Source organism: Mangifera indica, chromosome 9, assembly GCF_011075055.1.
Source record: "Mangifera indica cultivar Alphonso chromosome 9, CATAS_Mindica_2.1, whole genome shotgun sequence".
Classification (NCBI taxonomy): domain Eukaryota; kingdom Viridiplantae; phylum Streptophyta; class Magnoliopsida; order Sapindales; family Anacardiaceae; genus Mangifera; species Mangifera indica.
Genome location: NC_058145.1, coordinates 1,469,363 through 1,525,352, shown reverse-complemented (window position 1 = coordinate 1,525,352; position 55,990 = coordinate 1,469,363). Strand labels below are relative to the sequence as shown.

Genomic DNA, 55,990 nt, shown 5'->3' with positions numbered 1-55,990 from the left:
TTGGATATTTAATATATAATTACATATTATTTATTTTTTATTGCATTATTTATTTTATATAATAAAGTTTAATTATAATTCTTAATTTATATTATTTCTTAATTAAATTAGTAACAATTTAATAAGATGATTTTAATCTTCTACTTATATTTTAAAAACTTTGAGGACATTAAATTGAAGTAGGATATAAAAAATTAAATTTTTAATATGTGATATAATACATGATTTAACTATAATGACATTAATATTATTAGTTTCATTCTTTATAACTTCAATTCACAAGTGAACAAATTCTGATATGAATTAAAAAAAAAAGAGATAGGATTTACCCTATTAAGGGTTTAATGAACAATCACTAATATAATTTCAAATCGTTTTAAATAATCAAGCAGCTGATGCTAATTGATAGAAGTTTCATTATAATATATATTAAATTATACTCAACCTTAGTGTTATAGAATTCATTTTAGTCTTCCAATTAGATTGACTTGAGTCTATTATATCAAATTACGGTTCAATTATCATCTGTAATAGTTATAACATCTATCGAGGATAAAACGATTTGAACCAATTAGACATATCGTGTATAATTAGCGATTGTTGTGTACAAGCTATAAGAGTGACAAAAATTGAACCTAGGTTTCATGATTATGGCTAGGCACATACACCATTGTTTAATGTTGTCCGATAAATATATTATACTCGATAATACATATTAAAATTTTAATTATAGTATACAAATGTTAATATATAATAAAATTTTAATTATACCATATTAATATCATTGGTCATCTTGATTGGTTGGATCAAACAACCCGAAAATGAGCTCTTTAACTAAACTAAAAATATTGTTCGACGTAACTGAATTAATCAATTTGTTTGATTAAATGGTTTAACTATAATGATATATTGCTGTTTAAAAATATTTGAGATGGACTTAGATATTTAATTAAAGCAATATTGCGAACATCTAATTTTAATATATGAGATAATACATGATTCGGCTATAAAAATCTATGAAATTGTTGATGACTAGTCTTTTGGCTTAGCTTTTAAGGGATATTTGATTTGAATAATATTTTATTATTAAAATTTAAAAAATATTTTGAAGATAAATTATTTGAAAGATTACTGGACATAAATAATTACTATATTTAATAAAATTTTATAAATATAAATAACTATTATGTTTAGTTAAAAGTAATAAAATAATAATAAAATAAAATTTTATTTATATATTTTTAGTTATAATTATTTTAAAATATATTCATATTACATATTATATTGATTAAAAGTGAAGATACTTTAATGTAAAAAATTAATAAGTAAGAATAAAATTATAATAAAATAAAGATTACTATGGTAATTTTTTATTAAAGTAAAAAGAGTAACTAAATTTTTATTTATATTATTTATCATATCACTATTAATAATAAAAAATTATTATAATATATTATTAATAAAATAAATAAGATAATATAAATAATAAAAATTAAATTGCTATGTAGTCTTCCTTTTGTCACAGTCCAAACCGCCCTTATAACCATAAAAATAGAACACAAGTACATTATGGATGACTAAGCATATTTAATTTATTTTATTTAGTTTTGCAAGGCAGTAACATGAACAAAACAGACAAGACAACTAAGCAACCTTGTTAAAACACATGAAAATCGGAGCTTGCCGGTGACGCCCGTACCAGATAGCCAGCTCGATCATGACTCACATGCACAACACGGACAAAATCTTAAACCTAAACACAGGGTGCAGCTGCCGGAGCCAGAACTGGGTCAGCCAAGAACTTCACAGCTTGGGCAGGTCCTGCTGCAACGAAACCGGAGCTTCGAATCTCAGACATTTCCCTTCTTGCATTTTTTCCTCTTGCTTCACACAGCTTGGGAAGAAACACACCTGACATTTAACAAGTTCATCCTTGCGTTAGAACATAATGATAACACTTTATTTTGATAGAGTGTTGAATGAATATGAATATGTACCTTCACCGGCAGCTAGGTTGAAATAAAGATCGACGACATTGGGGCAGTTATCGTAGCACTGGGCGGAGCAGAGGTTTTGTGTGAACTTGGCTTCGAGGAGGGAGTCAGAGGAGATGCCGAGAACTTTTCTGTCAAGCCCACAGTCGGAGATGCACTGGTCAGTTTCCACATGGTTCTTTGATTTATCGGCCTTTATTTCAGATGCGGCGCATGTGTATGCTTCTTTTCCGCTCCTTTTCACACGCTTCTCCAGCACACAGCGGTTGCCCGACGATGACACTGCGTACGCACATGTGTCTTGGTCCAGGCTCTCACATATTATCTCCCCTGCAAAATTACCGTCAACACTTATTTATTATAAATTTAAAGTAATTAATTCATGCACTTCCACATGAATGACTAAGAGTTGAACCCAGATGGACTTGTTTTGGTCTTCAAAGCTGACCCGATTTGAATTTGTTTAGATCGAATTTGAGCTAAACTCCAATCGGTGAGGTTGATTGTTTTTGAAATCTAGCCAAATTATGAGTTAAAGTGGTATTGCTCGATTGGTTCAAGTTTGGTTCGTTGCTCGATTTAAGTAATGTTAAACAATTATCAAAATAACATCATTTTACTAATTATTGAGTAAAATGACATTATTTTGCAAACTCTAACCACAAGTCTAAGCCACAAATTTGAGTTATGAACTTTAATCAAGTTTTAAACTTCAAACTCAAGAATTAAACCAAACAAAAACTAACCTTAACTTTGGCTAAATAGACTCAAGTTGAACTTGAGTCACGAGATGTTTAATATGGTTCAAGCTTAATTTGTGACTCGATTCAAATCATATTAAACAATTATCAAAACAATATTGTTTTTCTCATTATTGGATAAAACAATATTATTTCATCAATGATTCATGAATTTGAGCCGAGTTTCAAACTTTGAACTTAGGGATTGAATTAAAATCAAACTACCCTTTATTTAGGCTCAACGAACTCAAACCGGATTTGAACAAACCAATTTTTCATTCAAGCCAAATTCTAGTTAGAGGGAATTCAGATTTGATTTTGTCCAAATGCACCTCTATTCAGACAACCAAATTGCTAAAAAAGGCTTACCGAGAGTTCCTTGCACAAAGAAGGTAACTGCAAGGACGACTACGAAGGTCTTAAGGCCCAAATCAGAAGCCATGAGAGGAGTTGTAATGTAGATTAAAGGACAGAGGCAAAGTTGGGAGCAGAAACTGTGGGCTTGGAATGTGAAGAATGGAGATTCCTGGTGTGGGTGAGAAGGGCAAGGGTATTTATAATATTTCAGTGGAGACTGTAGCATAGAAAAATCAAAGGAGAACGATGGAGGACTTGGAGACAACGTGTCAACATACATAGCCCAAGATGGCAAAATTAGGGCTCAGGCAAGTAGTTGGTAGGTTTGAATTCGATTTCACTTCAAAATAAGCCATGATTTGGGCGGTCAGTCAATATGTCTAGCGCCATCAATGCCGATTGCCTGGTTTTTTTGTGTTCCTCGTGTTTGAAAAAATGCACATGAATTTTCACTTATCCAGTTCGATCATCCTGAAAACAACGTACGGGGTTATAGAATTATCATCTGTTTAAGTGTGGATAAAAATCAAGATGAGTTCAAAAGCCCTCAAATTTAATTTTAATTTAAATAAAAATTAATTTAATTTCAATTTGTAAAACCAAAATCAAGTGGGACTCAAATTTAACTAAAATTTATTTGGCTCGATTCAATTAAAGTTTAACTCAAATTCGTGACTTGAATTTATAATTTAAATTTATAATTCATTGATAAAACGATATTATTTTATTTAATAATAAATAAAACGATGTCATTTCATTAATAAATCATAAATTCAAACTGATTTCTCTTTCACTTAAATTTAATTTACTTTAAATAACAAATTGCCATTACATTACTGATATTATTTTACGTAATAATTTTTAAGATAAATAATAAAATGATGAATTATTTAAATAATATTTTTATATCTCCAATTCATCCTTCGGATTCTATTCATTACTGTTGGAGCAACGAAAATTGAACTTCGTTGAATTACAAAATTATGAATTAATAATTCATTGCTACTGCACCATTAAAGTAGTCAAATTCAGTGATAAAAATCAAAAATTTTGGACAGATGGTGAAAAAATGGTTGTTTTTGAAGTTTGAAAGTGGAAAAAATTATTTAATAAAATTGTGTATATAAATTTTTTTTATGTAATTTAGATAGGCAAATATTATGTGATTATATAATTAGATGATTTTGATTTAAATATAAAATAACCTTTAGTCACATGATGATATGTCGTTTATGTATATAAATTATCTATTAAAACTGTGTACATAAAGTCTTTTTCAATATATACAATACTGTGTGTAACTATTTTAAATATGTAATTATATACACATTTATATGTGTTATTATATGATTGATTGATTTTGAATTAATGATAAAATAACTTTTAATCATAAAATAACACATATAAAAATGTATATATTTATGTACCTAAAATAAATACACATAAGATTGCTCTTATTAAAATAAATGTTTTGTCTTTTTATTAAAATTACAAAAAATGTCATTAACATTGACCAAAAATATCAAATATATCCTTACCACAAAAATTTATTATATAGACTTCTAAAAAAAAATCTAAACTCAAAATTAATTTTAAAATATTGTGTTTTAATCAATTTTTTTAGGGCGGTAATTTTATTTTTGAAACTATCAAATTGCAGATGATTAGTCTTTTGGGTTAAGAGGGGTTTATTTTAGATAATGTTTTATAAATAAAATTAAAAAATTACTTTAAAATAGATTATTTGGAAGTATAAATAATTACTATGTTTTATAAACTTTAATATATATGAATAATTATTGTATTTGATTAAAAGTAATAAAACAATATTAAAATATAATTTTATTTAAATATCCTTAAAAATAACTATTTAAATATATTTCATATTATTTATTATATTAATTAAAAGTGAAGATATTTTAGTCATTAAAAAATTAATAAATAAAAATAAAATTATAATAAAATCAAGATTTGTTTATAACCTTTTAATACCGATAATAAAAGTGATAATTAATATATAACTTATATTATTTGTCACATTATTATTGAAAATAAAATATTTTATTATAAATAAATTAAACAAAATAATATAAATAATAAAAAATAAATTATCAAAATAATTATTTTACACCGCAAACCAAACACCCATTATAACCAAAAAAAATAGAACACGTGTACATTAAGTATAACTAAGCATATTTAATTTTTATTGAGATAGTTTTGCGAGGTAATTACATGAACAAACCAAACAAAATAACTACGGCACCCTAAGCAACCTTGTTAAAACACATGAAAATAGGAGCTTGCCGGTGACTCCGGTACCAGATAGCCAGCTCGATCATGACTCACATGCACAACACTGACAAAATCTTAAACCTAAACACAGGGTACAGCTGCCGGAGCCAGAACTGGGTCAGCCAAGAACTTCACAGCTTGGGCAGGTCCCGCTGCAACGAAACCAGAGCTTCGAATCTCAGACATTTCTCTTCTTGCATTTTTTCCTCTTGCTTCACACAGCTTGGGAAGAAACACACCTGACATTTAACAAGTTCATCCTTGCGTTAGAACATAATGATAATACTTAATTTTGATAGAGTGTTGAAAGAATATGAACATAAATACATACATACATGCATACATACATACATATATGTATGTATATATATATATATATATATATATATATATATATATATATATATATATATATATATATATATATATATATACATACATATATATATATACATACATATATATATATACATACATACATACATACATACATACATATATATATATATATATATATATATATATATATATATATATTATGTACCTTCGCCGGCAGCTAGGTTGAAATAAAGATCGACGATATTGGGGCAGTTATCGTAGCACTGGGCGGAGCAGAGTTTTTGTGTGAACTTAGCTTCGAGGAGGGAGTCAGAGGAGATGCCGAGACCTTTTCTGTCGAGCCCACAGTCGGAGATGCACTGGTCAGTTTCCACATGGTTCTTTGATTTATCGGCCTTTATTTCAGATGCGGCGCATGTGTAAGCTTCTTCTCCGCTCCTTTTCACACGCTTCTCCAGCACACAGCGGTTGCCCAACGACGACACTGCGTACGCACATGTGTCTTGGTCCAGGTTCTCACATATTATCTCTCCTGCAAAATTATGATCAACACTTACTCATTACATGGGGCGTTTAGTTAGGGGATTTTAAGATTACCTTAATAATCTATCTTTTATTACTTTGTTTGGTTTGTTAATAATAAAATATTACAGTAATCTTCATTTATCAATGCTGACGTGATAGGTACTATGAGTGGTAATCTGATTATCACCTTCATCTTAGGTATTTAAAGATTACTGAGTTAATATTGACTTTATTATAATTATATTATTTTTTTTAGATAAAAATAAACTTATTTTTAATTAATATAACAAATAATATAAAAATATTTAAAAATAATTATATTCAAGGGCATTTAAGTAAAATAATTTACTAATAATCTTTTATTACCTTTAACCAAACACAATAATTATTTATATCTATCAAATTTTATCAAACATAGTAATTATTTATACCCAGTAATCTTTTAAGTAATCTATCTTTAAGATAATCTTTCTATTTTGGTAATAAAACATTACTCAAATCAAACGTCCCCTAAAGTTTTTAAGTAATTAATTCATGCACTTCCACATGAATGACTAAGAGTTAAACCCGGATGGAGATGGTTTGGTCTTCAAAGCTGGCGATTTGAATTTGTTTAGATAGAATTTGAGCTAAACTTCAATCGGTAAGGTTGATTGTTTTTGACATCTATCCAAATTCTAAGTTAGAGTGATATTGCTCGATTAGTTCAAGTTTGGTTTGTTGTTCGATTTAAGTAATGTTAAACGATTATCAAAATGACATCATTTTACTTGTTATTGAGTAAAATGATATTATTTTGCAGACTCTAACCACAAGTCTAAGCCACAAATTTAAGTTATGAACTTTAATCAAGTTTTAAACTTCAAACTCAGGAATTAAGTCAAACTTAAACTAACCTTAACTTTGGCTAGACGGGCTCAAGTTCAACTTGAGCCACAAGATATTCAATTTGGTTTGAGCTTAATTTGTGACTCGATTCAAATCATGTTAAATAATTATCAAAACAACGTTGTTTTCCTCATTATTAGGTAAAACAATATTATTTTGTCAATGACACATAAATTTGAGCCGAGTTTCAAACTTTGAACTTAGGGACTGAACTGAAATCAAACTACCCTTTATTTAGGCTCAACGAATTCAAACCGAATTCGAACAAACCAATTTTTCATTCAAGCCGAATTCTAGTTAGGGGGAATTCGGGTTTGATTTCATTCGTATGCACCTCTATTCAGAACAACCCAATTGCTAAAAAAACCTTACCGAGAGTTCCCTGCAAAAAGAAGGTAACTGCAAGGACGACTACGAAGGTCTTAAGGCCCAAATCAGAAGCCATGAGAGGAGTTTTAATGTAGATTAAAGGACAGAGGCAAAGTTGGGAGCAGAAACTGTGTGCTTAGAATGTGAAGAATGGAGATTCCTGGTGTGGGTGAGAAGGGCAGGGGGATTTATATTACTTCAGTGGAGACTGTAGCATAGAAAAATCAAAGAAGAACGATGAAGGACTTGGAGACAACTTGTCGACATACAGAGCCCAAGATGGCAAAGTAGGGCTCAGGCAAGCAGTTGGTAGGTTTGAATTCGATTTCACTTCAAAATAAGCCATGATTTGTGCAGTCAGTCAATATGTCTAGCGCCATCAATGCCGCCTGGTTTTTTTGTGTTCCTCGTGTTTGAAAAAATGCACATGAATTTTCACTTTTCAGTTCGATCATCCTGAAAACAAAATACGGGGTTATAGAATTATCGTCTGTTTAAGGGTGGATAAAAATTGAGATCAGTTCAAACACCCTCAAGTTTAAGTTTAGTCTGAACAAAAAATAGTTTAATTCGAATTTGTAAAACTAAACTCAAGTGTGGCTCGAATTTAACTAAAATTGGCTTCGCTTAATTCAATCAAAGTTTAACTCAAACTTCTAACTCGGATTTGTAGTTTAAGTTTGTAACTCATTGACAAAATAATGTTATTTTACCTAATAATGAACAAAGCATCCTCGTTTTATCAATGAATAACAAATTTGAGTTAAATTCTCTTTTGTTTGTTTAACTCACTTTAAATAACAAATTGTCATTTTTATTAGATTTGGCCACGGTTCATGAACCATCGGTTCACAGTTCAAAAAAATAATAACCTTGAATTGGAACTGTTACAGGATGGTTTATAATTGGCTTAGAATCGACATTGAACCAACGGTTTTGATTCATGGCCTCAGTTCAAAATCGACACTGAACAGTCAATTCTAATATATAATCTTGATTTATTTTCCGTTAATAATTATAATAATTAAAAAATTAAAAAAAAAGTTTGGACTTAATTTTTCAATTAAGTTTCCTACGTATCCTCTTAAGGTTTAAAAGAATCAAAGTCTATATAGTTTTCTTATTTTCGCGTATCCTATAACCGACGGTACCCTCTTACCTTATCATTTACCTTCGCTATTTTAACTACTGATTCCCATCATCGAACTATTCATAGTTAAATCAATGAGTTCTTCCTTAAATTCTACTTTTATATCTTGTCAGTGTAATTCAATTTTTGTCCAATCGTCCAAGCATATTTAAGCTTCAATAGATTCGAGAGCCAAACTTGACCGTTTGTCATCCAATATATTGTCTCCTTGACGAAAAGTTTGTTCCACTGCTACAGTTGATGCTAGTACTGCTATGACTTATTTAGTAATAGCTGCTAATGTTAGAAAGATTGACACATGTCAACTCTACTATTCTAGAATTGGAAAGTCTTTACCTATATTGTTATTACCAAACTCAAAAACAGTGGTTAAATAAATATCAAGCTCCAAGGTGGAGTCTGATATTCCTTTTGGTTTTTTGCCCTTTTATATTATAATACGATCACCATAACTAATATTTTAGATTGGTGATGGGGCAATAGATGATAGAGAGGAAGAAGAACCACCTTAGTTATCATAAACTAATGAATATTTAGTATAAATTTCTTTAATTAAATTCATAATGATAGTTATAGTTAATGAAATATTAACTTCATTCTCATAATCTAATTGCATACAATCATAATATAATGTTAAAGAATATATAATACTATCTAATTTAAACCTAGGATAAAAAAAAAAAAACAAGATAAATTTCTGAAATTTCTTTGTAATAAATTAACCATTTTTTTTCATTAAAAAAATAGCTTCTTTTAAAATAACATCTTGTTCGACCTCTTGTAAAGCCGCAATAATATTAAGGACTTCATTTAAAAACAAATAAAAAATGGGATAATAAACCCCACTTAAAATATAAGTTGCATTATTAAATTTTTTTAATATGTTTAAAATTGTCTTACAAATATCTCAATGTTAGAGATATAATGTAATTTGTGGTATATTTTGTGAAAAAAATGTGCATAATAATTCTCTATAATCAAAACACTCATTGAATAATTATATGTTAAGTTTTACCGAGTAGACATATCTTTAAGAAATATTTTTGGTATTTTATTATATATTTTATAAAATTTATCCAATTCTTTCATTGTTTGGGAATATGTCCATAAAATGAAATTGTTGTTTTTATTAGATTAATATAATTATTAAGACATTTTAAATCATCTTATACACATAAATTTAACATATGATATGCACATCTAATATGAAAAAATCTACCACCTAAATTGGGCTTGCAAATTTTTGTTAAATCAATAATTGAGGCCGTATTTGTAGTTATATTATTAAATGAAATTGAAAAAATTTTAAAAACTAATCTATATTCTTTTAATATTGTTTTAATTTTTTTATAAATATTATCGATCATATGTCGCTCATCAAATACCCTAAATGCTAAAATTTTCTTTTGTAATTGAAATTTATCATCTATTTAATGATAAATTATACCAATATAAGAGTAAACTTGTCAATAGTCACTCAAAATATCACTACATATAGATATACGTCTATCAAAATTTGTGGATAATTATATTAGTTTTTTTTATATAAACTTAATAATGATCTTTTTGATGTATTTCTTGGAATAGTTTTATGTACAAGATTTAATACAGTTTTGCAATAATTATTAAAACTTAAATTTTCATCAAAACTGAACGCTAAGTGATCTATTGCTATCATTTTTGCAAATTCTTCTTTATTTTTATTATCTCTATAAATAAATAAAGATTTATGTGGAGACTCATACCCAGTTAATTGTGTTTGGCCTCTATTTTACCCAATTTTTTTTTATGCTTCGACTTCAAGTGTCTTTTTAACGTCTCATATCCACCTTTTTGCTTAAATTTATAAATTTTGTTTACAATAATTGTAAACAATTTCAAAATTACGATATTCTTTTTGTATTTTTTGAAATAAATCTTGAAAATATCATAGGTGAAATTTTTTTTGGGGTATTGTTTCATCTCCACTTGCTATTAATGTAGTTGTTGCTCCACCTCTATATATTGACTTTCACTTTCTTGTACTGAAAAATCTTCTATATTTTGATCTTCATTTATATTTGATATATATGAATATTGACTAAATCTCCTATTACCTAAAGAATTTTCACAATTTGCCTTTTTTTAATAGTAAATAACATTAATTATATAAATAAATTATATAATTAATTATAAAAGATAATAAATAATAATAAATAGTAAACAAAATTAATTATAGAGATAAATTTTATAATTAATTATGAATTGTAAATATAAATTAAAATTTGAATTGATAAAAAATAAAAAGAGAATTTAATTGAATTTTACAGAATTTGATTGAAAGATTTAGTATTAAGAATTGACAGAATGAAAAATGAGAAAGTTAAATGATTGAGTGAGAGAATTGAGAGATTGAATGAATATCTATAAAGAAAATTAAAAAAATTATTTAAAAAAAAGGGGGCAACGGATATTTTGCAAAGTTGCCTTTGCATTAAAATCTTGCGGGACCTGGTCCCTTTAAAACTTAAAAAATAAAAAAAATTTAATAAATCTGGTTTATAAAGTTTTGAACCGCCGGTTTATAAATAGGCCATGAACCAATGGTTTAGCAGTTTAAAATAGAAAAATTGAGATCGAACCATTAAAATCTGGTTTCAATTCCAATTCTATTGGTTTCGGTTTTATACGAGTTGATTTTGGTCCGATTCATGGGCCAAACAAATAGGTCCATGATTATGTCTAATTATTTTTAATAAAACGATGTTATTTTATCTAATAATTTTTAATATAAATAATAAAAAAATAAATTATTTAAATAATATTTTTATATTTCCAATCATACTCATCCTTAGGATTTTATTCATTACTGTTGGAGCAACGAAAATTAAACTTCGTTGAGTTACAAAATTATGGATTAATAATTCACTGCTACTGCACCATTAAATAAGTCAAATTCAAATTTAAATTCAAATTAAAAGTAATAAATATCGAAAATTTCGGACAGGTGGTGAAAAAATTGCCCTTTCTGAAGTTTCAAAGTGGGAAAACATTATTTAATAAAATTATATTTACATATTTTTTATACATAATTTAAAGATAAAATAATATCTAATCATATAATAATATATCATCTATATATTTAAATTATGTATTAAAAGTTTGTACATATAATATCTTTCAATACAAGCAATATTATATATACTCACTTTAGATACATAATTATATATACACTTATATGTGTAATTATATAATTAAATATTATTTTTTAATTTAAAATCAATCAATTAATCAATCATATGAAAATATATATATATATATATATATATATATATATATATATATATATATATATATAATCAAAAATAAATATATATACTTCTATTAAGGGGTTTTACTGAGTACTGGCTGGAGTAGATATATATTATGAACACATGCTATTTTGAAAAATTGTATGTCCGCAATTGTAAGAACTTCAAGAACAATATTTTTCAGGCCGAAATTACTATTTTTCTTCCAAGGATTGACCGAAGGATAAATTCTCCATCTTTAAGTTTCGTAAAACTAAATTTTCACCTGTCATTCACTTTTTTTTTAGTGAATTTGTTAGGTTTTTATTCAAACAATAACATTATGTATATTTAATTTGAATATATAAATATACAATAAAATTATGTGTACAATTTTTGGTACACAATTTATATACACAGATAAGATGTTATCATGTGATTAGATATTTCTTTATCATATGATAACATATATTTTAAAATTATCTAATTATATGATTATGCATCACTGTATACATAAATTGTGTATCAAAAATGGATACATATAACATTGTTCATAAATATAGACACATTTATATGTCTCATCACATAATTGATTAATTTTGAATTAATGATAAAATAACTTCTAATAATAAAATAACACATATAAAATGTATATATTTGTATATCTAAAATAAATACACATAATATTACTCTTATTGAAATAAATGTTGTCTTTTTAATAAAATTACAAAAATATCATTATCATTGATTGGAAATATCAAACATATCCTTACCACAAAAATTTATTACATAGACTCCTAAAAAAGATCTAAACTCAAAATTAATTTTAAAATATTGTGTTTAAGCCAATATTTTTAGGACGACAATTTTATTTTTGAAACTATTAAATTGTAGATGACTGGTATTTTAGGTTAGTAGGAGTTTACTTTGAATAATGTTTTATTATTAAAATTAAAAGATTATTCTAAGATAGATTATTTGAAATATTATTGGATATAAATAATTACTATATTTGATAAAATTTAATAGATATAAATAATTATTGTATTTGATTAAAGGTAATAAAACAATACTAAGATATAATTTTACTTAAATATCCTTAAGAATAATTATTTTAAAATATATTTCATATTATTTATTATATTAATTAAAACTAAGGGTATTTTAATCTTAAAAAATTAATAAATAAAAATAAAATTATAATAAAATCAATAATTTTTTATAATTTTTTAATACCAATGATAAATGTGACAATTAATATACCACTTATATTATCTGTTATATCATTATTGAAAATAAGATATTTATGTAATAGTTTATTATTAATAAACCAAACAAAATAATACAAATAATAAAATATAGATTATCAGAGTAATTATTTTACACCGCAAACCAAACACCCTTATAACCCATACAAACAAAACACATGTACATTAAGGATAACTAAGCATGTTTAATTACGGCACCCTAAGCAACCTTGTAAAAACACATGAGAATCGGAGCTTGCCGGTGACGCCCGTACCCGATAGCTAGCTCTACCATGACTCACATGCACAACACGGACAAAATCTTAAACCTAAACACTGGGTGCAGCTGCCGGAGCCAGAACTGGGTCAGCCAAGAACTTCACAGCTTGGGCAGGTCCTGCTGCAACGAAACCAGAGCTTCGAATCTCAGACATTTCCCTTCTTGCATTTTTTCCTCTTGCTTCACACAGCTTGGGAAGAAACACACCTGACATTTAACAAGTTCATCCTTGCGTTAGAACATAATGATAATACTTAATTTTGATAGAGTGTTGAACGAATATGAATATATATATATATATTGTGTACCTTCACCGGCAGCTAGATTGAAATAAAGATCGACGATATTGGGGCAGTTATCGTAGCACTGGGCGGAGCAGAGTTTTTCTGTGAACTTGGCTTCGAGGAGGGAGTCAGAGGAGATGCCGAGAACTTTTCTGTCAAGCCCACAGTCGGAGATGCACTGGTCAGTTTCCACATGGTTCTTTGATTTATCGGCCTTTATTTCAGATGCGGCGCATGTGTATGCTTCTTCTCCGCTCCTTTTCACACGCTTCTCCAGCACACAGCGGTTGCCCGACGACGACACTGCGTACGCACATGTGTCTTGGTTCAGGTTCTCACATATTATCTCTCCTGCAAAATTACCGTCAACACTTACTCATTATAAAGTTGAAGTAATTAATTCATGCACTTCCACATGAACGACTAGAGTTGGACCCTGATGGAGTTGGCTTGGTCTTCAAAGCTGACTCGGCTTGAATTGTTCAAATGTAATTTGAGTTGAGCTCAAGGTGGTAAGGTTCATTGTTTTTTAAATCAAGCCAAATTTATGAGTTAAAAGAGAATTTGGTTTAATGTTACTCGATTGATTTGAGTTTAGTTTAAAAATCATCAAAACAATATCATTTTACTTATTATTCAATAAAATGACATTGTCTTGCAAACTTGGACTATAAGTCTAAGCTATGAATTTGAATTATGAACTCTAATCAAGTTTTAAATTTCAAATTTAAGAACTAAACCGAACTCAAATTAACATTAATTTTGGTTAGACGAGCTCAAACTAAACTTGAGTCAGGAGGTGTTTAATTAGGTTCAAACTTGATTTGTAACACGATTCAAATCATATCAAACAATTATAAAAAAAATATCGTTTTGCCCATTATTGGGTATGATAAAACGACATCATTTTGTTAATAAATCATAAATTTGAGTCAAGTTTGAAACTTCGACCTTAGGGATTAAAGTAAAATAAAACTTTGGGCTCAATGAATTCAAACAAAATGCAAACGAGGAACTCTAACTAAGAGAAATTCTGGTTTGATTTGGTTTGTATGCACCCCTATTCAAAACAACTCAATTGCTAAAAAAAGCTTACCGAGAGTTCCTTGCACAAAGAAGGTAACTGTAAGGACGACAACGAAGGTCTTAAGGCCAAAATCAGAAGCCATGAGAGGAGTTGTAATGTAGATTAAAGGACAGAGGCAAAGTTGGGAGCAGAAACTCTGTGCTTGGAATGCGAAGAAGGGAGATTCCTGGTGTGGCTGAGAAGGGCAGGGGGATTTATATTATTTCAGTGGAAACTGTAGCATGGAAAAATCAAAGAAGGACGATGAAGGACTCGGAGACAACGTGTCAAACATTCAGAGCCCAAGATGGCAAAGTAGGCTCAAGCAAGCAGTTGGTAGGTTTGAATTCGATTTCTGTTCAAAATAAGCCGATATTTACAGACAGTCAATATGTCAAGCGCCATCAATGCCGATTACCTGGGTTTTTTAAGTTCCTCGCGTTTGAAAAAATGCACATGCATTTTTACTTTTCAGTTCGATCATCCTGAAATCAACATACGGGGTTATAGAATTATCATCTGTTAAAGGGTCGATAAAAATCAAGATGAGTTCGAATGCCCCCAAGTTTAAGTTCGATTTTAATAAAAAATAATTTAATTTGAGTTTGTAAAACCAAAATCAAGTGTGATTCAAACTCAACTCAAATTGATTTAACTCGATTCAATTAAAATTTAACTTAAATTCATGACTTAAATTTATAATTTAAATTTATAATTAATTATCAAAATTATGTTATTTTACTTAATAATAAATAAAATAATGTACTTTTATTAATAAGTTATAAATTTGAATTAAATTTTTTTGCTTAAGTTTAACTCATTTTAAATAATAAATTGTCATTATTATTGATAAAACAATATTATTTTATTTAATAATTTTTTATATAAATAATAAAAATTAAATTATTTAAATAAATTGCCATTATTGTTGACAAAACGATAATTTTTATGTTGATTAACAAAATTATGAATTAATAGTTCATTACTACTGCACCATTAAAGAAGTCAAATTCAAATTCAAAGTGATAAATATAGAAAATTTTGGACAGATGGTGAAAAAATTGTAGTTCTTGAAGTTTGAAAGTGGGAAAACATTATTCAATAAAATAACGCTTATATATATTTTTATACATAATTTAAATACATAAATAATATATTATTATATGAGTAGATGATTTTGATTTAAAGATATAATAAAACTATATATACTTATTTTGAATACACACTGAATACGTGTCATTAAGTTATTAGATGATTTTGAATTACAGATAAAATAATACCTAATTATATAATGATATATTATGTATATACTTATTTATGTATTAAAAAATGGGTACGTATAATATTATTCATAAGTGTATATATATTTATATATTCATAATAAATACACATAATTTCATTTAAAAGAAAAAAGAAGGATAGAATATAGGCGTTTTACCTTTATACTAGACCTGGACTGGATATATATTCTGAGCATATGCTGTGTTTAAAAATGTATGTTTGTAATTGTAAGTACTTCAAGGACAATATTTTTCTGGTTGAAATTACTATTTTCCTTTGGAGGATCAATGGGAGGATAAATTCCCACTTTTAAAATTTTAAAAAATTAAATTTTTGCCTCTCTACTATTTTTTTTTATTGAATCTATTAGGTTTTTATTGAAATCAATATTTTACATTTTTATTAAAATTACAAAAATGTCATTAACATTCACTATAAATATCAAACATATCCTTATTATAAAAATTTATCCCATAAACTCTTAAAAAAAATATATAAACTCAAAATTAACTTTAAAATACTATGTTTTAATCAATTTTTTAGAGCCGTAATTTTATTTTTGAAACTATTAAAGGGTATTTTGAATATTGAAGAAGTTTAAAAATACTCTTTTAAGTAATTTTAAATTTCCATAAACCTTGAAAAAAAATCTTTCAACACCTCTAATATTTCAAAAAATCATTATTCACCCAAAACTTTTGAGAAGAGAATACATAAAATAGGGAAAATAAAAATAAAAAAGTAAAGAAGAAAATATGAAATAGAAAAAAGAGGGAAATATAATATATATATATATAACATTTTTAACCTTTCACTTAACGAAAATCATTGTCAAAAGTGGATGAAAAAAAATTCTGGTTTTTCCAAACTTAAAAGGTATGAATTTGTCATTTCATCAAACCATGGGTGGAAAATAATCAATTGGCCTTATAAACAGTGTTTTAAAAACTGGACCGAACTAGTCGGTTTGATCGATTAAACTATAAATCAATCTACAATTTAATCCAATCTATATATAAATATTGACTTGTTTAAAACTCAATCAAACTCTATAAATCTATTGAACTAAAGAAACTATTTAAAATCAACGAAATTGGATTTATATAACACTACACAATTTTTATCTTATTAAAACGTAAAAGAGTTACAATTTGTCAAATTTTAATTGAATTAATAATAAAAATTTTAATTAGTTTTTTTTTTTGTCTATTTAATTAACTTTCAATTGTTTAATTAATATATTTAAAATTATATTTTATATTTAAAAAAATATAATAAATGTTTATACAATTTAAGAAATATATAATAATTTAACAATAAATTTAACCGATTGATTATCCAATCGAATCAATCAAGTCACAAATTAGTATGATAATTAGTTTGACCCAATTTTGAAAACATTGCTTATAAAAATTGTAAGTTGAGCTTAACACGGCTCTTCAAAAGTCATCAAAATCGTTAGTTGTGGGGTAGTTTTGTTTTGCTTTAGTCATATTTCTGCCATGAACATGTTGGGTGGATTGAACACGACATGTACTGATGGAGCCAAAGCGAAACCATAGCCGTCGCCAATTTTATAGTTATGGAAAGCTACTTTTCTTCTCTACTGTTGTCAACCTTGGAAGAGATATGGTCAAGGAAGGCAAGCATGCTTTCCCATTTGAATTTCCACACTTCCTTCGTTCTTGGAAGCTGCTAGCTTTGTAACTATATTCACTTTTGAGGACCTCATTTTCTTCGTGCTATAAGGAATATAATAAAATATTTTATATATCTAGTCTTGGATGTTTAATTGAGTATTCAAATGATATTTTATTATATAATTGATTAATTTAAATTAAAGATAAAATAATATTTAATCATATAATGACAGATCTAAAGATACAATATAAAGATAAAAAATTAATAAAAGTAAAATTATATGGGGTTAATTAAAAAATACTGAAATATAAAAGAAAACAATGTAAAATTTTAGGGGTAATTTTGGCATTTCAAATATATTAAAATATTAATTTTTCAAAGGGTTAGGTATAGGGCTGGATTTGAGCCGAGCCAGCTCGAGCTCGGGCTTGGCTAGGCTCGATCGAGCTCGAGCTGGCTCAGCTTGGCAGGACATATTTTTTTAAAAAATTTTTATACAAAACGACGTCATTTTGATCTATATATACACAAAACGATGTCGTTTTGATATGAAAAATGAGCCGAACTAAGCCAAAAACGAGCCGAACTCGAGCCGAGCCGAGTTCAGCTCGAGCTGAACTCGAGCCGCCCCTAAATAAAGCGAGCCGAGCCCGCGCTGGCTACGAGCCGAGCTCGACTTGGCTCGAATCCAGCCCTAGTTAGGTAACCCTTCTTGACCTCATTTAGGTCTATCACTGTATTTATATGATAACATATTATCTAAAAATTTATTTGAATATTCAAAACTACGTTCACATATTATTACTATAAACATATAAAGGGTTGTTTGATTTTTTCACGAAATAACATATATGTCATTATAGATTAACAATCTAAAATGAATATTTTTATGTAAATGAATCATGAAATTTACATAATTAATTGATGGAAAATGTTTTTATATGGAAAAACCCTTTTTAGGAATTGTTTATGTAAAAAATCTTACATCAAATAAGAATCCAAGGTGTTCTATATCAATATATATCGATAAAGGTTAAAGCATCAGAAGCAACGTTATATGTAAAGACAATGTCAGATAATCTCTCAAAACCTTCTAACTGGGTATTGTATTAATACTATAAATCTCATGTTAAGTTAAAACCGAGATTAGATAGTTCTCTTTTAAAATAAAAACTGTGAAGACAACAACGGTAAAAAATAGACAATAATTTACAGTTTTATGTATTTTTTAGGTAATAAAATTATATATACATATTTTTTATATATAATTTTTATATATAAATAATATATTATAATTTTAAATTAAAATAAAATAATATTTAATTATAAAATAATATATTACCTATATATTTAAATTATATACACGTTTTATTAGCCGAAAACCTATGCTAACATAAAGAAACATTTCAACGTGCAGAGTCAAAATAGTCATATTTTAGTACATGGACTAATATTCTTCAGCCGTGATTAGCGGGTAACAGATTGAAAGTGATGTTCTGTTAATTTAGAATTAGAATTTAGACATAGACTAAATTGATGTCCATTCCATTGTACTTTCCAAAAAGTTAGGCTGTTCCGAACATTTTGGGTACAAATTTGTCAGGGAATCTTTCTCCCAAGTCAAGTCGAGACAAACCAAGCAAAATTAGATTTTGAAATTATCTTCCTTTCTTTGACCTTTACAAAGCCATCGAGATCGACTATATTAGAATATTACATTTACAAATTATATTCGTTTGATGTCTTATCATATCATATCATTTCAAAAAACTAAATTAGAATATTATATTTACTTCCTTAGTAAATTTTGTTTAGTGAAATGGTAAAAAGGTCTTTTCACATATATTTCATTACTTTTTCTATTTTTTATGTTTTTCCCTATTATTCTTTTTATTTTATTTTCCTCTTATTTTTTTTTTTTTCTCTTCTTAAAACTTGATGGGGTGAACTGTAATTTTTAAAAATATTGGGGATGTTAAAAAATTTTTAAGAGAAATTTTTAGCAAAAAGTTTGGGGTTTTTTTTAATTTTTAATTTTTGAATATGTTCTTCAATATTTTCAAAGTTTACATTTACACTTTTTAAATATTTGTCTAAAATACAATATTTAAAATTTGATTAGAGTTTTGATATTTTTTAAGAGTTTAAATGATAATTTTTTAAAATAGTAGTGATATATTGGTAATTAGACGTATATATTAAGTGTTAATGGTAATTTTGCATTTTAATAAGGGTAAAACAATCATTTTCAGAAAATCAAACAAATTCTCTAATAAAAGTGAATGATATGTAAAAATTTGATTTTTTGAAACTTAGAGAGTGGGAAATAGTTTTTTGGCCTACTTTTCATGAAAATGAAAAAAAAAACAAAACAAAACAAAGCACATATGGGTGATGATGAACTCACATATGAAAACATTTTTTTTTTGTAATTCAAAAAAATAAAGTGATAATAGAATATTTTAAGGGTTAATAAAACTAATAAAATATTAAAATTTATAGAGAAAAGATCACAGTAATTATGAATTCGATCACTATATCTCAAAGTTTATTGGTCAAACTAATACAAATGAGATTCCCGACTAACCAAAAAAAAAAAGTGTTGATAGAAAAAGAGGAAATTAATATAAAAAGTATAATTATAATTCAAATTTACAACCAAAAAAATTATCTTTATGCTCTTCTTTGTATTTAAAGTGTTTTTTAAATTATCTTTCTATTTAAAGTTAACAAAAAAAAAATGTTGGGTAAAAAGTATCATTTTAAAAGTTTGAGAGTGAAAATTGTTATTAAAGCAAACTTTGATTAGAAAATAGTTGTTCCTCCAATTCAAATCCACAATGACAAAAATTTCAATATGATGCTTTAAAAATACAATTTCGCTTTGATCTGTATGAACTATCATATCGAGTACAATATTATCTTCAAAAGATTTTTTGTATTAATTTATGTAGCCCGCTCTAATTCTACACCTTCGACACGACAATATGAGCTGTGTCAGGTTATGCAGGTTAACACGATTTGGGATTAAAGAAGTTTGGTTCAAGAAGTATGATCTACAAAAATGGCATGACTTAGAAGGGCTATGGGTTTGTGACTCTAGCCTTGTTATTGGATAGATTGGCATGACACACAAGACCTATAATTTTACTAGCCTTAACCCGACATACCATCGCTTATGAACATATCTACTACACAATATCACAGTTATCCACTACAAATAAAATAATTAGATATAAATTAAAAATAAATGCCAAATTTGCTAAAAGAGATCCATTTAGGTAACGGAGATAATATTTAAAAAAAGAAAAGAAAGACGTATGTTTTCCATTCAAAACTTATCTTAATAAAACTTTCTCACTCTCAAAATTAAAAGTTAAAAAAAAGTGATAATAGAAAAATAGAAATTAATATAAAAAGTATAATTAAAATTTAAATTTAAAATTAAAAAATTATCGTTATGCTTTTCTTGTATTTAAAGTTAACAAAATTAATTAAATATCAGAAAAAAAAAGTATTATTTTCAAAGTTTGAGAGCGAAAATGTGTCATTGAAACAAAATTTGATTAGAAATTAGTTGTTCCTCCTATTCAAATCTACAATGACAAAAATTTCGGAAACATGCTTTAAAAATAATTTTTCACTTTGATTGGTATAAACTAACATATTGATTACAATATTCTCTTTAAGAGATTTTTTGTATTAATCTATGTAGCCCACGCCAATAGCATATGTTAAACAAGACAATGAGTTGTGTCAGGTTGTGCGGGTTGGCAAAATTGAAGGCTAAAAAAGCCCAACCTGTAAAAAGGCCCACAACTTGTAAAAAGGCCTATAGAAGTATATTTTAGAGCAGCTATAAGTTGTGTCTGAGACCTTCCTTTTAGAGAGATTGACACAACATAAAACGCCAACAATCTCACGAGCCTTGGCCCAATGCGACCCGTGAACCCGATAAATTACACCAAATTAGGCCTATGTAGGTATGGTATAGAGTAGCCGTAGGTTTTTTTCCAAATTTAAAATTGTCTTATTAGCCTCTTTTCCTCCTCTAAATCTTATTCTCTTCCTTTTTTCCTCTTTCTGTGTCTTAGAATAGGCTCACGAGCCTTGGCCCAATACGATTCGTGAACCCGATAGATCACACCAAATAAGATCTATAGAGATATGGTATAGGCCTAACAAAATTTTAAGGGGCAAATTCTTATTCAATTTTAATAAAGATAATAAATTTTATTTTCATTTTTTCAATGGCCTCATCTTATTAGTTAGAAGATTTCAATAACAAAATTTCACGTGTCTTTTGAACTTGCAAGATTGAAAAATGTTATCATGGAGATGGAAGCAAATTAAATCGTGTCTCAACATTTTACAAGTGAAAATTCAGTTCAAATTAAAAAAAATAATTCAATTTAATTTAAAAAATAAATTAATCTTTTTTATTTAAACTTAATTTGAATTTAAAATGAATTAAATATCCTGAATTAACTTTCCGAGAATAAACAGAAAATAAAAAAGGAGGTTTCAAGGGCCCAACCGGGTTCGAACCGGTGACCTATTGATCTGCAGTCAATTGCTCTACCACTGAGCTATGGACCCCAACTGATGCTTCAATCAAAATATTAAAATTATATTAATAAATATTATAACTTACCCTACCTGTTCAACGCACTCGTCAGTAATGTTTCTTCCCGCCCTACTTTGTCCTGCCGGCTCTCGCTTTTCTCTAACCAGTGAAGAGTAACCAAAACGAGTGACGATGGTGGTGCCTCAGTACGGCATCAAGTTCGCCGTCCACATCATCACCAATCACTTCGGCGATCGAGTCGCTGTATCGCTCTCTTCTCTTCCTCTTTCCTTTATTTATTTATTTATTAATTTTTATATGTGTGCCTTGATTTCCATTCGATTTTGACTCATTTTACTAATTATTTACAGAAAGTATGTGAATGTCTTCTCCGTCGAGGGCCCCTAAACAGACCTAATATAAAGCGATATACCGAGCTCACTGATGAACAAGTCAAGAACTCTTTGCTCGTCTTAATTCAACAGAATTGCGTTCAGGCTTTCATCGTCGAACAATTAGGTTTTCATTTTCTCTTTTTGCTGTTCTTTGAATTTTTCTAAACATTTGTTTGGTGATTGTGTGTGGATTGTTTTATTTTTATATATTTTGTGTGTGAAGGTGGTTTTGGAGATGAGCCGAGGCTGAATACACAGTATGTGGCATTGTTCGATAATATTCTTCATCGCGTGAGGTTTGCCAAGTTTTTGACAATTGCGTCCCAGGAATTTGATAAACAAGTTAGTTGTTTTAATCTTGCTTTGAAATTTTAGATGTTTAGGAATGATAAATAGAGTGGGGTGAATTTTTACTTTTTTTGGTTTCACAGTGTGTAGAGCTCCTTCAGGGGTTGCTTGAACATGGTCGGCTCACACTGAAACAAATGTTTGAAAGAGCTAAATCAAGTGAGAAAGAGGGCAAGTCATTTTTTGTTTTCCTGTTTTCCATTTACTTTATCAATATCTAGTATATCAATGATTAGGGGTACTTCTTTTTTACTTCCCTCTTTTGACCTGTGTGACACAGATTAAATTGACATTGCATCAAATGTATGATATTGTGAACAAAATTGGCTATGATTGTATAAGTTTCTGAATTTGTACAAGGTTTCTCGATATCCTGTATTGTTGTAATTTTATTTGTGTAAGGGTTTTTTATGGTCATTCATTCTATTTCGACGTGTTAAAATATAGATTGTTGCTCTGTGAAATATACTGCATAAATTGAATAGCCTAAGGTGCATTTAAAGCAATCCATCTTCAGTTAATTTATGGAATATATTCCTCCAGGAACATCTGTGGTTCTGGATTCTGTTCGAGAATCTCTTTCTAAACTTGCAACTGCTCATTATGTTGAGCGCTGCCCTGCCCCTGAACCACTTCTTATGGCAGCAACAGAAGAAGAAACTCCTGCAAGGAAGCGAGGTTCTAAGTCCTCTAAGGTATTTTCATATTCATTTCAAATTCATAAGCTTCACTGTTCTTGCTCCGGGGCTGGATGAACTGTTAGTCACTATGTCTATTGACATTTCTTAGTGTGTTCTTGTTGATTGCAGTTCAAGTGCGCCTTAATTATTTTCCCTGTCTTAACTAAGATAATAGAGTTAATAATCTTGTAAAAAATCCAATAGTGGGGATATAGCCTGTCACAGAAGCTGCATAACAGGCCAAAGAATATTTTGGTGTTTGATTGATGCTCATATTTGTGTCTCTTGTTGTCTTGTTGTCTATATGTAAAGAGGGCTAAACATATTCTAAGATGTGATTATCTTCATGGTCTTTTAGGCATCTCTCGGTAATAGATGTGCCCTGGGCTTTGTTTCAGCACAACATGGTAAACCAAGGACGCATTATACCACATACCACGTGCTAGATTAAAAAAAATGATAATAATAAGAACAATATAGATTTATATTTTTTTAAGAGTTTCATTTTATTGATTAAGTGCATTATATAAATGTGTATTTAAATCTTTTGCATAATAAGCTTTGTTTTCTCATGTCAATCCATTTGCAAAGTGTGATTCTTTAGTATTGTCTTTTGGTTGGGATAAGATTTGACTGTGAGCTTGTATTTGCAATTAAGAATTAGGCTAAAATAAATGGAAATTAACCTTTGTTTTTTTGGCCAAAATGAAGAACCTTTATATTTTGAAAACGAACTTTTGGGATCTTTGGCATCAGAATTGTTTAGAATTGCAACTTGTTATTGAAGATTACCATCTAATTTTGAATGTAAATTTATTATATAAACATTTTCACTTTGCTTCTTCAATTCATTCTCAGTTAGTTGAAGAACCAGAAACAATTGAACAACGGGCTGTAGCAGCAGCAGCGCCTGTAGAGACATTGAGATTTTCAGTTATAAGTACTGATTCTGGTGTTCATGGGGAAAACAATGACAACAATTTGACTAGCATAACTGTTGGACAGAAGGTTGGAGAAAGTTTTTTTTTTTTCCCCAAAATGAAATGTTTAATCGTATACTTATAATTTTCTTATTTTATAGCGCAAACATAATGCTCTGGAGTCAGATGAATCCAGGACTGCAGATGAACTAACAGTTCTCTACCGTGCCAATTTTGAGGAATTTATTCGTCATCTTAGGCATAAGGTTGGTTTTTACTTTATTTTTAACTGTAGATCTAAATTCAGGAATTAAATATTCACGTATAAGATGTTCAGGTTTAAACTGTCATCATGCGAATATTGTGTACTCTCTTAATGGTTTACTGGTTATTAGACCTGGGGCTAGTGTTCAAGTATCTTAATAAATTGCTTTCTTGAATTTATTGGGAAAGTATATAATTTGCTCAATCTGTAGCAATTTACCTCCTTAGTAACTTATCATCTGGAATTTTGAAACAAAAAGTGGCTTGCACTGCACTTGACTGTTTTAGTCAAAATAATTTTGCTGTTGTGGGGATATTTCTTCTATTCTGTTCTCTGACGAACTGGATTTTCACATAACCTTCATCATCCCTTCTATTTCTTGAACAGAGGAAATATACTTCACTAACCCTGTCATATGAGGTGATAATTTCAAATTAAATTTCATTAACCAAAAGTTCATAGAAGAAGCAAAATAGAGCTGGTTGAAACTTTAGGGGTTCTTTGTTGCCCTTGCAAGGAGAAAACCAAGGCTCAAGGTGGCGCAGCAAGGAGAACAAAGGAGAACATGTAAATATCAAATAGAAGACATTCCCACCTTTTATAATTGCTTTATAGGTGTTGTTAATTTTTTTCGTATGGACCATTTTAATTTAATGTGTTGTCAAAGTCTTTGACAAGACAAAAAATAATTATCCCATTACTTTTCAGTATGTTTCCTGCATACTATTGGATGTCCTCTGATCATTTATGATATTCTAGGCTTGCATCGAAACTGTGAGAGCACGTCTAGACGATGGAGCTGCCACTGTTCTAGGCGCAATGTTGGAGGCAACTAGAAGTTCTGAGCAGAAAGTGAAAACAAGATATTCAGGTTCCTTTAATGCATTCTTACAATACTAATGTTTTTTCACTTTTTCATTGCTTTTCTCTGTTAATTTCTTTTGGGGCAATGAATCTAGTGTTAACATATACACAAGAATGCAGGCAGATTAATGAATTTTATCCATTGAATCATGCAACTTCCTTGCAGTTCCGTTGTCACTGGGTTCCATTTATGAAGAGGTAATAAAGAGAGAAGCAGGTCGTAATATGACACTTGATCATGCCAAAGCTTCCCTGAATCAGTTGGGTTATCCACCACTTGTGAAAGAATCCAATGGTTCATATAGCATTGGTACCTTCTTTGCTCATTCAATCTTGTTTTGGATGAATGGTTTATTCTTATGTTTTCTATACTAATTCATATTTATTTTTCAGAATTTGAGAAAATCATTGAACTAGCTCAGAATGATGAGGTACTTTCTTTTCTCTTCTTTTTCGCTTTTATTTATTTGTTGTTTTTAAATATATGAAGTAAAAATGTACTTGGGTTTTAGGTAAATGTGTAATGTCATTTTTATATGGCAGATGGAATCAGTTGTACTTAAAAAATATGGGAGGGATGCTTATAGAATATTCAGGTTACTGTCAAAGGCCAATTGCCTACTTGAAACTGACAAGGTAATGATTATTAACTGGTGCTTGCTTGTGGCGACTTTCATTTTCCCTTTGAGTAGTTTGACTAATTTATCTTGAAAAGGTTACTCACTCCAAGCTGGTAATCAGCCACAAGAACTATGAGTTGTGAAAAAATTCTTGACTTACATGATTATGCTTTTATTCTTAGTCCATTAATCTTATTGTAATTTTGAAGATTTCAGATATCACCTTCGTTGAGAAGAAGGATACACTAAAGATTCTTCACAAGATGTGGAAGGATGAATACTTAGATATGGAGGTGCATATCTTTTCCTGTCTTTGTCTTTGTATTGTATGTTAGTCACCTCTCAGGCACATAAATACATTTCCAATATCTGTTAGGTCGCCTAATTTTCCAAAACACTGGTATTATGATTAGTATAAATGGTCATCTGATTCTGGTGTGACTTCCTTGTAAAAAAATTCACAAGCTCCTGCTTTTGACTTCATGGATGTATCATTATGTCAGTCTTTTCTATTTCCTCACATTTTATTTGAAAGTGGTCGGTGAACAATTGCTTGAGGTGACATCATTGTAGAATTGGGGACCATGGGTCCAAAAGTTCCTTTTTGTCCTTTTCATCACTTTTGCTCGTTGTGTATCACCCTTTGAAGTTCATAATCACAATAAAAAAAATTTGGCTTAGGTTGAATGTTTTTTGTGATTTTGCTAGAGATCTTGAGATCTAATCTGAGTCACACAAAGTTGGAGCATTTATTTAAAAGAAAATTATTAACCTATGTTAACGCATACTTTAACTAGTTTTATCTATGGGCTTCTACAAAACCAAGTTTTGTGAAACATTTTTTCAATATTGCAGTAGGAAACTGCTCTATAGTAGCTATGGCCTTTTACTTTAATCTGACTCTTTTGTTGGCCATCTGAGGTATGATCATAATTTATCAAATTTAATTGTGATTCATATTTCATTTCTATGAACCTTTTCCTCAAATATTTTAATTTGCTGTTAATGTGAAAGAACCATAGATGTGTAGTGTCGATGTATTTTGTGTTTTGGTGCCTTCTTGAAAGATTGTTTCCCTAATTTAGAGATATAATTCATCACATTTCATGTAGGCTTGCAATTATGAACCTTCTATCAACGGTTGTTAAGAAAACATGATTTCTGTAATTTAGTAGTTCTGCCGTATTTTATGTGAATATCCTTTTAATGGAGCATTGCCATTTTATTCATGTTATACCTGTCATTTGGAACTTTTAAGTTATGCAATATAGTTAATTATTATGGTTTTATGAACTTCAACTTCATTAGAATGTATTTTCCCCTTCCAGAAATTATTTATGTCTGGAGCTAGACAATCTGTGTTCTTCTTGTGGAAGGTCAATAAGACCACTCTGTCTCGGTATGTCCTTGATGAGATGTTCCATGCTGCCTTAAATTTGAGTCTTCGATTGGCTCATGAGCTGGATCAAGAAAAAGAGGTTAGTTTACTCTTCTAACCAATATAAACAATACTATTTAGGATTGAAGTCCAATGGGGCCTATGGCCTTCTACTTTTCTATTCTTTATGCTTTTTTGTTTTCCACTTCTGCAAATTATCAGTTTCAGTCCATTGTTTTACACATTGGGATACGCTGATTATTATGTTTCCCAACCTGCCAAGAGAAATAGGACACCTCATCTGACTATTCAAGGTTCTGAGGGGCCTCTGACACTATGTTCTTTGTTCCTATCTTGTGATATATGATGCCATATGACTTCTATTCCGATGTAAATGTTATTGCAATTACCTCAGCAAATTGCATTGCCTATGAATGTTGACTGAAATTGACTATTTATTTTTCAAGGCATTTGTTTGTTTTCAGTGCCCTCGGAACAAGTCTTTGAATTTGTTTTGTTCTTATCCACCCTATTGCAGTCATTCCGATCTCTATAGTTTTGTATTTGAATGTACTGATCATATGCTGTGTGAACGTGTTTCAGTTGTTAAACCTCCCGGCAGACAGGCGTACTGGACACCTGCTTGATAGATACAATCGACTAAAAAAAGTCAGAATACTCTTGGAGTCATCACAGATGAAGCTCGATGATGCTATCATGCTTTTCCATTACTTTTGACAGCAACTTGTTGCTCACAAATCGGTATGAAATAAAATTCATACTTGTTTTGGAATGTCTAGAGAGATGAACATAGTGCCTTGTGGAAGCATAGTGTAGTTTTTTATATATGAGAATAGACCAGGAGTTTACCAAAATCCAAAAGGCTCTGCAGGAAAAAATTAGATGGTTTTATTTTTGGAAAATTCCACTATTCAGGAGTCTAAATTACATGTCCTGTATGATAGATAATTCATGTAATAATAATGTGATATCACATTATTAAATATTAATTTATTTTTAATTTAAATTTATCTAATTATATGTTAATATGTTACTATTATTTTAAATGATGATATGTTATTACGTGAGTAAATAATTTTAAATTGTATATAAAATAAAATTTTGATTATATTATAATCCATCAATATTTGTTTTGTTATTATATGGTTTGATTTTTTTTTTGTGCTTTTAAATCCTATTAAATTAAAGTACAATTTTATATATATCCAGTTTTAAGTTTTAATTATCTAATTGACATATAATTTTATGGTTATATATTATTTTATTTTTAATTCAGAAATTTTAATCACCTAATAAATTATCCAAATGGCTAATTAAATACTTAAATTTAATTATACATAATTTTAATAAATTTATTGTCTGTTAAGACACCTTGTTTTGTAAGGCATATGCAAAACAATAAAAATATATATATTCTTTTTTTTTTTAGTATATAAAATAGATAATTGATAATATATTATTATATAAATAATTAATTTTATATTAAATATAAAATAACATTTAATCACATGATAATATATATTTATATATTTATTTTATGTATTTAAAAATGGAACATGTAACATTATAGCACGAAAAAGCAGGCAGCCGCTCTTTTAAAGCTATAGTTGATACCCTAAACAGATTTGTAAAAGATTATCAAAATATAATTAGATCTAAAGCTTCTGGAAGGCATACTCTATACCTAAACATTTTCAAAGAGAGACGATTAAATTTACTTTTAACACCTTTGATCAATTTTCTTGATTGATACAAAGTAAATTAATTTTAAGTAATATTAGCCAATAAATAAAATAATTTATTATCATATAATTAAATAATTTAATTAATTATATTATCTCTAATTAAAAATCATTTAATCTCGTAATATATTTACTTTCATTAATATCTAATTGTCTGTATAGGAAGTACTATTAAATAATTATTAGTAAAAAAAAATAATTACATCAAGAAAAGAAATTCATTATCTCCAAATTACACAAAACAAAACTTTCCTCATTATTTTCTCTAAATAAAAGTGTAATGTTATGTATACACACTTTTGAGTATACAAATAGATACACATATGATATATTATCATGCAATTGCACATTATTTTATTTTTAATTCAAAATCATCTAATCATATGATGACACATCATGTGTGTACCTCTTTGCATACTTAAAAAGTATATGCATATTGTTTTATTACTAAATTAAAACAGAAAAAGAAATAAAATAAGATCATTTCAATTCAACCTCCTAGAAATCCTCTCAACCAGAAATGAACCAACATTCCAAACATAGCCTTTACCTAAAAACAACCTAAATATGTGTTTCAAAGTTTCAACTACCTCCGTTAACTACTCTTAAGGCAATGGATACTTCATGAACTACCCACCACCCACTTCATACATTAAAAATCTGATCACATGAAATTCAATTGACTTTTCTAAATTTAACATATATTGATATTAAATATTTATAAAATTATAACTGTGACATAAACAACAAAATCAACTATGAATAAAGAATTAAAAGGAAACATGATATGAACACTCTACTTCTCTTACTGAAAAAAAGAGCAAATTCTATCCATTTCGATTAGTAAAAATGTACTGATTCAGACTATTTACTTTGTTAATGACTATTGGTGGCTACTTGTAAACTAATTTCTAGTCATCAAAAACATCACTTGTTATGAGCAGACTACTGATCTTACTTATTTTGTCTACTTCGAAATGACTCCCTGGTTACTCCATAATAAACTGGCTGACTTCCAGAAAATGTGATGAAGTTCCAACCAAAGACTGATCCACCCACGATGTAGCTTTCCCGACTCTGGCCAATATCATCATTCTTCTTCTCTGAGCTGAATCCAGGTGTTTGAGGCTTCTTTTCTGATGGTTGCTCCTGAAATTTTTTGGGTTTAAGTAGCTCCGATTGTAATTCCTCTTCATGTTCAATGTGGTCTATCTCAGCAATCATCTGTCGGTACAAATCTACTATAAGCTTCATCTCTGCATGCAGAAAGTACATGCCTTATTATAAATGCTTTCAAAAACAATACACACTAAGCTTATCTTGCCTAAAATTGCACAAGGCAAAACCCTATATATATATATATACACACACACACACACACACACAAGTGATGCAGTGTAGCATAGTATTCTTCATCAGGATACTTGGCAAACTTCAACAGAAAGCATCAGGTTACTTAGCCAGCTTGTATATAGTGACTAGACTAGTTCATGTTCTACAACATTTATCATAGAATGAGTATCGAAATAAACCCAGTTTTAGGCTCCTAACAGATAAGCCAACAACATTTCCCAAAAAAGTAAGCCAAAGCCAAAATCCTGGTTCATGAATCAAACAAAGAAGGCAGCTGGCTAAATCCCATCAATTGAGAAAAAACAAGACACCATACAATTTTATGAATATGCGAGTACGTTCAACTCACAATAGATGTCTTAGGAAACTCACGTTCTTTTACTTCATGAGCAGCTTTGCAATTTCGAAAGTCAGGTGTTTGGAGAATCTACACATTAAAAGAAAATTAACTTTATATGTGGCTCTTCGCAAAAAATTATATGAATTGGGAAAAAAAAAAAATAATAAAGAGCTGGATATTTCCAGGACAAGTAGTAGATGAATTAAAATGAGAGACGACACATTGCAATAAGTATTAGAAGAATTAGAAGCACCACAGCAATAAGTACTTAAACATATTAAGTCCTACAAACTGCAGTGATCACCTCAGTATCAGTTCACACAACATACCAAAACATTGAATGCACCAATTATATATTAAGTATGCAAGTTGTATTGGTAAACACTATTACATATCTGTATGAATTTTTTCCTATTAGAGTACCATCAACATTTAAAGACCTGAAAACTTAAAAAGTTTCTTAACAAGAAGAGCAAGTCCAGAATCAAAAGATGCAGTTGTTGGGTGGTAAACAGGTAAGGTGGGGGTGAGGGAGAAATACCAATCAAATGCATTAAAACGTCATTCATCAAGTAAGTGAAGCACATTAAGTCAGGCTTGAATTTTACAACAACAATTAAGATGATAACAACTTGTCTTGAGGAAGCCTGACCTTTTAAAAGAAATTGTCAAAAATGAAAATCTGAAAACAATTGTTATCAAACTCATTCAGAAATCCTCCCTACATACGTCTTAAGTTCAACACAAGAACAGTGTCTACTTCCCCTTATGAAATTCTTCCGTTAAGAGCCTTACTTGACTCAGCTAATACACAACTAACACTCTGCATCAACATGCTCCATCCCATATGAGTATTAATCAAATTCCAGTTAGGGAGAAAACAGTCCAAAGGATTTGTGAACTTGAAAATAAGATTGTTACCAAACAGAGATTGAAAATATCAAACACAAGGAAAAAGAATACTAGATATACATGATTTGTCAAAATTCCTACCAACTTCAGTAGTCCAAGCCTAATTCTCATTTAGGTATTGAATCCTTTCACAACCTTCTCCTAGTCCTAGCTCCCATGCTATAAAGAAGAATTTCCCCCCTTACATTTAGCACTCTGTTATAACTCACAACTCCGGTAACAATAACGGTTCAAAATTAAACTCCTGAAATATTTCTTTGTCCTCGACAATTGAAAATTTTTAACACTTAACATCCCAAAGAGCTTGCATGTTATATGTAATAACAATCAGAAAAATACTTCCTGTAACTGAACCCCAACAAATACAAATTGAAGCAAAAAACCCATGATGATCAAATCTCATGCGGCCTTGAAGTAAAATGAAACACTCGAATTAAAGCCAACCTTTGGGGGCAAACAGCGGGCAAAGATAAACCATAGTAGTTCACAAAACGAAAAATCCCAAAAAAAATTCAGTTTAATTACTGAAAATAAAAAAAATAATTAAAAAACCCTTATAAAAGGCCATTCGAATCCGTATGAACTTAGAACCTCCATCTTTGTTTATAATCAACAAGAGAAATAAGACAGACTAGCAAAGAGTAAAACACGAGATAATATTGACAAAACCAACCAAGCACAGTATGTGAAGAGAATAAAAATATACTTCTATAAAATGGGGACGAAGTTGACGAGCGATAAGACGGATTTTGTAGTAATAGGAGGCCGGGAGCTCCGCATTTTGATTGAGCTTTCTTTTCTTGGAATGAGAATTCGCAAACTTGGTTACCGTATCACTTGGATTCGATTCGAGTTCTTCCATGGTTACTTCGAGAACAGAAATGGGTATGGGCTTTTCTTCCTTCTTCGTCTTTATATTTGATTGCCCTAAACGGGCAACGCCTCTGATCTTATATGAGTTTCTTTTTTTTTTTTTTTTTTTTTTAAAATTTAAGTGAACAATATGATTTTCCTTTTTTAATAATTCAGCACTCCACTCGTATTTATTATTCAAATAAATCTAGAATATAGTAATTAAATTCATAATTATATATATAAACTCAAGGCAAAGAAATTTAAATACAGTAATCAAACTTACAACCAAATGAATAAACTTAGAATATATTAACAAACTTACAATCACTATAATAGATAAATTGTTATAACTACTAAAACAAATAAATTAAAGTTTTACAATTATATTAGAAGTTCAAACCCAAATAATTAAATTTTAATATTTTATTAATTTTTGAAATCGTCGTAGAATATTGATATTGTTGTTCAATAAATAAGGGTTAATTTCAGTTCAAGTAAATCACATTTTCCCACGCAATGTTTGATCGAAAACATTTTTCACTCCCTCAGGGTCATAGCACAAAATATATTTTGTTTTAACACAAATTAATCATGTTAAGTATGCCACTTTTAAAAATTATAATATCACCCAAAATTAATAAAAATTTAAAAAAATATTAATTACCTTAAATATCAAATTTACATTGCAATGTTCTTCTACTCATTTTTTTGTCATCATCAAGCCCTAGCCACCATTCTCAATTTTGGTGATCTATTTTCAATTGATTTGATTTTTACACCAACTCCTTGTGTTGATCTCATCATATTGGACTCATTCTTATATTGAAATTGTTATTTTTAATATATTTTGTGTCAATTAAAATCTTCGATAATCTATATTGTGTATGGATCTCTTCTTTTATAACTTCATCTTATATCAATTGAGACATTTAGAATCTCATCCCATAGATATTACTCTTCCCCACTTTACCTATTATTAACTTCATCGTCAATTACTCTTCATTTACACTTAAAATCTAATAGTATTACTAATACAATCTCCATTTACAATGCAACTCGATCTCTCTCAAATATCTATCTTACCTTTTTATCACATGATTTTATCATTCTCAACAACCTCTATGTAAATAACTTGATCGACAATTATAATGGAATTCCAATTAGTGGCATTTAGAATTGTATCCTCAATTGTCATTTTAATCGTTAATTTTGAAATTTATAAAACATTTAAATTATATTTTACCCTCATAACGTTAGGGCTTTTCCAAAAAAGTTCGATTTTAGATAAAAAAATGAGATTCACCTTAAATCTATTTATCCACCGGTCATATGCTCTATTAGTATTGATGGTTTAGTTTCAGGGTAGAGAAGTCACAAATCAAATACGACAGACATGCAAAATAAGGATCACAAAACGCCATCGTCTCTGTACTTTCGATGCTTCTCAGTTCTCACTTTCTGCATTTGTACAAAACGCAAAAGACCCTAAAAGTAATATTATGTGAATAATTTTTGTATACAATTTTATGTATAAATAACGATATATCACCATATAATTAGATAGTTAAAAATTAAAAATAAAATAATACTCAATTATAACAATATATTACTATATAATTAGATAGTTAAAAATAAGATAATACTCGATCACATAATGATACATCGTTGTTTATATATAAAATTGTGTACATAATTTTATTGACAGTTGTGCACGAGAATTTGGAAACGATCGATTGAGCAGCTTGAACCAAAAACTATAAAAATAAAACACTGATACACTGATCTCCCCTTTGATAAATTATAGCAGAAAAACATATTAACGTGACTACAATCCACTATAGAGTTCCCACACCACTTGGGAAGAATTGATCCCTATTTTAAACCCAGGAGCTATTCTAAAGCAATAATGTATATCCAACATTTCACAGTAATATGAAAAATATGGGAGAAAGTAAAAGGAATCATCCGTATCTTGTTACGATAGAAACAATCGTTAAAATGAAGGAACCTGGAACTGCAACTGAGCCGGATGTACTTCCAAAATGGTAAAGAGAGAAATCTTAAAAAAGAGGAAGGCTGGGTGGGAAGCGAACATGCATCCACCGTCTCTCGTATGCCGCTGCATGACTCCACCCCAGCTCATCTAGCAGAGAAATTTTCAGTTCATAGAGCTTCTTCTTGGGAGGCTCCGAATCATCTTGAATCATGTCATTCAAAACCTGTGCGAGAAGATGATTTAATAATATCTCTGCAGGGTAATGAAACAAAACACCTGCCTCGAAACAGTCATCACCAGTAAGCTAAACTAATAAATCTGAAAATCTACCTTCAGTGCTGTTCCAATCCTTCCAAGCCGTCTTTCACGTAGCACTAGTAGGTTGCCATACTTGGAAGACTTCACATCAACCCATTTCTTCAGTTCTTTGAAGTTATTTTCAAACAAATCTGGCTGACCACCAGAGACAGGTGCAGATTGATCGCCAGTCTTGTCCACATCTTTTGCGTCTTCTTTTGCATCAGCACCTGAAGCTTTGTCACTCTGAAATGATAATAAAAAGGTCGATCAACGCTACACAGGTTAACAAAGGAATTGTGCTCATATGTTGCCTAAAAACACAGAAGGAAAACATATGCTGGTTTTTCCTTTTTTATTTTAATCATATCGGTTTTAGAACTCTGAAGTTTATATGATTCAAACAATTAAGTGTGTGACAATGAACTTCCATGTGGAAGTAATTGAGGCAAAATTAACCATACTCTCTACAGATCTCTTGTAAAAATATGGATGGATGCAGACCCTAGCCACCCTAACATTATAAGACATAAATAGCTAAATGATAGGAAAATAAATTCAGATATGGCGAGATCAACACTCATTAAGATGGTGAGAGAAAGATGTTTGCAACAATGTGCTGGCAGTCCCTAGCAATAGAATAATATAAGATGTATCTAGCTAAATGATAGAATTAGAAAAGTAAGTTCAGCTATGGTGATACTGGTAGTACCACTCATAAAATGTTCATTCAACTTTTACCTTTAAATCATTGAATCATTTACAAACTCTGTAAAGCCGACATAAGAATCGTTTAAGTTTCTTGGAAAACAAGTTTTGCACTATAATAATACAGTTTAATAGAGGGGAAAGTTTCAATAACACAGTAATAGTATAGTATATTCTTTTAGCAAAAGCCTGCATAAAAAACTCATGATACTTCCTTGTTTACAAAAACACTTTGCAAAAAACTTTTGAAAATAAGACACAGAGACAATCAGAACTACCTTCAATGATTCAATCTCTGCCAGTGCTAATCCTTTTTGGTAAAGTGCCTCTGCTAACTGATCACGGGCTGTCTCCATCTTTTTCTTGATTTTCTATAATCAGAAAGCATCAATGGTGTAAATCAATTGTCATCATTCTAATAAATGACTGAATACATGCAATACTACCATGATTCAAGCAATGAGGTAATATAAATTCTAAGAGGATGTTGAAAGTTGAAGACATAAAGTGTAGCCCAGCCACCATATCAAAGTTAGAGAAAAATGGGTTTTGATAGTATAATTTATGATAAACTATACAGCTAAGAGCTCAATTGTCAATGCCAACAAAAGAAAAAAAAAAAACCATAGATCCACACCTCTGCTTCCTCATCCTCTGGATCACTTTTCTGTGAAAAATATTTTGCCAGCTCATCTTGGTCAATACTGTCAATTACCTCATTTGCAGCATCTATAACCTGCAAGCGTCATTTCATAATTGTGTCAATTATTATGCTTACATACCCATCCTCCATTGAAAATAAATAAATTGACAGAAAAAGAGAAAAATGCTTCATTTTAGAAGTAATATGAGTTGTGCTCTGAGACATAGTTATAGGGGGTCTCTATTACTTGAAATCATTTTGAAGTACCTGATATTCTGAAAAATAATGCATAAACTTCTTTGCTTGTCAAAAATCAATACTATACAGAGCATATAGTTATGTTTGTCTAAGACTTACCTCTTCCTTGTGGCGGATCTTGTCCCCAATATTACTTTGAGAAAGCAGACCTTCCAAGATCATGGCAAGCAATGGAGTGTGTTTAGGATATTCACTCTACAAAGACACAGGTGTTGATATTAATTGACTTTTTGGAACAGAATACCAAATAATTGCCCAAACTAAGTTGTTACGAAGTTGAACTGATGTTCTAATGCCCTGGAAGAGAAAAGAGATGGCAGCAGAAAAAATCATCCTAAACTTTTATGTCAAATCGGTAAAAACTAAAGCTTGTTTCTAGAATAGTTTATAAATCCTAACAAGCTCATACATGATGCATGTGAAAATTGAAATAATTAATGGAATAAGAGTGTTAAACACAAGACATAGCAGTTAACCTGATACCAGTGCTGCTATCATACCAAGTTGAGACACTTGAGCTGATAGAAAAGTGTCCGACAATAGCATTTACACTACTTACAAAATGAAATATAAAATATTCATTGAGCTATTTGATTATTTAGGATGTAAGTGTTTACATTTAGGATATAATCAAACAGCACAACAAAGCATTTCCACAATATCCATGTGTAGCATAAACAATAAACTTAAAATCAGATTATAAGGGCTTCTCAGTTCATAATAAGTAACAAATAGTTTTAACCTTGAGAGAAGCAGATAACTTTTTCCATTCTGAGCACTCTTCATCAGTCTCTTGTTTAAGGCTTCTCAACACTTTTATCTTCGCATCTCGGACCTGTTTGACATGCAAAACCAGCATAGAGTAGTTACAGAAAACTGGAAGATAACAACTATGAAACCTCAGTATCTAACAGCTAGACACAAGAGGCTTGCTCATATTGAAAATAACAGAGAGCATAGAGAAGTGAGAAGACTTCAAGAGAAGCTCCCAAAAGAAAGCCTAATGTGTACATGTCTTCCACTACTGTAACACAACTAGTAAGTATTCACCAATCAGGGACATAACAGGATTGTAATTTCCTGAAGAGTATAAGAGAAACAAAAGCTGATTTTCTAAAAACAATTACCCAATCTATCACAACAAGAATTAAAGAAATGCATTTGAAGGCTCTCTTTAATGCTTTTACCCATAACCAGAACAGGAGAAGAGGCTAACACCGCAGAAGCATTCTCAGAATTTAACAGCCTAGCTAAATCTGCATTCATCATTCACACACACACACACACACACACACCCACATTTTATATCATATCATATCATATTACACTTTAGTGAAAAGAGAAGCTTGCCATAATTAAATAAAACTTGTAGCTTGCCATAATTAAATAAAACTTGTTCACACACACAACATTTTATATCATATTACACTTTAGTGAAAAGAGAAGCTTGCCATAATTAAATAAAACTTGTTTATACCTCAATGCATTACAGAGTCAAAATGCAAACATATAAAAACAAACCTCAGTTTCATCAATAGATATAAATGAAAGATTAACGTAAACTAATTTGTTGCTCGTCAAAAATTAAAAATTTCAAGTAAACATTTATGTAATCCACTTTCCAGAATAGTTCATACATTTTCAAATACAACTGCACGAGTCACATCAAATTATGAAATATTTATAAAGAATATTTGCAGTTTATTTGACAACAAAGACCAATGATATCATACACAATTTGACATCTTTTACAATAAGTGCCAAATATATAAGCAACAGCAAAAATCCATCACACGCACATATTTGCTGAAGAAAAGTTGTCCTTTCAGGGTGATCGGATTACCTCTTCTTCTAAACGCTCAGACACAGTTTTAGTGCAATTAGAAATACCTTTCCCCTTGTCCTCATCAACCTGTCAAACAAGTACAGATAAGAGACTGTGGAAGTATAAAGAATGGAACAGATAAGAGACGTTGTTCAGCAGATTAATCCTTGTAGCAGATAAATTATGTTCTTTTTTTGACCATTTCATAAAGCAGTCGTGAAAGGGGGCAAAAAAGGGCATCACACTTTGAAACCTTATTAGGTGGCACTACATAAGCAATTTGATATGTAACAGGGTTCTTTGTTGGGTTTTTTGCTTCTTCCTGACTAGCAAATGACAGCTTTCCATAAGAGATTACTCCCAACAAAATAGATCCTTGAGGAGAGTTCTGCAGATAACATGTAAATGTTATTATAAATCTAGTGAAATAATGTTTGAAAGTGGAATTCTTTAGGTAAGGAGGCATAGAATGTAATACCTTTGGAAGCTTTTCTTTTGCTGGTGGGCTCAAATAAAATGCTTGCTTTTTTCTACCAAAACATGCTCCAAATTAGGATACACGTTAGACAAAACAAAAACATAGAAGGAATCATACAGCAGTCAAACATACCCTGGTACTAAAGTGGAAGCTTTAAAAGCACCATTTCCCATCACTGGACCATCTGGTTGAGAGAAGAATTTCAATCGAATGACATCCTGGATTAGAAATAAACCACTGCAACATTCAATAGCTACTTAAAACAAACAGTTCTTCAACAAGATGGAACAGCCTCTGTACACCAGATATTAACTCGATTTTCCATAAACTTAAATTAAACTAGACGATCAGACCTATTCTTCACACAAGTACAGTTACTCATTAGAGAAATTAATTATAATCTACCTTCTCCTCCAAAGTTCTCTCAATGAACAGCACCAATTGCTTCATCTTCTCCAGACACTGCACATTGTCATGCCTGAAAAATGATAATTACCATGAGAGAAAAGAAACATGGGGCTGAAACCTCTATTTACCAGAAATTTTATATACTTGAGAACTTTATAAATGCAATATAATGTCGACTCTCTCCACATAAGAGTCATAGTGAAAACCGAGTTTCAGGTTCTTAAGAAGAACACATGGATCATAGAAAAAAAGGTAAATGATGGTTGCATTCTTAAGAAGAACACATGGATTATAGAAGAAAAGGTAAATGATGGTTGCATGACAAATTGATATTAAGAAAATTCTTGAAGAAGACAAGGACAGTTGCTTTAGTAGTTGGTACTCCATAATTTTATTTAGAAGACCACAATTCTTCTGAGCCAGTTTCAATTAGAATCTGATATACCAAATCTAGGCAGAAAAAAAGTTAACAAGGGATGAACAAAATGAAAATTAGCATTCGAGCTACCTATTGAATGATTCATACCTCAGATAAAGCTGCAAACAATATTCACCCTTAGGAAGTTTTGAAGAATCTGGATAAACATCACCCTTTGCATATACACGCTGTAAGGAAAATAAAACAACATGAAAAAAAAAATCAGATGTGATTAAGTAAATAGAGATCTGCAAGTATGATTCTATTAAAATGTTTTTAGGCATATAAGAATATGCTTGACCTATTGCCACAACACTGAAATAAGTGAGTTTTGAGTTCCTAATGATATTAGACCATTCTTGTTTAAGTGCAAATATTATTCATCAAAATGGTGAATTCACTATCCAGAAACTGTTGCTTTTCTCAAGCAACTACTAACAGGCATTTTAAATTTCTGAAGTGATAATAGGTCAAAATACCTTGTTTGTGTCAGAAATCATATAAAATTGAGACTCAAATTTAGTGTCATATATACGATCATTGAGCAATGGAATCTGAGGTTTGACATAAGCTCCATCTTCCAGTTTGAACTTGTAACTACACAACCAAAAAAGATAATGATCTAGTATAAACAGAAATGCATCCAAATGAAGCAGCAAAAAAAGCTAATATAACAAGATATCCCACGTTAATGTCAGCGCTAGGATCTGTTTGCCTGAGGGAAGTTTGTCACGATTGGTTGGAAGAACCCTAAGTTTGCTTTCAACAGGTCGATATGGAACTCTTATCTGCAAATACATATAATAATAAATAAATACAACTTTCATCATATATACCTTCAAAAAGAAATGCCCTTTTTCACCTTATTAAGAACAGCAGCAGGAGCAAGTCTTTCAGATGCTAATAGAGCTTCAACATCAATTCTTACTGGTGCTTCACTTCCATCAAGTAACACTTCCTCTTTATGTATGTCGATCCCATGAAACTCAATCTGAAAAGATTTATATAATATTAACATGTAAAGCTCTTCAAGGAGAAGTTAATAAAAGGTATATCTTTAATAAATTTTCAAAAAAATAAACCCCAATCCCTCCAGGCCTAACCCTTCCTTAAAACAAGAAGCACCAACGCTACGCTGTCCAGAATTCACCATTATGAACATTGGCTGTGCAAGCACTTCACATTCAATTTATTTGATCTAAAGAGACAGAAACAAAACCATGGAAATACAAAAAGGGAAAGGGGAGGAATATGTAAGAAATCATGACCCTATGAACATTAAAAACCAAGATAATGAAATAAACATAGAGAATCAATAAAGTCAAGATTTTATCTGACAGAAACAGTAATAAATCTCCCACAGATACACAAAAGAAATGGCAGCAAAGCAGAAAATAAAAATAGAAGAAATGAGACAAAAAGTTGAAAACTCATCCAAATGAAGAAAAATAAAAGTGTCCCATTAATGTATAAACTTGAGACTATTTCCATGTCAAACAGTAACAAAATTACTGAAAAAGTAAGAATCAAATTAATTGTCATAAAAGTGAGAAGAACTTCTTGAGATAACAGGTCCATAAAGCCATCCCAATCAAGGAAATCAACTACTGCAAAATAACTTGTAAAAGTTCAGAACTTAAAAAAAAGTACAAAGGAAAGCAAAAAGATAAACAAATCAACAAATTGCACAACAGGAAAGACTGATTAAATATCTTAATTTTGCTCAGAACAGAAAACTTGTATTAAATTTTGACATGAACTTGTTACCTCAAAGTCTACAATAGTTGTTTCGTGACTTCCCATTCCACTTGACCAAAACTGAGCTACCGCTAATTCCATTGTCTGACCACCCACAACAGGGAAGGCAAATCTTTTGGCAGCTGCTGAAGAAAACGTCAAAGCATACGCCAACTTCATAGGCCTTTGCAAAGGACAAACCTGAACATTGCAGTAGCAGGCATTTGAAACAAGATCACAATGACGTGATAAAAGTTTTCATTTGCATGCTGTGTACCTGAACAGTGTCAACATAAAAACGTCTAGTTGTGTCAAACCCTGATGTTCGCATGGTTGCCTCAACCCAACTAGCACCAAGTGGCACTTCAATAAATCTTCGTTCTATGTGACCTGTTCGAACAGTAGATTCAAGGCAGACAAAGATGAAATTAAGAATAACTAGATTGTATATCAAAGGATCAGATGTCTCATTGGTCTGCAACAGAGAGTTTAGACAAATAGATCTTTTTCAAAAACTAAATATGAGGAACATTGTTGCCACCAAAAGCAAAGAAGAAAAGTTTCTAAGCACAATATTTCATCATTTCAAGCCAAAGCCTTGGTGATTTCATGGAAATAAAATACTTTCTTCATGTCTCAGAATGCATCAAAACCTAGCCCATGTTGAATTATAAAGCATTTAAACCTATTCTTCAATGACACTTTTTCATCTGATGCAATTATTTTAAAAACTTTCTGAAAGAAGTGATTCTGATATACAAATATATACATAATTCAAACCATTAAAAACTAGTACAAAATGACCTGGCATAAATGACATCCTCGCAAATGAAACAAGCGGAGGCCGACTTAAAACAGCCATAGGCTTTGTTATGGTGACAGGAATTCTAAAAATAGGGCCACGCCCTCGTGATTTGCAGTCAACTCCATATATTTCATAATAGTGTAGACCATCCTTGAGATTGGTAGGATCCACCACTATGCTGAAAAAAGGGAAAAAAACTTCTTGTTAAAAGAAGAAACTATTCTCAGAGTCAAGACTAGAGATAACAAGGTCAGCAAATCTTACACAGAAATCTTTGAAATCTTTTCATAATGCTAAAAATAATGAAGTAACACAAGAAAGCCTATATACTTAGTTTGGTGAAACATAGCATGTGCCCCTGATGGAGAGAAACTACATGAATCAGTGTGTATATATGTCTATTTGACATTTCCTAGCTATGTATACACTGGGGATGCATTCATTAACTCTTCTCGAGCAGATCACAATTTACATTAAATGTCCCACATTTTTTCAGATAATTACGAATAGATAAACTCCTCAATAAACCAATCATAAAAACTAACAAGCAACTTTCCATGCAGAAAAAATTAGACTGAAAGAGAAAACACTTCTCAAGAAAATCGATGCCCAGCTAAGTTACAGAACCAGACTTCAACCTTTATACTATCATTATCATATTGACAAAACTAACATAAAAAGTCCAATCTGACAGTTTCTATAGATACAGAAAATGTCAAGGTATAGAGAAGTAATGCCAACTAACTTGAAGGTACGACCGTTATGAGTGAGAAGTAGGTAATCAGGAGCCTTCACAACCTCTTTTCCAGTAGAATGTAACTCAATACACTCCTCAAAGGGAACCAGTTCTTCCAGATTACTAGCATCTTCATGAAACTTTGGCTCAACTTGCACTGTCCACTGTTAAGAATATAACTTCAGCTGCTTTCAAATTGGTATGCAGTCAATAATATGAGCATTCAAGGCAGATATATCTTCTCCATGGTTCAATCTTTTAATGCAAAGGCTAGAGATTAATCCATTTTGTAAAATGAAAGTTACCTCTACTGTATGAACATTTCAAGCAAGCTCTAATATTTCCCAAAAAATAAAAAATAAAAAGCAGAACTAAAGCAAGCCCTCACATTCAGTTAAAATGATAATTAATTACTATAATCATTTAATAAGTCCTACTCGGAAGTTTCTCAGGAAATAACCCTGAATTCAATGTGCAAGACATGGAAGATTACATCATGGCAAGAATCAGCATGCTGATTTCAAAAACAATTCATAGTGCCTCGTTTTATTAAACAATAACAGACCATTATGCTGATTTCAAAAGCTATGATATGGAAAAGAAATTTAAATTAAGCCAATAATATATGTTCCAATTGGGTGCTTATAAATTATAATTATTCACAAGATACTTCATACAACTGCTGGAAGTTAAAAGGAAAAGGAAAACTGTAACATGAAGGCTGAACTTGCAATAAAACAAAAATGTAGATACTGAATGAATTTTTACAAGTTATTACAGTCATTATTGAAAAATGAGCATTTCAGATAATTCAGTCATTCACTATTGAGAATACAGAATGGGTAAGAGAGAAGATTCAATAACTAAATTAATAATAAGATATAAATAAACACCCAAATCTATGCAATTGGAGTAGCTTGAAGACAACCACATTTCAGTATAGATATTCAAGAGCCAAGCATAATCTTCAACCAGCATAGTCATAAAATCAAATTCACCAAATTTATCAGTAATCTGTTAAAGTTAGATAATAATAATATTGATAATATTATTATAATAATTATTATTATGTAATCCTAACATAATCCCACCTCAGATGGTTGTTGGCAAGAACTAGCCTCTCTTAGGTAGATCCCTCGATATGAAGGAGCTGCAATAAAAATTAAAGTGCCACATAAATATCAATGTACTTCACTTGGAAGATAACTAACATCAAGAACTCTTGAATATTGAAACAAAAGGTGGAAACTACAATCCATATTTTTTAAGTAATAGCTAAAGTTTTATGGACAAACAAAATTCAACCAAGGGTGGCAACTATGCCCCCTTAGCCAAAAGAGTTTAACAAAACACAGATATTTCCATACAGTCCCAGAACAATAAATATATCTATTAACTTTGCCTCCTCCCTTTCTTTTTATACTATGGCCCCTACACATCCAAATTCCTAACTCCGTTGCCTAAACTGACCGAGGTAAAGCTTGTAGCCAAATATTAAATAAAAAGTCCCGTATAAATAAGTTATTAACTGATAAGCAAATGACAAGTCTCTTCCTAGCATCCAGCTTTTCATCTAGCAACACAATATTGAAACGTTAACATATAAGACACTCCTGAAAATTTATTAAGTATATAATAGTGAAACCCCAGAAGTTGTGCTTGTGTGTTGTTAGTCAGAGACATTGGGGGAGGAACACAAACTTACTATCAATTCCAGATTGATTGATTCGTATTTCATAAGAAACACAAGGAATATTCTGGTACTGTTGAATATATTCAAATGCCCTGTGATGAAAAAGGTGGTCAACAAAAATATTAAAAATCCAAAAAGCTGAATTATTCCCTATCAAGGATAAAATCTTCAGTGGGACAGGCATAACACATCATCCATGCATCCACTCAATAAGATTCCACGATTATGCATTTATATCAAAATTAGCCAATCATTACTAGGGTTAGGCAGAAAAAAAGGTTAGTCAATGCATAGGTGGTGGGATGTCATTGGAGGGTATACGGAAGACGTGATGCACCTATTCTACCCAAGACTTCTTCCAACCAGAAGTTAGCAAATGAAAATGCATAGAGCAGAATTCTAACTTGTCAACTTGCAAAAGCCCTTGTCCCGTAGACAGTTTATCTTCTGCCAAACCACCTATAGGAACAGATGTATTCTCAATAGCTTTCCTTACAATGTATGGGCTCACAGGAATGCCCTCAGCCTGCAAGAGAAATTAAACAACAGAAACCCCTGTAAGATTAACAGAGGCTAGCTGAAATGATCTCCAAAGAATTACCCAAAAAATGAGTGTCAATAGGACAAGGAAAAAAGTCCAAGAAAGCATTGAAAATACCTTCATTGCACTGATAATTAATGCAATTCCCCCACATGCAGATGGAGATGACATTGATGTTCCATTCATCAGCATGCGTTTTTGAAGAGTCCAAGTAGAGACAGGAGCAACAGCCCCACCAGGAGCACTTATGCAGACTCCTAGATCACCATCAGCCGTTGGCCCTCGGCTTGACCTGCATTCCATACAAACATTTTATATATGAGACAGATACAAAGCAGAATAATGGCTTATAGGTGTCAGAATATGGGAGTGATATGTCATGGAAAAGTCAGAATAATTAAAGTTGACATACCAAGTGTACTCAAGCCCTTCACTGGGAGGTTCAACAACTGAATGAGCAGCAGCAGCCATTGCAGGAGAGACATAAGCACCGACTCCTATAATGCTTGAAGAGGTCCCACCAGGTGCACCAACAGTGTTCAATCCAGGCCCACTGTTGCCAGCACTACTAACGAATACTAGGCGGTGCTTATTTACTGCCTAAATTAAAAGCAGTGGTGACATAACCATCATATGTGACCATGAAAGACAAAATAAGTGAAAAAGAAATTAGACAGTTATCCATAGTAAGCAAGGTTTTGAAGAGATACTTCATTAACAAGGTCCACAAAGCGACCATAGTCTGGTAATAGAGCGGGCTCTCCATAACTCATATTGATGAGATCGCATTTGTGCTGCAAAAAATGCACAACAGCCATCACTTAGACATAGAATATCACAGGTTTGAAATCCTCTATGTAAAATATGCATAAAGGCCATCTCTTAGACATTGTATAGCACACATCAGAAATCCTCTATGTGGTTCGTTATATGTAGCAAAGCACACTATCACATCTACCACCTACCTTACATATTCACATCTACAATTTATATTCATGATAGTTGTATGTACATGTATGCTTAAATGTATTTAGACGTAACCATGAAAAGACAATGCAGGAAATACAACACTAAGACTACAATCCCTAACAAAGAGAAAGTAATTTAATCTCAGATAAACAACTACCCACCTCCACAGCAGCTATCAAAGCCCGAGTTAAGCCAGTTCCTGTCTCCATTGAGCCTAAGCGTGAGTCTCCAATTTTACAAGATATTAACTGTGCTCCAGGGGCAACTCCATTCAACAAAGGCTCCTATTAACCACAAATGTCAGGACCGGTTTACTCTTGAAGAATGTAATAAACAGATTAACATAAATGGAAGTACCTCAGGGTGAAAAGCTGAAGCTATACCAGCAACATGAGTGCCATGAGGAGAACAATCTGTTACGATACTTAAGATGTTTCCTTCATCATAAACATTAACAACAAATGTACAAGCATCTAATTTGCTGAACACGCCATACTTCCGTTCGATCCTGTAAGGGTAGGTCTGATAATAGTTAGACATTCGTTTGTATAACATTCATTAGTAACTCCCAAACATACGATGCCCAGGAAAGCAACAGTATTATGTGACTGTACAATTATGTTGTTTGAGGGTCTTAGAGATTGAAATAAACAAAATGCACAACACATGTTTTTGAAATTAGTGTGTCTATTCAGGGACACACACACACACACACATATATTTGTATATATATATATATTTACTCAGGTACAAAATAAATCTTGTTCATCCTTCTTTAAATGCACTTGTCTAAGTTTACTTCATTTCTAAGCAAATGAAAAAGATTACAAAAAATCCTTTAATGAAAAAAGTTTACACAGGGGACTGTACACAAGCAATATATATAAATGGGTACTTCCCATTTTATATTTCCCTTTTTAGTTGTTCACAGTTCTTATGATGAAACCAAATCCTCATCTCTTTTCCTTCATTGATTTTAGTATTGTCTTAGAAATATTTTATGAGCAAACTATATAGATGCTATCCATTAACTATTCATGTTTTCCAGGAAAACCGATCGCTAATTGCATGGAGAAATCATCACTGCACAAGAAAAGCCTAACATAAATCCAGACTAGCAGTTATTGTGCCCTTTCCACCCAACCAAGATCAGAACTTCCAGTAGCTTCTCTATTTTTACTAAGCATAGTCAGGTGCTTCATTTAACAGTAAGAGAGCAAGACTTTTTATGCAATGACAATATCTAGGAATAATCTAGTGATTTACCCCAAAAAAAAAAAAAGATACATAAAAGTTAATGCATTTGCATGTTATGTGCCCAGTGGCATGAAGATTACCGTTTCTTGCATAAACATACAAGAAATAGTCTGTAATCAACATCATCGTACTACTGTCCACAAGAAGAATTTTTCAACATTACTATATTTTAAATGCAAACCACGCATACCTATAATTTGTAAGAGGTGTAAAATCAGCAAGTTTTCCACAATCTGGCTCACCCTCAAGACTGTGTGTGTCAAGTGCAACCCTCCATACTTCTCCATCATGCCATACTACAGCATCTATTACAGGCCCTTTGTCATCATAGCTCTAAAATATAAATTGATATCACTTTTAGGAGCAAAAAACACAACTCAGGGGAAAAAGTAATTCAGAATTTTAGAGTTACCCACATCAGCCTGTTTTTTCAGAATATCAACTTTGTTTTGAAGATCTTCACGAATCCTTTTCAATTTTCCATCCTCCACTTCCTTGTGTTTCTGTAAAAAGGGATACTAGTACAAGTAATGTGCAAGTAACAAAAAGAATAACAGCACATGCTAAAAAACCACTCAGCAAAAAACCATGGCAGGTAGTACATCTAGCAATAATTTTTTGTTTTAGGTAACAAACTCATGTGAATATATCATCCACACAAAACAAAAATGGATTTCTGCAAAGATTATAGACATATGAATGTGCAATAACTAATGTCTGCAAATAACCAAAACTGCATGAAGGCAAAAAAAATATCTAACACTGAATAGGAAAGTGAACAATAACTGCAAACAAGGAATTAAACAATGAGTATTTATACTTTCTCAAGATTCAGCTTCTGAATATCATGCTTAGTACTGCCTTAGCACAAAGGATGTGTAAATAGATGTATCAAAAACCTTTAAAACCTAATACATGTAACCAAATATAATCCACAGCATTGCAGTAACCTGATCGAATTCATCAAGATGCTTTACAGCCTCAGCAATTGTCTCCTGGTTCTTCTCATCCCATTTTTTCTTTCTTTCTTTCTGCCAAGAATATCACCAAAAAAAAAAAAAAAAAGATTAAAATGTTACCTTGTTAGCCAGTCATAGCAAAGCTTGAGAACAAACACACAAGTTCAAAGATTCCACGAATCACAATATTTCTTACCTTCAAACGAGAAGTTAGTTTGTTATTAAATAACTCATATACCATCTTATAACCCACACGCCATTCCCCAGAAGGGTTTTTCCATGAAGAATTGACCACCAAAGTTGCCCCTATATTGAAAATTTTCATCCATCAAGTCGAGACCACATAATCTGACACTATAAATGCAATGCTATGTAAAATCATTTTCAATTTTAAGAATGCAAATGCATATCCAACTAAAGTGGAAAGTCTAAACGAGTCAATAAAACTGACCAGAAGCCCCCGGAATACAACCATCAGAATCAGCCTTGACGACAGTTGAGGTATCGATATCTCCACTTCCGGTACTGCAAATGATAATAACACAACGAAAAACAGAAAATAATTAGAGCTTAAACGTCGTCTCATTAATATTCAAAACAAAAAATAATACCAGTCCAAGACATCCAAGATTTTGGGCTTCCCATCTGATGTCACTTGCAAGCCAGCAGCAGCAGGGTCAATACCAGAATCTAAAAACACCAAAATCCAAAATCGTTTAAAGTCAATACATTTTAAAACATTATTTTCTCGTCTCTTCTTTTCTTTTCAACCAAACAAAAGAGTAATTGAAACTCATACCGAAAATCGCGATCACGACGCCGCGTCCATCGAAGCTAGGGTTAGACTCGATGAATCGATCGGCGGCAATTTCTATCTTCGGCATGAGGGAGGCCAAGAAGGTTGACTCGTTTAGTTTGAAATTACGAAGCGAACCGTTATCATCACCACCAACACCACCACCACTAGCAAAAGAAACAAAAGAAGAACAAGGCATTGCCCTAAATCTAGTTTGAAATGTCAACTCTCGCTCTCCTTCAACTCTTCTTCTTCTTCTCACTAGACTGAGCTGCCTTTCAGTTCCCACGAGTACAGCAGACGACAAAAAGGCCGGAGTAAAAAATAATAGCGATGGATACGCTGCCGCGTGTGTACACGTAAACTTCCCTTTAAATAATAATGGGCACTGTAATTGCATTGCTTTTCAACTTACCTTTTGTCGGATATTTTTAGAGGGTAGTTAGGTAATTTACGGTAAGAAGTGCTGGCGCAGACGGAGAAGGTGAGAGACTTGGGGGATCGGCATGACGCGTGTTTACGAGCTTTTCAGGACTATTAAAGCAGTGGTTTTGATTGGATGGGATTTGAGTGGTGTTGAAATTACTGGCTCTGTCCTTGCATGAAAGATATTGACTTCCAACTCCTTAATATAATGAGCGGCACGTTTTTTTAACCACTTAATATAATAAAAATTATTATATATTTTGTAAATTAAAATAGCCCACCGACTCATTCCCAGATCCGTTTTGAAAACTATTAACGCCATATTAATCAAATTTTAAAAGTTTAAATATTTATTTATCAATTATAAAATTAATAAAATTTATTAAATTTAAGAATATAATTATTATTTAATCAATAATATTAAAAATAAATTTTACTTTATCTTCTCATTTCAATTTTAAAAATTTATAATTCTTTTTAGTATAATTTAAAAAAATTATTTTTTTTTTGGAATTTATCTTTTTTTTTCATATTTTTCGACCATCAAAACCATATTTGACTGTCTTCTTTGGCCTAGTCTCTCTCTCTCCTAGTTTAGATAAATTGCCCTCTTCCGATTGATCTTTTAGGAGAGACAATGCTCAATCTATATCAAAAGAGAGAGAGATTGGACTTAAAATTTAAAAAAAAAAAACTTATTGGGTGAAAGTTTTAATAAACTAAACTTTAGGCGGGAAAAGGTTTTTACCCATTTAAAAAAAATAAATGTTACAATTAATAAAAAATTTAGTATAAATTATTACTGTTAGTTAAATTTTGGTTTAGATTAACTTCAGATTTTTAGATAATAATAAGATTGAAGCATTATCTTCTCCCATTTCAATGGGATAAGATACCTATGGAACTTTCGTATAGATATGTATTAAATTATAAACATACGTCTAATACAATTTACTCAATTAATTTTTCTTTTTATCACACAAATAAAACTAAAATTATTATTCAGATCAAATTAATTATTCGAATTGATATTAGAATTTATGATTTAGTAATCGATAATTTTTCTTATTATTTGGATAAAATAACATCGTTTTATTAATGAGATATGAATCTAAATCATTAATTTAAATCATTAATTTAAATAATGAATTCAAGCCAAATTGAATTATAGATTTAAATCATCAATTCAAGCGATAAATTTAATTTAAACTCGAACTAAATTGAATCAAATTATTTTTTATTCAAGTTAAATTCAAACCATTTTTAATTTTGGAACATTGTAGACAAATTGATTAACCTAAGATGTTTGCAATTATTTGAACCAAACTAAATTTTTTGTTTAAAGAATATCATGACTGAACCAATTTTAAAATTAATTAATTTTGAACCGAGCAAAAAATAATAATTAATTAAACTGAATTTTTGATTAACCATTTTTAAATTAAATTTTAAAAAAGTTATCTTATTTTATTATTTTTTTCAACTTTTTTTTGAAATTATATTGAATATTTTATTAATCATTTATTTAAAACTAGTTTTAAAAAATAAATAAATCAATAACGAATCGAAAAATTAATTTTTTTAACATCATTTAACTGATATTTGAATTAATTTTTTAAATAACTTATTTTAAAAAAAATTAATTTAATTTAGTTACTAATAATTTTAAACACCTCTGTATTATTATTATTATGGGTATCAAATTGTACTTTTACAAAGATAGCCTGACGTAAAAACTTAGTGGGAGCGTTGGTACTAGAAACAATAGTGAAAATGTTGGGGCTTTTTGAAATTAGCGTAATATCGTTCCCGTCTTTGTCATAAATCAAACGAGAAAGGAAATCCTGTGTATCAGCAAGAGCTCTTGCAAACTCTTCAGAGACCAAGGTTACTCTCTTTGGCTTTTCTTTACAATTATATTTAGAAACCCTAATTTCATTGCTATTAACTACTTAATTGTTTCAGAATCTTCAGATCATTGATTCCATGTAAAACTATTTCGATTTCGCCTGTGGTAATTTCATTTGCGAACCCTAGATTTTGACTTTTTAGGGATAATTTCGTGTTTTTAATGAAAATTGGAAAATAGGTAAGAAAATTAAAGATGTTGATACTTTTTGTTTGATTGCCAAAGAAGATTGAAGTGGTCAAGTCAACTGACCTGAACTAAGCCAGGCCAAGTGTTAATTGCTTTAGGCTTACTTTAATGTGCTTTTCATGTGTTGAGCCCTTACATGGGGGAAAATATGGTAGAGTTTCAGTTTCTTATTGTCTTTATTATATTTTATTGGCTTAGAGGGTAAAATGGAGTGTACTTGATTTTGTATTTGCCTGAAATTTTCAGCTAATTGTCCCCAAAATAATTCCTTTTGGAAAATGAAGGTGTTCTCTTGTCTGCATTGAAGCTTTGTGAAAGAAAAAAAACTGAGCATATTCTTTTTTCTTGCAATTCTTTCTCTCTCTCTCTCTCTCTTGTTTCCTCTATTTATAAAAAATTGAACAATTATGTTTTAGTTTAAAGGTTTGGTTAGCTTCTCTTTAATTAATTCAGACGTTGATAATTTCAGATACATACGTTGGCTTTTGCACTAATGTATATTTTTATATCATTGATTGCAGGTTGCATCATCTTTTCTGTGAAGTGTTTATCAGTGGAAAATGCAACTTTGGTTACAAATGATGTAATTTTTTTGGTTTTTGTGTTCATTTATATGCACAGAAAGGAAGCTTCTAATAGTTTGTTGAACGTATTTTGCACTGATATGGTTATGGAGTCTCTGTGGAAACTTTTATATCTGCTGGAGCCTGCTCCTCTTACACTCATCTTGACAGCAGTAGCAGTCACGTTTGGATCTGCATTTAGGGCTCTAAATTATGGGAAAGAAATGGAGCGAAACCGTGGTTTGTCAGAAGCATCCATTATGTTAGACAAGTCCCAAGCATTAATGATCCCAGTAATGAGCTCCTGCAGTTTGCTTTTGATGTTCTACCTATTTTCTTCAGTCTCACAACTCCTCACTGCCTTAACAGCTGTTGCATCTGTTTCATCTCTATTCTTTTGCCTATCTCCCTATGTTGCCTATATGAGGACTCAATTTGGTTTGGCTGACCCATTTGTGTCACGATGCTGTTCGAGGTCTCTCACACGAATCCAATGGTTATTATTGTTGGCATGCACTTCTATAGTTGCTGCTTGGCTTGTTTCTGGTCATTGGGTATTGAACAATTTGTTGGGTATTGCTATCTGTTTTGCATTTGTGAGCCATGTGCGACTTCCAAATATCAAAATTTGTGCAATGCTCCTTGTATGTCTGTTTGTGTATGACATATTCTGGGTTTTCTTCTCTGAGAGATTTTTTGGGGCTAATGTCATGGTATCAGTTGCAACACAACAAGCATCAAATCCTATGCACACAGTGGCTAATAGTCTGAGTCTTCCTGGGTTGCAGCTAATAACAAAAAAGCTGGAGTTGCCTGTGAAAATTGTATTTCCCAGGAATTTGTTTGGAAGCGTGATTCCTGGAGCAAATGCTTCAGACTTCATGATGCTTGGTCTTGGTGATATGGTATGAGCAAATTTCTATTTCAGTGGTTTTGCAGTAAATTTTTTGAAAGAAAATTTGTTGCGTAACTGTTGTAGTTGACTACTATCACTATGCAGTGGTATGTAACATCTAAGCATCCGCTCAATAGCTTTGCATGAATAGACCAGTCTAATATTCTAGTTGGTGCCTGCTATTATGTGTCATTGTGCAGCATCAATGCTTTACTGTGGGTGAAAACTTTTTAATGGTAGAAAATTCCTTTGTGAAATATTGATATGGAATTTGTTATGTTCTTTTGGTCCATCAAATTCTTATTCCATCATTGATGGAGTATCACGTCCTAAAAATTCATTGTATTCTAAGTCAGGTTGGCATCTGAGCTACTCATTTTAATCTATTGTTGTAGAATGGAATTATCAAAGCTGTTGAATATCTGTATTTTAATTTCATAATCATTCATCATTAGTTTTTTGCATCTTTTAGCACGATTTCTTATGCAACATTGATTTTACTCCATGCAAACTGGTTCATTGGTGCTTATGCTTCTCCATTAGATCTGTGGATGAATTCCCATGAGTGCCACATGCATACCTGAACTACTTTGAGGCCCAAAATAGCATCCTATGTGATCCTTGATGTTCTATGCTTGATGGAAACGTGATGTTATTTCTTCACCAGAAGTCAGACCTTAACCTGAATATGGTCTTACGTTATTGAAAATATTGCTTGAAATGTATACACAATTGCATGATATACTTGCATATGCCACATACGTTGCTTTGTTAGATTTAAATAGTAATGTTAGGCTCCTACTTGATGGCTTAAGTTTTTGGTTGAAGTGGTTTTGCAATATGTATTAAAACTGAAGCTTTCAAATTCTTGTCAGTCACATCTTAATTCACTTAATCAAATTTTTTGATTTCTCAAATTTGCTTCTCTGTGCCATTAAATTGGTTTTGAGTTTGACCCTGTTTTTTATCTTATCCACATTTCATGTGACATAGTTTATCATACTTAAATATTAATGTTGGATGGTTTCTTGATAGTTTAAGCTTTTGGGTGAATTCTCAATAAGCTTCAGCAGAATGTAAATGAAAATTTGAGAGGTGGGAAGATGTTAATTGTCGTTCTCCTTGATATCTTATTCTTTATTGATGGAATAGCTTCATCATCTTCCCACCCAATATAATGTGAAGATTGGAACTGTTCACTTACTGAAAATGCTAATTCCTTGTGTTTTCCTTTCTTTGACAGCCACATGAGCTCAGTTTATATTTCTTTTTATTATTTTTGTTTTCCATGGTGCTCTTGTTTCAATCTTTATTTGTTTTCACAAATTTGTGTAATTGTCAAATTTAAGGGGAAAAAACCCAGTTCACATAATGTACTCATACATATTCACACCCCATGTCAAAAATTTCCTAGACACAGTTTTCACACATTTTTTCTGGGCTGTTTTTTGTTGAAAATGCAATTGTGCCACAGTTTGCCTATGAATCTTTTTGTTGTGTCTTCTGCTTGTAATAATTCCTGTCATCTTCTTGTAGGCTATGCCTGCTATGCTTCTGGCATTGGTCCTCTGTTTTGATCATCGGAAGAGCAGAGATGCAATTAGTCTTGTTGATTTATATTCATCAAAGGGACACAAATATATATGGTATGCCCTTCCAGGATACACCATTGGACTCATAACTGCTTTAGCCGTTGGAGTTTTGACTCGCTCTCCTCAGCCTGCCCTTCTATACCTGGTAATATTCATATTATCATTTTCTCGAAGTTAATTTGGTTAATCTCTGATGATTATGCTCTCTGAGAAATTTAGACAGATTTCTTCTTGCCTGTGCTTAGTTTTTCTTCCACTTTTTACTGGGTGAAGGTACCTTCTACAATGGGACCTGTAATCGTTATCTCCTGGATGAGAAAAGAGCTGGATGAGTTGTGGGAAGGACCCATGCAAATCCTCAACGAGAAGGCTCGTCAAATAGAAGTGTAAGTCATTAATCTCATAGCAGAGATTGTAAAGTTACTTGGAAAATCTACCCACGGAAACCCGAGTTGGGCCATAACAATTCAATGTTTATTTTGTGGCAAAGACATTTTCACAAATTCCCCATGGCTAAAGAAACACAAAGATTCCCAATCTAAGATTACTGATACATTAAATAACATATTGTCCATAAAAATACTTATAAAATTTTTATTCACAGCTGATTAATGAATATAAAAATTTTCAAAACTACAAAATCGTTAGCGAAACTATTCATCTTTTGTTGACATCATCCTTGTATCGAACTCAACCAATCTATTAATTTCTCACGACTATATGATCAGACACTCATTGTTGTCGTGTTTTCAATTCTGTGTATAAATTCCCAACATGGTTATATTTGCTTATTGTCAACTCAAATTTAATCCACTAGATTACACTCAGATTTGTCACTTTTTGTCAAAATCTGTTATTGATGAGTTTCGTTTTGGTTGGATTTTGTTGTTACCACCAACTCTGATGG

The 55,990-nt window shown here is 30.7% G+C and overlaps 7 protein-coding genes and 1 non-coding gene across 9 annotated transcripts; 2 read left to right on the top strand and 6 right to left on the bottom strand.

The window, feature by feature from the left end:
• Positions 1-1,567: 1,567 nt before the first annotated feature.
• Positions 1,568-3,271, bottom strand: LOC123226095. Its single transcript, XM_044650572.1, has 3 exons — positions 3,104-3,271; positions 1,998-2,324; positions 1,568-1,911 (listed from the first exon to the last, which is right to left on the bottom strand). The coding sequence occupies exons 1-3, from the start codon at positions 3,174-3,176 to the stop codon at positions 1,754-1,756; spliced, it is 558 nt and encodes a 185-aa protein (XP_044506507.1). The 5' UTR covers positions 3,177-3,271; the 3' UTR covers positions 1,568-1,753.
• A 2,189-nt stretch (positions 3,272-5,460) lies between these two features.
• Positions 5,461-7,672, bottom strand: LOC123226096. Its single transcript, XM_044650573.1, has 3 exons — positions 7,511-7,672; positions 5,931-6,257; positions 5,461-5,625 (listed from the first exon to the last, which is right to left on the bottom strand). Exons 1-3 carry the CDS (start codon positions 7,581-7,583, stop codon positions 5,468-5,470), a joined length of 558 nt encoding a protein of 185 aa, XP_044506508.1. The 5' UTR covers positions 7,584-7,672; the 3' UTR covers positions 5,461-5,467.
• Positions 7,673-13,266: 5,594 nt separating this feature from the next.
• On the bottom strand, positions 13,267-15,010 carry LOC123225329. Its single transcript, XM_044649265.1, has 3 exons — positions 14,834-15,010; positions 13,762-14,088; positions 13,267-13,660 (listed from the first exon to the last, which is right to left on the bottom strand). Exons 1-3 carry the CDS (start codon positions 14,904-14,906, stop codon positions 13,503-13,505), a joined length of 558 nt encoding a protein of 185 aa, XP_044505200.1. The 5' UTR covers positions 14,907-15,010; the 3' UTR covers positions 13,267-13,502.
• Positions 15,011-22,252: 7,242 nt separating this feature from the next.
• Positions 22,253-22,324, bottom strand: TRNAC-GCA. The gene has a single exon. It is a non-coding gene; the product is annotated as a tRNA-Cys (tRNA).
• Positions 22,325-22,382: 58 nt separating this feature from the next.
• On the top strand, positions 22,383-28,809 carry LOC123225012 (DNA-directed RNA polymerase III subunit rpc3). 2 transcript variants are annotated; one of them, XM_044648841.1, is made up of 14 exons: positions 22,383-22,556; positions 22,664-22,811; positions 22,911-23,029; positions 23,119-23,194; positions 23,579-23,730; positions 24,574-24,723; positions 24,797-24,901; positions 25,660-25,771; positions 25,931-26,074; positions 26,158-26,195; positions 26,308-26,400; positions 26,594-26,677; positions 27,713-27,862; positions 28,366-28,809. In XM_044648841.1, the coding sequence occupies exons 1-14, from the start codon at positions 22,485-22,487 to the stop codon at positions 28,498-28,500; spliced, it is 1,578 nt and encodes a 525-aa protein (XP_044504776.1). In that variant the 5' UTR covers positions 22,383-22,484; the 3' UTR covers positions 28,501-28,809. The 2 variants fall into 2 exon arrangements, with proteins under 2 accessions (XP_044504776.1, XP_044504775.1); XM_044648840.1 differs by having other exon boundaries at positions 23,119-23,206.
• A 1,499-nt stretch (positions 28,810-30,308) lies between these two features.
• LOC123225016 lies at positions 30,309-33,071 on the bottom strand. Its single transcript, XM_044648848.1, has 3 exons — positions 32,837-33,071; positions 31,251-31,305; positions 30,309-30,781 (listed from the first exon to the last, which is right to left on the bottom strand). The coding sequence occupies exons 1-3, from the start codon at positions 32,990-32,992 to the stop codon at positions 30,480-30,482; spliced, it is 513 nt and encodes a 170-aa protein (XP_044504783.1). The 5' UTR covers positions 32,993-33,071; the 3' UTR covers positions 30,309-30,479.
• Positions 33,072-34,740: 1,669 nt separating this feature from the next.
• On the bottom strand, positions 34,741-49,916 carry LOC123225015 (tripeptidyl-peptidase 2-like). Its single transcript, XM_044648847.1, has 34 exons — positions 49,513-49,916; positions 49,325-49,403; positions 49,165-49,238; positions 48,910-49,019; positions 48,705-48,785; positions 48,171-48,257; positions 47,945-48,087; positions 46,855-47,005; positions 46,659-46,781; positions 46,239-46,322; positions 45,941-46,128; positions 45,646-45,820; positions 45,392-45,513; positions 45,000-45,079; positions 44,386-44,444; positions 43,304-43,458; positions 42,558-42,736; positions 42,031-42,143; positions 41,784-41,954; positions 40,879-41,007; positions 40,704-40,804; positions 40,496-40,613; positions 40,125-40,204; positions 39,596-39,668; positions 39,323-39,408; positions 39,191-39,242; positions 38,966-39,100; positions 38,731-38,799; positions 37,630-37,722; positions 36,987-37,082; positions 36,624-36,722; positions 36,265-36,357; positions 35,312-35,524; positions 34,741-35,204 (listed from the first exon to the last, which is right to left on the bottom strand). The coding sequence occupies exons 1-34, from the start codon at positions 49,907-49,909 to the stop codon at positions 35,046-35,048; spliced, it is 4,167 nt and encodes a 1,388-aa protein (XP_044504782.1). The 5' UTR covers positions 49,910-49,916; the 3' UTR covers positions 34,741-35,045.
• A 1,780-nt stretch (positions 49,917-51,696) lies between these two features.
• On the top strand, positions 51,697-55,625 carry LOC123226439 (signal peptide peptidase-like 1). Its single transcript, XM_044650956.1, has 4 exons — positions 51,697-51,822; positions 52,555-53,501; positions 55,028-55,228; positions 55,357-55,625. The coding sequence occupies exons 2-4, from the start codon at positions 52,647-52,649 to the stop codon at positions 55,471-55,473; spliced, it is 1,173 nt and encodes a 390-aa protein (XP_044506891.1). The 5' UTR covers positions 51,697-51,822; positions 52,555-52,646; the 3' UTR covers positions 55,474-55,625.
• The last annotated feature ends 365 nt before the right edge of the window (positions 55,626-55,990 follow it).

What these genes read in the sequence shown, in the direction of transcription:
- LOC123226095 (XM_044650572.1), bottom strand. Translation starts at nt 3,176, where the DNA reads ATGGCTTCTGATTTGGGCCTTAAGACCTTCGTAGTCGTCCTTGCAGTT. An exon ending in CTTTGTGCAAGGAACTCTCG is followed by an intron (nt 2,325 to 3,103) that starts GTAAGCCTTTTT and finishes GTAATTTTGCAG; the next exon opens with GGGAGATAATATGTGAGAGC. An exon ending in CAACCTAGCTGCCGGTGAAG is followed by an intron (nt 1,912 to 1,997) that starts GTACATATTCAT and finishes GTTAAATGTCAG; the next exon opens with GTGTGTTTCTTCCCAAGCTG.
- LOC123226439 (XM_044650956.1), top strand. Translation starts at nt 52,647, where the DNA reads ATGCACAGAAAGGAAGCTTCTAATAGTTTGTTGAACGTATTTTGCACT. An exon ending in TGCTTGGTCTTGGTGATATG is followed by an intron (nt 53,502 to 55,027) that starts GTATGAGCAAAT and finishes ATCTTCTTGTAG; the next exon opens with GCTATGCCTGCTATGCTTCT. An exon ending in AGCCTGCCCTTCTATACCTG is followed by an intron (nt 55,229 to 55,356) that starts GTAATATTCATA and finishes TACTGGGTGAAG; the next exon opens with GTACCTTCTACAATGGGACC.
- LOC123225329 (XM_044649265.1), bottom strand. Translation starts at nt 14,906, where the DNA reads ATGGCTTCTGATTTTGGCCTTAAGACCTTCGTTGTCGTCCTTACAGTT. An exon ending in CTTTGTGCAAGGAACTCTCG is followed by an intron (nt 14,089 to 14,833) that starts GTAAGCTTTTTT and finishes GTAATTTTGCAG; the next exon opens with GAGAGATAATATGTGAGAAC. An exon ending in CAATCTAGCTGCCGGTGAAG is followed by an intron (nt 13,661 to 13,761) that starts GTACACAATATA and finishes GTTAAATGTCAG; the next exon opens with GTGTGTTTCTTCCCAAGCTG.
- LOC123225012 (XM_044648840.1), top strand. Translation starts at nt 22,485, where the DNA reads ATGGTGGTGCCTCAGTACGGCATCAAGTTCGCCGTCCACATCATCACC. An exon ending in GCATAACTGTTGGACAGAAG is followed by an intron (nt 24,724 to 24,796) that starts GTTGGAGAAAGT and finishes CTTATTTTATAG; the next exon opens with CGCAAACATAATGCTCTGGA. An exon ending in TTCGTCATCTTAGGCATAAG is followed by an intron (nt 24,902 to 25,659) that starts GTTGGTTTTTAC and finishes ATGATATTCTAG; the next exon opens with GCTTGCATCGAAACTGTGAG.
- LOC123225015 (XM_044648847.1), bottom strand. Translation starts at nt 49,909, where the DNA reads ATGCAATTACAGTGCCCATTATTATTTAAAGGGAAGTTTACGTGTACA. An exon ending in GAGGATGTCATTTATGCCAG is followed by an intron (nt 42,144 to 42,557) that starts GTCATTTTGTAC and finishes CTGTTCGAACAG; the next exon opens with GTCACATAGAACGAAGATTT. An exon ending in CAGAGATTGAATCATTGAAG is followed by an intron (nt 35,525 to 36,264) that starts GTAGTTCTGATT and finishes TTATCATTTCAG; the next exon opens with AGTGACAAAGCTTCAGGTGC.
- LOC123225016 (XM_044648848.1), bottom strand. Translation starts at nt 32,992, where the DNA reads ATGGAAGAACTCGAATCGAATCCAAGTGATACGGTAACCAAGTTTGCG. An exon ending in TTCGTCCCCATTTTATAGAA is followed by an intron (nt 31,306 to 32,836) that starts GTATATTTTTAT and finishes TTTAATGTGTAG; the next exon opens with ATTCTCCAAACACCTGACTT. An exon ending in TGCTCATGAAGTAAAAGAAC is followed by an intron (nt 30,782 to 31,250) that starts GTGAGTTTCCTA and finishes TTCTGCATGCAG; the next exon opens with AGATGAAGCTTATAGTAGAT.
- LOC123226096 (XM_044650573.1), bottom strand. Translation starts at nt 7,583, where the DNA reads ATGGCTTCTGATTTGGGCCTTAAGACCTTCGTAGTCGTCCTTGCAGTT. An exon ending in CTTTTTGCAGGGAACTCTCG is followed by an intron (nt 6,258 to 7,510) that starts GTAAGGTTTTTT and finishes ATAATTTTGCAG; the next exon opens with GAGAGATAATATGTGAGAAC. An exon ending in CAACCTAGCTGCCGGCGAAG is followed by an intron (nt 5,626 to 5,930) that starts GTACATAATATA and finishes GTTAAATGTCAG; the next exon opens with GTGTGTTTCTTCCCAAGCTG.